The sequence below is a fragment of the Schistocerca gregaria genome, chromosome 4 (genome assembly GCF_023897955.1).
Source record: "Schistocerca gregaria isolate iqSchGreg1 chromosome 4, iqSchGreg1.2, whole genome shotgun sequence".
Lineage (NCBI taxonomy): Eukaryota > Metazoa > Arthropoda > Insecta > Orthoptera > Acrididae > Schistocerca > Schistocerca gregaria.
The window spans coordinates 486,048,704-486,120,792 of NC_064923.1; positions in this window are offsets into that span (position 1 = coordinate 486,048,704).

Sequence of the window (72,089 nt, forward strand, 5' to 3'; positions counted from 1 at the left end):
CGACAAGAACTGTCCATGAACGATGTACAGAACATGAAAGATACACCCGTCTGCGGCAACCGTCAAAATCGGCAGTAGCAGAGCACTGTATTTCATTGGGACATTCAATGCAATACAATGGAACAAAAATTTTAGCTCCGGTTTCCGGATTTTGGGATTCCGTAATCAAGGAATCAGTGGAAATACGTCTTGCCGATAATCTTATAAATCGTGACAACGGCTTTCAACTGGATAAAAATTGAAATCCTGTTATTAAAATTATACATTCACAGCGAAATAGACAGCGTCATTCGATACTCAATGACTAGATGATCTTTTACTTTCACCACCGAGGGCAGCACGTACAACTCGGCTATGTCGCGCATGTCAACACGTGCGCGAGAATCGGCATAAATACCGCGACTGCACCTGGGCTCTTCAGTAGTTGTGTACTCACCTGATGATGGCCGGACGTCTCTGGGCCGAAATATCATGGCAGAATGTCGACGGGATCCGGCTGCATAATTTCAGAATTCACATCAATCAACATCTTGTTTGTTACCGTCTGAATCATATTAATAAAGACATAAATTTTTTAAGAGCCGTCAAAGTTCATGTAGCATGACTTCAAGACAATTGTTAGGGAGTAAATACGTTGTCGTCAGTAACTCCGTCCCTCTGCTCTCTTCATGTTGATATATTTCACTATTATTCATTTTGCCCTACCGGTTAGCAGAGCGGTCTAACGTACGGCTTTCCGTAGCGGGAAGCAGCGCCTTGTCCCCGACACGAATCCGCCCGGCGGACTTGTGTCGAGATACGGTGAGTCGGCCTGTCTGTGGATGGTTTTTAGGCGGTTTTCCATCTGCCTCGGTGAATGCGGGTTGCTTCCCCTTATTCCACCTCCTCTACACTATGTTGGCGGTTGCTGCGCAAAGTTCTCCACGTACGCCTACACCACCATTACTCCATCACGCAAACATGGGGGTTACACTCGCCTGGTGTGAGTCGTTTCCTTTGGGGGGGGGGGGGGAGGGGGGGGGATCCACCGGGGGCCAAACCTCACAATAACCCTGGGTTCGGTGTGGGGTGGAATGCGGTAGTCGTCGTGGAGTTGTGGACCATTGCGGCTGCGGCGGGGATGGAGCCTCTCCATCATTTCTAGGTCCCCGGTTAACATACAACTTTATTCATTTTTATCTGTTCCTTGTAGTTATATGTTTTCTCATTTCGAATAATCTCCATTAGTGGCGGTACTTTGTCGATGTCAGATCGGGAGGCATCCCCAGCCTCCAGAATACAACTAACCAGAGTTTTTACCTCAACGACATTTCTATTGTAAGCGAGTGTTGCCTGCCATCAACCCTCAACAGCGCCCCATCCCACCCTCTTGGGACGTCCAGCCAGGTTCTGGCTCACTAGAATTCACCAGTTCTGCACGGAAATAATCCTCGACAGCGATTGTCACTTGCAAACAGGTGCTCAAAATGTAGTTGACCCCCTATTGACAATGACGTCTCTCACTAAATAATCAGCGCTATGTAGTACACTGAACTGTACGAACCAATATCTTGTTGTAAAATAGACCCAGCGCCTGGGATGGCGGTCTGTCCGAGTGTTTAGCGAGACACGGCGCACAGCGGGGCGGCGCATTGATATTCGGCGAGCGGAGCGGAGCAGTCCGTTGTGATTCTGCAGGCGCGGCTCCGCTGGGAACACACTCCTAACGGCGGCAACGTCGTTAGGCCACCTGTCAGAGCCGCGGGAGGCGAACGGGGCCACCAACTCCGCGCTGAGCACCAACTCAAACAAGGGGGTGAAGAAAGAACTGGCTGCAAGCAGACGTGCCTCTGGCATCTCACAGCTCGCCATCCTCACAAGTTTGCGTTTCCTCCTTCCTCGACTCCTTCTTGCTATTTGTTTTAAAGAATACTGTATGACAACAGTTCTTTCCGTTTGTTCAGAGCACCTTCCTGTTGAGATGTCTACTGAAAGCATCACCCAGTTCAGGCACGTGCTGTCTCTTAACCTATTTTCAATGGACTTAATACATACTTCAGAACTTTCTTCTGGAATTAAAATACGTTGCGCGTTCGTTTTGGTGTTGCGCAAGATTGGTAAAGAAACAAGCTGAAGAACATTTTCTATTGGTTAATTTTGGAATCAGTCTACACAAATCAGAGAATAAGAGCAGAGCTTACCCTCTTCGTATCTCTTACCTACTTTTATAAAAAGAGCAGTTATGTATTTTTCTATTAATAATTAATCAAGTAAACTTAATATCGACATTTCATTAAGTCACAGCAAGAATTAAATACACTACTAGCCATTAAAATTGCTACACCAAGAAGAAATGCAGATGATAAACGGGTATTCATTGGACAAATATAATATACTAGAACTGACACGTGATTACATTTTCACTCAGTTTGGGTGCATAGATCCTGAGAAATCAATACCCAGAACAATCACCTCTGGCCGTAATAACGGCCTTGATACGCCTGGGCATTGAGTCAAACTGAGCTAGGAAGGCGTGTACAGCTACAGCTGCCCATGCAGCTTCAACACGATACCACAGTTCGTCAAGAGTAGTGACTGGCGTATTGTGACGATCCAGTTGTTCGGCCATCATTAACCACACGTTTTCAATTGGTGAGAGATCTGGAGAATGTGCTGTCCAGGGCAGCAGTCGAACTTCTGTGTCCAGAAAGGATCGTACAGGACCTGCAATTTGCAGTCGTGCATTATCCAGCTGAAATGTAGGGTTTCGCAGGGATCGAGTGAAGGGTAGAGCCACGGGTCGTAACACATCTGAAATGTAACGTCCACTGTTCAAAGTGCCGACAGTGCGAACAAGAGGTGACCGAGACGTGTAACCAATGGCACCCCATACCGTCACGCCGGGTGATACGCTAGTATGGCGATTACGAATACACAATTCCAATGTGCGTTCACCGCGATGTCACCAAACACGGATGCGACCATCATGATGCTGTAAACAGAACCTGGATTCACCCGAAAAAACGACGTTTTGCCAATCGTGCACCCAGGTTCGTCGTTGAGTACACCATTGCAGTCGCTCCTGTGTGTGACGCAGAGTCAAGGGTAACGGCAGCCATGGTCTCCGACCTGATAGTCCATTCTGCTGCAAATGTCGTCTGCCGGCGGAGGTTCGAATCCTCCCTCGGGCATGGGTGTGTGTTTGTGTCCTTAGGATAATTTAGGTTAAGTAGTGTGTAAGCTTAGGGACGGATGACCTTAACAGGTAAGTCCTATAAGATTTCACACACATTTGAACATTTTTTTGCAAACGTCGTCGAACTGTTCGTGCAGATGTTTCTTGTCTTGCAAACGTCCTCATCTGTTGACTCAAAGATCGAGACGTGGCTGCACGATCCGTTACAGCCATGCGGATAAGATGCCTGTTATCTCGACTGCTAGTGATACGAGGCCGTTGGGATCCAACACGACGTTCCGTATTACCCTCCTGAACCCACCGATTCCATGTTCTACTAACGGTCATTGGATCTCAACCAAAGCGAGCAGCAATGTCGCGATACGATAAACCGCTATCGCGATAGGCCACAATCCGATCTTTATCAAAGTCGGAAACGTGATGGTACGCATTTCTTCTCCTTACACGAGGCATCGCAACAACGTTTCACCAGGCTACGCCGGTCAACTGCCGTTTCTCTATGAGAAATCGGTTGGAAATCTTCTGCATGTCAGCACAATGTAGGTGTCGCCTCCGGCGTCAACCTTGTGTGAATGCTCTGAAAACCTAATAATTTACATATCACAGCATCTTCTTTCTGTCGGTTAAATTTCTTGTCTGTAGCACGTCATCTTCGTGGTGTAGCAATTTTAATGGCCAGTAGTGTACATAGGTGTGCAATCCGTAAGAGGACCTCAACTTCAAGAGGGCCAAAACATGGAATATTTTATATAATAAAATCCTATGACCCTTCCTGATCATAAAAATATGTAATTTATGTGTAGTATCTCATCCTTTTCGTGTCTACATGCCTTTCTAAAGCAAATGTGGCGTGCAAATGCAAATCTGGCACACAACTTTCAGACAGAAAACATTACCTACAACGCCTCGTTATTTAATTTTGGATTCGCTGTTTCCATAGGAAGTTGTTTTTGTAATATCCTTGACGAACACGTCGACTGTACTCTAAACAGGGATTTATTGCAATTGATCTTTCTGTTGATACAAATAGATTACTTAAGTTTACACTTGCTAAAAATTATTTTTGTTGGCATCCTAACTTTCTGGACTTTTCTGATAGACGTTGTAACTTGTTTTTGTGATGGAGTAACAAACACATTAAAAACCATGAGTGGACTAGACAGGAAAACTAGGGACAACACGAAAAGTTGGCTGCTACGAATGGACAGGCAAGTTGTCGTGAAAATGAAAAAAAAAAAAAAAAAAAAACTGCTGAATGCAGGACAAATGAGGCCAGAGAAACAAACGAAAGGATGAAATCTAAACAAGATTAAAAGCACACCCGGAATGAACAAGATTATGGACCTGTAATGTTCTGACACATTATTATTGAGAAGCAAATTTACAGGCGAAACTTCAGTTTCAATTCCCCGTAATCAAAGTCAGTGCATACTTGGTTATCATTATCTCATCCAATATTAAAGCTACAAAAACAAAATTTTGAATCAATAATAATTGAGCGTTTACAAACACAGTGAACTACATTATTCAACAATGTATTAAATATTTTAAGCTGAGCGTATCCAATGTTTTTAAATTATTACGAGAAAAAATTGACTCTAACAACTATTTTTTTAAAATACACGAAGCAGCAAATTGGTAAATATTCTTGCTGCACTGTTTCAGAAAGTTAATAATTAAAAGAGTACAATTGGTTTTGACCAATTATTTTGGATTGTATGGAAGTACGGTGTTCCTAAAATAAAAATTACACGTAACCAGTAAATAAGGTAAAAATCAACTTTCACTCCAAATTATGTTCCACAGTTTCTAAGTTTTCTTACAATAGTTTGGTTGGTTTCATTCAAATATCTATTAACGTTTCAGAGTTATTGAGAGTTATTGTGTATGAAAATACTAGTAAAAACTACAAGCCATAACGGCAAGGTCCCCTTAAGAACGAAAGTAATTTCGGCACGATAAGCCACTGCCAAGCAACACAGCTCGAAGCAACTTGGATCATACATAAAAAGAACTGCTACAGTATAAAATAGAACGCAACAGAAGGAAATACTCAAGGATATGGTAAGTAATGTTCCTTTTATTCAAAACAACAATTACACTGGAGTTATTGCTACACATTATGGTCCCCGGCCATTAAAAAGGCGTGACCTGCTTCTTAATGGTGTGTATGATCACCACGGACGGATGTGGAAGGCGCTGGGATTGACGTCCTTTGATAACCGATATGTGCTCGTTGGGAGACACATCTGGTGATCGAGCAGGCCAAAGAACATGCAGACACTATTTAGAGTATCTTGGGTTACAATAGCGGTATGTAGGCGTGTGTATCATCCTGTTGGAAAACACCTCGACGAATGCAAGCACAACAGGTCGAATTGCCAGGCTGACAAACAGATTCGCAGTCAGGCTGAGTGTTATAACCACGGGAGTGCTTCTGCTCCCATACGAAGTCGCACCCTGAACCATAACTCCCGGTGTACGTCCTGTGTGTTTAGCACGCAGACAGGTCGGTTGCAGGCTCTTCACTGTGCCCGTACTAAACAACACATGGCCTTCACTGGCATCGATGCAGAACCAGCTTTCATCAAAAAACTTAACAGACTTCCACCCTGCCTTCAATGAGCTCTCGTTTGATACAAGTGAAGGTGCAAATGGCGATGGTTTGGGGTTAGTGGAATGAGCGTTACGGGACGTCTGGCTCGGAGCACGTGACCATCGCTGCCAGCAGTCCTGTACAGTGGCTACATTCCTGGCAAGTATTTCTGCACTATCGCAGAAGGAATATCCAGCTTCTCGTAGCTCTATTACACAACGTCGCTTAAACTCAGTGAGGTGTTGATAAGGGCGTCTTTGTTGCGATAAAGGCAATCGAACTAACTTCAAATCATCACATCCAATCTCAAAGGTAATTAATGATCACGACCCTTACAGTGTGTATTTAAAGCAAACCTGATTTCAATCTTCATACTGGCACTGACAGCGCGACTCATATATGACTGGCGCTAAATTTTAATAGATATCATCTTTCATATGTAGAAACACGTCCACTAACTTTCCTTTATGTCGCACAAATCTTTCTTGGTGTTCCGATTTTTTTTTCTGTCAGTGTAGTATTACAGTCACTGCACCTAGTAGAAATAACTGACTAACAGTATTATAGAAATATCAGTGATAAGTACAGTAGCCCTGGATAACTTATAAATCGATCGATCAAAAATAAATAAAATATATTGACCCTTTTACAATGTCTAATTACTCTAGTTTTTCGTGAAAAGACTGTTATCGGACGTCGTGTCTCCTAGGTCACTACTACACGCCTCAACTGCATTCATATAAGTTTCCTTGGTACTGAATTCCAACGAACGAGAAGCTAGGTGGTTCTCTGACGTTTTGGCCCTTCTTCAATCACTCAGCAACAGTTCGATAGTTTTTACCTTGCGGGGAACTCCGTCTTGCTGTTCCGATTTTGTACCGTCAGTACAATATTACAGTAAACTGAAGTCTTCAAATGGACATTAACATTAAGCAACTTTCCACGAGCTGTCGAAAGTCGTTAAAAAGCTACCTTTTCCGTTAGTAGAAATCTAGGAGGGCTCTTCGGAAAATAAAGGCCAATCAGTCGCGAAAAGGAAACCACAACGAAAATTCGATCAGTGTCTCTAGCATTCTTTTCGATGACGTCATGTCGCCCTTTCAATTCTGGGCACATAATGAGCACCTAAAGATGCCTGGAAAATTGTGTCTCTCGCTAAGTATGGGTGCCTGTTGAGGATATCACATGACTGTGTGTGACCTCACATATCGTATTTCTCAGGAAGTTCCTTCTTAATGACAATTTTCGGCAGCACACTGCAGGGGTTACGAAGACTGCCTTGTAAAGTTTTCTATGGGATGTCTTTGATTGTCCATCATACAGCCAGACGTGGCTCCCTCCCAGTTTCATCTCTGCTCCCATGAACTGCCGGCTGTGAAGACACATTTTGGCACAGACAACGAGCTGAAGACCAACGTAGAGAATTGACGGAAATCACAGGCGGCTGCCTTCTATTACGAGGGTGTTGGAAAGTTAGTACAACGCTACGAATAATTTCTAATTTGGAGCGGCGACTATGCTGAGAAGTAGCTGGAATGTGTCGCTCACTCTGAAACGTCCCCTTAGAAAAATTAGTGAATTAATGTGCTGATAAACCTCTTACGTTATTAGATTTTCCAACAGCTGAGCAAAACTGAACGTCACAGACATATCTCTCTTTACTTATCCAGATCATCAATAAACTGACACACAATATTTTTAGCACAACGCAATCTGACTTTCAATAATCCCTACAAAAGAATGGCCCTGACTAACAATAACCTATACCTTTCATGAAACACTTACTCACAAAAATCTTCGTTACTCGAACTACTGCAATACAGCGAGCGCCACTACTGCGAGCTAAATAAAGGATTCCAACTACTGAAGGCACTAACTACTGATAGGCATAGTTAGCAAATGAAAGATTTTGATAGAGAACAAACAATGTATTTACCTTAATAGTGTTCGAAAGTCATAATATACGTATACATATCAGTTCATGATATCCAGTATTACAAATTTACTCTTCCTGGCGGACACACATCCAGATCGACCGTTCTTAAAACTCTGCCATCTCTCCCCCCACATCCACCGCTGATGGCGGCTCACCTCCAAATGCGCAACGCTATGCGCTGTTCACATCGAACTGCCCAACACTACAATAGCGGATATTTCAACAATGCCAACCAGCCACAGACTGCACACAGACAGTCAGTTATTTTCATACAGAGCGCTACGTGGCGTTACCAACATAAAAACCTAAACAGCCTACTTACATAGCCCCCCATGCTCCCCAAAAATTTATTTTTAAAATTACTGTAACAAGGAAATCAAATACACACACTTATTGATACACTGTTGGTCAAAGGCCAAGATTTTTCACAGTCCATTATCACAGTCCCGATCGTTCATCACAGTAAAATTGCAGTGTTTTCCTCAAAGTATGAGCAGTAAAAGAAAATGCACACGTAAGTATTGGATTTCCATGAAGTCTTGAAGAAGTTGTGTAGTCCTTCCAACAGAAAGACAGGGCTGACTCTTGACATGCACACAGGTAATGGGCCACAACAGAGCAAACCCACAGCAGAGTCAGTCGAAGTTTTGAAGAAGATTGGTTGGTAGGTCATCACAGAGCAGAACCACTGTAGTCCTGGTAGAGATTATGGTATTGGTGGGCCACCAGAGGTGCTGACCAACTCCTGTCCTTGTAGAAATAATGGTATTGGTGGGCCATCAAAGATGCAGACCCACTGTAGTGCTCGTAGAGGCGGCCAACAGCCATCTGTTGCGACTATGCAGGTGCACAATCACTATCGAAGAGTCTTGCGGACAACATAGCTAGTCCACAAACCGCCACATGTGCACTCACAAAGTTTTTGGAATTGTCCTTAGAACCAGCAGTGCTGTTAACGACTCACTTGCTGAATCATCAACACATGTGCAAATGTTAACAGTCCCCTCCTTTTCTCGCATATTCAGCGTGTACTATGACCAACAAAAACGTGTGCATTGAAATGAAACTTAATTTGAAGAACTAGTGTCTATACAATTATAAATTTACAACATAAGAATACAATTACAAAGGCACAAAATACATCATTAAAGAACATAACAATACAGATGACATTTTAGTAGTATGGGCTTTACAAAAGAATAGAAATAAACAGATACATCAGTGTCACACGAATTATGACATAAGTAAATAAATGAGAGAATGCAAATAGAACATAATTAATAATGTCTAAACATCTTTACAAAGTAAATAATATAGTATTAGAAAAATTTTACAACATATCTCTTATCAGATAAACATATAAAGACAGGAAGAACACAAATACACAAGGTTACACAAACACATAGTTAAATAACACAAAAGGAAAGGACAGGGTTTGTTTTCAGTGAGATGTCTGGTACTACAGTCCAACCCAAAAATTCATTCCATACATCTTCCCTCTTCTTTTAACATTTGCTCCTGCCAAAAAACAAAATCCTATCTAAGCCTGTTGTCCTTAAACCCTACTGTTTTGTTCATATCCTCTTTTGAAATAAATATTTCTCATAGTACATTACTCATTTTTGTCCAAATCTTTTTCATATAACTTCTCAATGCATTTTTCCATATTCTTCATAGTTAGTTTCTTATATAGTCTAACCCCTCTTAAGCTAACTTAAATCTACTCAGCTCTGATGCATAAGGGACAAGGCAATGCAGCAGCACAAAACAATTAACACAAACAACAATGACAAAAATTCCAAATTGGCAAAGCAAGCAGCAATAAATATAAATTAGCAAAGCAAATGCAACATTGCAACTAATAAAAGGCCATGTGCAGCAAACAATAAAAGTAAATCAGTAGTAAAACTGGCTTAACAGAGTAATACAAAGTGAAAATCAGTAGCACTATGCCTGGAAAACAGCAGCAGCAAACGCAATAACTCATTTCTAAACATGACAAACCCACAATCAGAAAAAATAGTACACTAAAGACAACAATGCAGATAAAGGAAATGTCTGTTCACACCTTAATGTCTATGTCTTTAAAGTCGTGAACCAAAACTTATTCTACAAAAGAATTTACCAAGTACTTGAAAAGAAAATTGTGTATGCAGTTACTGTTAATAGTCCCTTCTTATTGGTCTTTCCTTTCCAAGTGCTCCTTTTTTTGAAGAATGAGGATGATAGAATTATTATTTAACAGATCTGTTGACAGAAAGTGTCCACACTAGCAAATGCATTTAATTTTATTTTATAGAACCAATGCTGAAACATAGCTGGAAACAACATATCAAATGAAATAAGCAACTATGTAAAGCAAAGCATAAAAACATCATTCAATAGCCATGTGGCATTTCATAAGTCATTAGAGATTCTCTCAACTCTCATAGAAAGACACTTGTCATAATCAGGCGAGCAGATGTAGGAATATTTCCCATCAATTCATAAGCATTTCAGTAAGTAGCATAACGTACATGCTCCACAGTATAATCATATGTTTCCAAGTAATAGCGTGTCATATTTGCGATGCTTTCTAGAAAGGAATGTCAATAGCGAGGTTAATGGCCTCTTTTTTTCTCCACCTAATGGATTTTTCTCCAGACAGCTGGCGCAGCTGGGTGCTCACAACACATTACGCCAACGTCACTTAGCTTTCTTACCGAAATATTTACAGCAGTTTTCGCTATAGTGACAGCCTCATATGTAAAAAAAATTCACAGATAGAAAAATTACAGTAGAAATGCGTAGAAACGAAATCTTACGAATAGCGGTGTTGTGATACATTCATGCATGGACACACAAGTCATAACTCTTAAAGTACGATCCTTGACTTCCAGCATCCTTTTTCACAAACCAGAGTCCCTAACTTCTGTTCATTATTCATATACATATAAACACATAGTCACATTCATCATATACGGTAGCATCATCTTATTGATCATAAACATACCTCAAGAGCATAATACACATCGTCATAGTAATAATAACATCATAAAATCTTAGCCAAATGTCAAAAACGTCGTAGCTTTCTGCAATAATTTCAAAAACCTAAAAAAAATTCTCTGCTCATTTCAATAGTGTCATCTACCTCAAACGTAGTTTAAAAATCATGATCCCATACCAAATACATCATTCAAAGCTCTCATAGTGCCAAAATGGTTCCGAATATATATGAGCAGTTCACAAAGTAGAGACAAAATACATTTTCATAAGTGTGAAGTTATACAACAGCGTACTTATGTAAACATCTGTCACTGATTTAGTAAGAAAAAAATGTTTGTCTCTCTCAGTTAAATGATCAGATAGCTGTGTAATTTATGTGTTAAAAAAATATGGTACCGATCTGTAAAGCTGTATAAGCAAATATCGTATTAGCTAGGGCTCCTTGTGCTTGCCAAACACATGGTACACAGAGTAAGCGTGTACGCCCCTGAAGATTTAAAGTAATTATACCCTCATGTGTTACAGATTACAGTAATGGAATGAAATGGATCACGGAAAACGTTTGTATCTTTGTAATTCAAAAATCTTGAAAAATAAATGTGTTAAGTACAAAATTAATCACTTAAATACGTGTAGTGTAGCGCTAAACTGTGCGTCTAGTTGTAAGATATTCTCTGTCATTACTTAAGGGTAAAAAAATGTACTAAGTGTCGTAATTATCGTCGTCCGTAAGCAAAATTCTGTAGAAGTCCATGTACTTACCTCGCAATAAACAAAATCGAAATGCTATGCGTATAGATATCGTAGTTATTACGTAGAGACCGTCCAGTGGCTTCCGTAACGGTGTGAAAGAAACAAATTTTGAAGCAAGTTCAACAGCGACTAGAACGTACGAAAATCCATTACATGTTCTGACAAGGGGTCCAAAGAGATCTACAGCAGCAGATTCTTTTAATTTAGAAGGAATGATAGGAAACAACGGAGCACGATGTGAGATGGTAGATGGTTTAGTTTTTTGCCGAAGTTTGCAGGTAGACAAGACTGTTCCAATTCTCTTTTCAATATCGTTAAAATAACAAATCATCCGAAGAATATGATAACAGTTTCGTGAACCAAAATGAGTGCAGTGGAGAGCCTGTGACCCATCGCACGTTGGCTGGGGCGAGGCAGCACACACAGTTAAGTAGTGTTATTGACTTGGTACGGATGTACCGTGTAATGTTAATAAATTTTATGGGGACCTGCCGTTGTGGGTGTTCATTTTAGAAATTTACTATGCCCATTTAGGCAAGTTGTTTTTTATTTTGTTCTGAAGAAGGCGTGGTTATCCACGTTGAAACCTGGGTAAACACCGGGAATTTTCGCAATCGAGGCGGATTATTCATAATTTATTTAGATAATTACGATTGCTGACGCGCTGCAATGCTGAAAGTTCTTAACAGTGCAGTGTTTGCACAGTATATTGTTTGTAACCAGATAATAATGCCCAATTTGTGTGTGTGTCTTTTCATGCCATTTACTTCTGATGTCTTTCCAAATCGGATCTTTATCTTGTTCATGAGCAAAGTCCTTTAAAGATGTGGTGATGAAATTTTCAAAGGCGACTTTCTGAATGCAAAGAATACTGAAATTTTTCTCCAGGGTGCCTTCTGTGCTACTTTTCTCAAGCCCAGCCGGTGAGCGTGACAGTGCGTCCGCAACAATGTTCTCCTTGCCGGGAATGTAGATTATTGTGAAGTGGAATCCTTGCAGAAACAATGCCCAACGTTTTAACCTGTCATAATTTAATTTTGAAGACATAAGAACTTGCAATGCACGATGACCACTGTATACTTTTACCTGCTTACCAGAAAGAAAGAAACGGAATTTGTTAAATGACCAAACGATAGTTAAAGCTTCTAATTCAGTAACGGAATATTTTTTTCAGATTTTGTTAGCACTCGGCTAGCAAAATCAATGCTTTTCTGAACAGTAGCGTCATTTTCTATGGCTTCTTGAAATAAATGGGCACCAAGACCGACTTTAGAAGAATCCGTGCTAAGGCAGAACTCTTGTAAAAGATCTGGATGAGCTAATATTGGCGCGCTGAATAGCGATTCTTTCAAGGAATTGAATTCCAACTATGCCTGTTCGTCCCAGTTCCAAATAGTATTTTTTCCCGTGAGAGAACAAAGTTTTGGTGTAACTAGAATTTGCATATTCAGAAAAGACGGTAAAAATTTACGAGACCTATAAAACTGCGGACTTGTTTTTTTGTGGATGGAACTGGAATGGCTCTGACTGCTTCTAACTTCTCAGGATCCGGCTGAATGCCTTCATAAGAAATAATATGTCCCAAAAACTCCTTCTTTGTCCTACCGAATTAAGACTTTTCCAAGTTAACTATAATTCCAGGTTCTGCAAATATATGTAACACGCTGTTGAGTATGCGAATATGTTGTTCCCACGAGGCTTCTGCTATCAGAATATCGTCCACAAATAAGGTGATGTGACGTTTTAAGAACTCAGGTAATGTTGAATTTAGCCCACGAATGAATGCTGCCGAAGAAATGTTCAAACCAAAAGGAAGTTTCCGAAATTGATTAAAAACACCGAAACAACGGAAAACTGTGTATTTTCTACATTTGGATGAAGTTCGATCTGATAAAAGCCGGATCTGAGATCAGTAGAAGATAACACTTTAACACCATTAAAATTTTGAATAAGTTCTTCCGACGATTGTGGCCTGTCTGTTTCAGGAATGATGATAGTATTGATTTGTCTCGAAACTAAGACAAGCATGATCGACCGATTTTTCTCCTCATCAACATGTAATGGATTGTTGTATGAGCTTACTGCATGCTCAATAATGCCCTCGTCAAGCATAGATCGTATTTCTGTTCTAACAAGGTCCCTATAATGTGCCGGAGTTATGTAAGGTCTAACGCTAAATTTAGTATGCTCACGAACACGAAATTGGTATTGAAATCCCTTGATTCTTCCTGTTTTGTGAGTAAAAACTATGCAATGTGCTTGTAAAATCTCAATAACGTCTTGCCTATCAGCGTCATTACAATTCTCAATTGTTTGAAATTTATTCTGAATTAACTCTTTAGTATCAAATAAGCCGTTGATATCATCCCTGCAGAGTGATTGTTGGTGTCAAGTTCCGTCGAAAATTCCGAACTATCGTCTAACAGGAAGTAAAGCCGATTAATTTCCTCGTCATGGTTTCAACGCTATTGAGTTAGTTTCTGTTTCTAAGCTTATTTCAGCATGGTGAAAGTTCCAGATTGCTTTGTATTCATTTAAAATCTCTACTCCCAATATAGTTCCAGTTGACAATAATGGAGCGAAAAGGAAGTTCATAGGGAAACTATGGCTTTGACAATAGAATTCTAAGTTGATTTGTTGACGTACATCTACACTTTTTCCAACGATTTAATCTTACATAACGGATGTGTGCCCCCCCCCCCCCCCCCACCCGCCATGAGCCACGGACCTTGCCATTGATGGGGAGGCTTGCGTGCCTCAGCGATACAGATAGCCGTACCGTAGGTGCAACCACAACGGAGGGGTATCTGTGAGAGGCCAGACAAACGTGTGGTTCCTGAAAAGGGGCAGCAGCCTTTTCAGTAGTTGCAAGGGCAAAAGTCTGGACTATTGACTGATCTGGTCTTGTAACACTAACCAAACCGGCCATGCTGTGCTGGTACTACGAACGGTTGAAAGCAAGAGGAAACTACAGCCGTAAATTTTCCCGAGGGCATGCAGCTTTACTGCATGGTTAATGATGATGGCGTCCTCTTGGTTAAATATTCTGGAGGTGAAATAGTTCCCCATTCGCATCTCCGGGCGGGGACTACTCAAGAGGACGTCGTTATCATGAGAAAGAAAACTGGCGTTCTATGGGTCGGTGCGTGGAATGTCAGATCCCTTAATCGGGCAGGTAGGATAGAAATTTTAAAAAGGGAAATGGATAGGTTAAAGTTAGATATAGTGGGAATTAGAGAAGTTCGGTGGCAGGAGGAACAAGACTTTTGGTCAGGTGAATACAGGGTTATAAATACAAAGTCAAATAGGGGTAATGCAGGAGTAGGTTTAATAATGAATAAAAAATAGGAATGCGGGTAAGCTACTACAAACAGCATAGTGAACGCATTACTGTGGCCAAGATAGACACGAAACCCATGCCTACTACAGTAGTACTAGTTTATATGCCAACTAGCTCTGCAGATGACGAAGAAATTGAAGAAATATATCATGAAATAAAAGTAATAATTCATATAGTGAAGGGAGACGAAAATTTAATAGTCATGGGTGACTGGAATTCGGTAGTAGGAAAAGGGAGAGAAGGAAACGTAGTAGGTGAATATGGATAGGGGTAAGAAATGAAAGAGGAAGCCGCCGGGTAGAATTTTGCAATGAGCACAACTTAATCTTTGCCAACACTTGGTTCAAGAATCATAAAAGAAAGTTGTATACATGGAAGAAGCCTGGAGATACTGGCAGATTTCAGATAGACTATATAATGGTAACACAGAGATTTAGGAATCAGGTTTTAAATTGTAAGACATTTCCAGGGGCAAATGTGGACTCTGACCACAATTAATTGGTTATGAACTGTAGATTGAAACTGAAGAAACTGCAAAAAGGTGGGAATTTAAGGAGATGGGACCTGGATAAACTGAAAGAACCATAGGTAATAGAGTGTTTCAAGGAGAGCGTAAGGGAACAAATGGCAGGAATTGGGGAAAGAAATACAGTAGAAGAAGAATGGGTAGCTTTGCGGGTGAAGTAGTGAAGGCAGCCGAGGATCAAGTAGGTAAAAAGACGAGGGCTAGTAGAAATCCTCGAGTAACAGAAGAAATATTGAATTTAATTGATGAAAGGAGAAAATATAAAAATGCAGTAAATGAAGCACGCAAAAAGGAATACAAACGTCTCAAAAATAAGATCAACAGGAAGTGCAAGATGGTTAAGCAGGGATGGCTAGAGGATAAATGTAAGGATGTAGAGGCTTATCTCACTAGGGTTAAGATAGATACTGCCTACAGGAAAATTAAGGAGACCTTTGGAGAAAAGAGAACCACTTGTATGAATATCAAGAGCTCAGATGGAAACCCAGTTCTAAGCAACGAAGGGAAAGCAGAATTGTGGAAGGAGTATATAGTGGGTCCATACAAGGGCGATGCACTTTAGGATAATATTATAGAAATGGAAGAGGATGTAGATGCAGATGAAATGGGAGATAAGATGCTGCTTGAAGAATTTGACATAGCAGTAAAAGGCCTGTGTCGAACAAGTCCCCCGGAAGTAGACAACATTCCATTAGAACTACTGACGGTCTTTGTAGAGTCAGTCCTGACAAAACTCTACCATCTGGTGAGCAAGTTGTATGAGACAGGCGAAATACCCTCAGACTTCAAGAAGAATATAATAATTCCAGTCCCAAACAAATCAGGTGTTCACAGATGTGAAAATTACCGAACTATAATTTTAATAAGTCATGGCTGCAAAATACTAACACTAATGGAAAAACTGATAGAAGCCGACCTCGGGGAAGATCAGTTTGGATTCCGTAGAAATATTTGAACTCGTGAGTCAATACTGACCCTACGGCTTATCTTAGAAGCTAGATTAAGGAAAGGCAAACCTACGTTACTACCATTTGTAGACTTAGAGAAAGCTTTTGACAATGTGGACTGGAATACTCTCTTTCAAATTCTGAAGGTGGCAGGGGTAAAATATAGGGAGCGAAAGGCTATTTTCAATTTGTATAATAACCAAATATCAGTTATAAGAGTTGAGGGGTATGAAAGGGAAGCAGTGGTTGGGAAGGGGGTGAGACATGGTGGTAGCCTTTCCCTGATGATATTCAATCTGCATATTGAGCAAGCAGTGAAGGAAACAAAAGATGACCTTGTAATTCTGTCAGAGACAGCAAAGGACTTGGAAGAGCATTTGAACAGAATAGACAGTGTCATGAAAGGTGGATATAAGATGAAAATCAACAAAAGCAAAACGACGATAATGGAATGTAGTCGAATTAAGTCGGGTGATGTTGAGGGTATTAGATTAGGAAATGAGACACATAAAGTAGTAAAGGAGTTTTGCTATTTGGCAACAAAAATAACTGATGATGGTCGAAGTAGAGAGGATATAAAATGTAGACTGGCAATGGCAAGGAAAGAGTTTCTGAAGAAGAGAAATTTGTTAACTTCGAGTGTAGATTTAAGTGTCAGGAAGTCGTTTCTGAAAGTATTTGTATGGAGTGCAGCTATGTATGAAAGTGAAGCATGGACGATAATTAGTTAGGACAGGAAGAGAATAGAAGCTTCCGAAATGTGTTGCTACAGAAGAATGCTGAAGATTAGATGGGTAGGTGACATAACTAATGAGGAAGTGTTGAATAGGATTGGGGAGAAGAGAAGCTTGTGGCACAACTTGACTAAAAGAAGGGATCGGTTGGTAGGGCATGTTATGACTCATCAAGGGATCACCAATTTAGTATTGGAGGGCAGCGTGAGGATAAAAATCGTAGAGTGAGACCAAGAGATGAATACACCAAGCAGATTCAGAAGGATGTATGTTGCAGTAGGTACTGGGAGATGAAGAAGCTTGCAAAGGATAGAGTAGCATGGGGAGCTTCATCAAACCAGTCTCAGGACTGAAGACCACAACAACAACTACAACGGAAGTGTGGGGCAATCGTTTACGTCATTTACTGTAATGTGCATTACAGGATGTGCAATTTTGTTATGTTTTACGTCATATTCTCGGAGTAAGATGTCGCTAATGTCTTCCATTTTTACGTAATTACTAGCCACGGCAGCTACGTCGTCAGCTTCATAAGTACGTTTTGTGGCTTCCAGCGGTGTGAGTCATTGCCTATTGTCTCTTTGTTGGCGTGCGTCGTTATTGGGATTTGGAGATCTAACTGCCACAAATTCACCTTGTCGAGAGGGCCCTGCCCTGCTTCAATCCCGCCAGTTCTGATGAAATTCAGGTCTATCCTTTTGTAGGTAGTTTATATAGTTCCTGGTTTTCGGTCATTTGGTGGAGAATTTCTTGCGTCTGAAGTTATTTTGTCTTCCTTGATAATAATTATTTTGGTTCCCATATTGTCTGTTTCTCTGAATGTCTCTGTGATAGTTATTACCGTGGAGAGGTGATCTTTCCCTGTAATTATTACTACTCTGCCAACGGTTCTCATACTGGTGGTGTCTGTTTTGGTCACGATTTGCGTTGTAAGAATAGCCTTGCCGTGTCGTGTTATTATTTCTGTCATCTCGGAATTGTGACGGATGAGACCTATAATTGTTGTGTTCCTGTTTTCGCGTCCCGCGATTGTCAGTCGTCAATTTTCAATTCTTGTAACAGTCCCTGAAAAGCTTCAATGTTGTCTTTGCAACGTCCTGCCAAAATAGTATGTCGTAAATTGAAATTCAGACGCCATGCGGTGTAATTACCTATATTGGTTGACTACAATTCAACTGCACCAGCGGAATTTTCTGCCTTGTGGCCGTTAGTGTTCAGGTTACCTGCCCTGGCCACTAAAGTAATTTCAGGCAGTGTCCTTTCCTCACCTGTTGTTGCTGTCCAACGCGGTGTGTACTTGTGGATAATCACGCCCGTAACATTTTGTGTTACAATTCTCATGTACCGATTGGTGGTAAGCAAGTCGTTTGTCGGTTGTTCCATGGCGGTCCCTTGGTTGGTTTCCGATAGATAAAGTGTAGTTGGGCTCACCACCTGTCTCACCAAAGTGAACGAGGGCAGACGGACCCCCTGGAGGCTTCTGAGTACTATTCATCTACATCTACATGATTACTCTGCAGTTCACATGTAAGTGTTTGGCAGAGGGTTCATCGAAACATAATCATACTATATCTCTACCATTCCACTCCCGAACAGCGCGCGGGAAAAACGAACACATAAAAATTTCTGTTGGAGCTCTGATTTCTCTTATTTTATTTTGATGATCATTCCTACTTCTGTATGTTGGGCTCAACAAAATATTTTCGCTCTCGGAAGAGAAAGTTGGTGACTGAAATTTCGTAAATAGATCTCCCGTGACGAAAAACGTCTTTGCTTTGACTTCCATCCCAACTCGCGTATCATATGTGCCACACTCTCTCCCCTATTACGTGATAATACAAAACGAGCTGCCCTTTTTTGCACCCTTTCGATGTCCTCCGTCATTCCCACCTGGTAAGGATTCCACACCGCGCAGCAATATTCTAACACAGGACGAAAGATTGTAGTGTAAGCTGTCTCTTTAGTGGACTTGTTGCATCTTCTAAGTGTCCTGCCAATGAAACGCAACCTTTGGCTCGCTTTCCCCACAATATTATCTATGTGGTCTTTCCAACTGCCAATGAAACGCAACCTTTGGCTCGATTTCCCCACAATATTATCTATGTGGTCTTTCCAACTGAATTTGTTCGTAATTTTAACACCCAGGTACTTAGTTGAATTGACAGCCTCGAGAATTGTACTATTTATCGAGTAATCGAATTTCAACGGATTTCTCTTGAAACTCATGTGGATCACCTCACACTTTTCGTTATTTAGCGTCAACTGCCACACCATACAGCAATCTTTTCCAAAACGCTTTCCAACTGATACTTGTCTTCGGATGACCTTACCAAACGGTAAGTTACAGCATCATCTGCGAACAACCTAAGAGAACTGCTCAGATTGTCATCAAGTTCATTTATATAGATAAGGAATAGCAGAGATCCTAGGACACTTCCCTGGGGAACAAATGATATCACTTCAGTTTTAGTCGATGATTTGCCGTCTATTACTACGAACTGCGACCTTCCTGACAAGAAATCACGAATCCAGTTGCACAACTGAGACGAACCCCATAGGCCCGCAGCTTGATTAGAAGTCGCTTTTGCGGAACGGTGTCAAAAGCTTTCCGAAAATCTAGAAACATGGAATCAACTTGAGATCCCCTGTCGATAGCAGCCATTACTTCGTACGAATAAAGAGCTAGCTGCGTTGCACAAGAACGATGTTTTCTGAAACCATGCTGATTACATATCAATAGATCGTTCCCTTCGCGGTGATTCATAATGTTTGAATACAGTATATGCTCCAAAACCCTACTGCAAACCGACGTCAATGATATACGTCTGTAGATAGATGGATTACTCCTACTACCCTTCTTAAACACTGATGCTACCTGCGCAATTTTCCAATCTGAAGGTACACATCCATCGGTGAGCGAGCGGTTGTATACGATTGCTAAGTAGGGAGCTATTGTATCAGCGTAATCTGAAAGGAACGTAATCGGTATGCAATCTGGACCTGAAGACTTGCCCGTATCAAGCGATTTGAGTTGCTTCGCAACCCCTAAGGTATCTACTTCTAAGAAACTAATGCTACCAGCTGTTCGTGTTTCATATTCTGGAATATTCCATTCGTCTTCCCTGGTGAAGGAATTTCGGAAAACTGCGTTCAATAATTCCGTTTTAGCGGCACAGTCGTCGGTAACAGTACAATCGGTAACAGCACTGCGCAGCGAAGGTATTGACAGCGTCTTGCCGCTTGTGTACTTTACATACGCCTAGAATTTCTTCGAATTTTCTGCCAAATTTCGAGACAATATTTCGTTGTGGAACCTATTAAAGGCATCTCGCATTGAAGTCCGTGCCAAATTTCGCGCGTCTGTAAATTTTAGCCAATCTTCGGGATTTCGCGTTCTTCTGAACTTTAATGCTTTTTCCGTTGCCTCTGCAACAGCGTTCGGATCTGTTTTGTGTACCATGGGGGATCAGTTCCATCTCTTACCAATTTATGATGTATGAATGTCTCAATTGCTGTTGCTACTATATCTTTAAATTTGAGCCTCATATCGTCTACATTTGCATAGTCAGTGCGGAAGGAATGGATATTGTCTCTTAGGAAGGCTTCTACTGACACTTTATCCGTTTTTTGAAATAAAATTATTTTGCGTTTGTTTCTGGTGGATTTGGAAGAAACGGTATTGAGCCTAGCTACAACGACCTTGTGATCTCTAATCCCTGTGTCAGTCATGATGCTCTCTATTAGATCTGGATTAATCAAAATATCCACGAGTGTACTGCCGGTCTACAGTGTCCAACGGGCACAATATTTCGGCGATCATACATGTCGCCATCATCAGGTGAACTGACGGACTGAGCTCCTGTGAACGTGCCGGTACGGAGATCCGTACGCTATGGCTGCTCAGGGGGAACTGGGTTCGGTCGCGACGGCCGTCGATTTAAATACCCTCCGCCCGCGGCGCACTCCCTCCGCCGTCCGCGCCCCGCGCCACGGTCGCGCAGTGGAACAGATTGCGACGGCGTCTGAGATGACGTCAGTGTGATGGCTCTGTCCGCCGTGGTCGTCACAACTATACGTTTGCTCGATTTATTTTTAATTAACCCAATCGCTGATTCCCAAGCCTTGCTAAGATTATAGCAACAGTCACGGTTTATGAGGTCGTCATTGGTGCGAATTTCGATGGCCTCTCTAACAACGCTGTCCCAGTATCTCGACGTCTGTACCAGAATCCTCGTGCGTTCATTCTCCATAGCGTGATTTTCCGACAAACAATGTTAAGCGACCACCGACTTGCTCGGATACATCAGTCGAGTGTGCCTCTGGTGTTCACGGCATCGATCCTCGACGGTACGCATCGTTTGACCAATATACGACTTGCCACATTGACACGGAATCTGGTGCACGCCAGCCTTCCTCAAACCGAGGTCATCTTTGGCACTCCCCACCAGTGCACGAGTTTTATTCGGAGGACAAAACACAGTTCCGACCCAGTGTTTCTTCAAAATGCGGGCCATTTTCCCCAAGAGTGCGCCTGTATATGGAATAAACGCAGTGCCTACCTCCTCCTCCGTGATAACGGCTTTTTCTTTTTATTCCTAGTCCTTAACAGACATCTGCGCTGATGAATCACTTTTTGTACCTGAGTCTCATTGTCACCAACACACTGCAAAGCTTTGTGGAAACTGTATGTAACCTTTTGACAAAGCTTTTTACGCATCGCCTCTTGAATACAGCTTTGTGTCGGGTACTCTTTTTCAGAACTAATGACGAGTTTTGTTTACGTTGTCATCACCTTTTTCAAGTTCTTTGAGCATAATTTCGCAGTGATGAGTTGACGCCGAAAAACAGTGCCTGTACAAATTCGAAGAATGAGACTTCTCCGCATCACGATCTCCACCCAAAGTCAGTGAGTACGCTGCCCATGCTACGTAGTGTAGGAAGTGATTTATTTTCCTAATACGACCATTTAGATCATTGTAACAACCTGATATGCTTGGGGCATTATTGTAAGTCGGTCCTCTCATATTTATCATATCTGTGCTATACTGATTCAAGATATATAAATTTGAGGTAGCTAGTCCTTCCCCTATGCGACTTTCTATTTGTTTAAATGCAAGAAAACTTTCCGCTACATCATGAACTGCTACATCGTAAAGGAAAATTAATTAACTTTGCCTTTGACTTTGACATAGATAAGACAGATACTGCTCTAGGCGCAACAGTCTGGAGCCGAGTGACCGCTCCGGTCGTAGATTCGAATCCTGCCTCGGGCATTGATGTGTGTGATGTCCTTAGGTTAGTTAGGTTTAATTAGTACTAAGTTGTAGGCGGCTGATGACCGCAGAAGTTAATTCGCATAGTGCTCAGAGCCGTTTGAACCATTTGACAGATACTTCGATTAAACTCTCTTTTAAGGCTTTGCTTACAGGGATAAATTTAAAAATTTCTTGTCTGTCTAATACAAAAATCCGCGAAAAAAATTGACTAAAGATAAAATATGTTTTCTTCGTGGGTGCTGTAGGAAGGAAAAAATGGCTATAATCACTATGGGACTTAACATCTGAGGTCATCAGTCCGCTACACTTAGAACTACTAACTAACCTAAGGACATCACACACATCCGTGCCGGAGGCAGGATTGGAACCTGCGACTGTAGCAGCAGCGCGGTTCCAGATTGAAGTGCCTAGAACAGCTCTGCCACAGCGGCCGCTGCTCTAGAGAGTTGGCCGTCGGAGGTTTCCGTTTCTCGGGTTCTCAGAGAATGCCAGGCAAAGTCGGAGAAAACTGCTACAACTTGCGATGAAAACTCCGTCGCTCGTGGCAGTTGAAGTACTCACAGTCGCCGCAAGATTTTCTGGAAACATTTTCGGAATGGGAAGGTTGAACAACAGAGGCAGTATGATATCTTCTTACTAACAAACTGGTCGCTTCAGGAACATCTTTAACACACAAGCCCGACGGCGAAATACTTCGGGTCGTACGGGCCGTGATAGTAGAAGATTCTCCCAGTATTGTTAATTTGCGAAGAAATCGCTCTGCACTGGATTGCTAAACACACTAGTCGTTTCGTGAATGGTAGGGGGATCCGACATCGAATAATAGTTGGTAGATGATATTTACCTTCTGTTTCACAAATTAATTTTTTATTCTTGATAATTGTGATTACAAGTTGTATCTCCTCTGCAATTCAACTTACGTCTATATGCAAACTTATCTGACCCTAAAAAATGTCCAATGGGCATTCCACATCTACAACTATTACAAAAAGATAGATACTCTTTTTTCACAGCAAAGAGCGTTGTCGTCTCAATTACGGTTGCGCATCGTAACTGATACTCGCAGCCGGAATATTACAATAATATTACATTAGGTAGGTACATTACGTCGACGTAGGGGTTTGACAAAGGGCATTTCAGTACTTTGACGAACACGCGTAAGAGAGATACGATTGTTATCCATTGTCTGACTCACCGTTTCATGTTAAATTTGAACTAGGAAACGGGTCGTATACGCGATGAAGTGGATTATTATGCTACTGAATTCGGAGCGGCGCATTATTCCAATAATAAAATTTAGTTGCAAATTGTGGTTTCCATCGAACCTCTCCTACAGCAACACATGGTTAACAGTAATTTCAAATAAACGAATAGTACATGAGCCACTTTCGTTCAATTTTATCAACACTTACATGTTTCTCAAAAAGTATAAATTGAGATAAATATCTTTTGCTGTCGTCGCATTGTCGACTTGTTGCTCCTAGATGGACGATGCTTTGATGCAGTAGTGGACCTAGATCCCGGTCTTACTTTGTCCTGCACGTACTAAAGTAGCTGTTTCTTGAGCCTGACCAGTCTGTGAAGGACATTCGCAACAAATCTGTTTACTAGACCCACTGTTTTCGTGTGGCTAGCAGACGTACCTGGAGACACTTAAGCATTGATTTTCCGTTGACTGGAGACTAAATCAGAGTTCAAGAAAGTTCTGTGTCTTCTTTAATTGTTCATCACTCTTCTTTTATTGCTATAGCTGCTTGTTACGTTCTTTCGAGCCACTTTGTTGTTGTTTTTTTTTCTTTTGAGGTAACTCCGACCTTTTGTTCCTGAAAGAAACGATAAATAATCATGTGATTAGAATGCAGATCTGAAATTTGCAAGTGAAAGTTGACAAATAATCACATACGTATCCACTAAATAAAATTAACTGAACCTAAATATTTACCTATCCTCTGTATTTTTCTCATTACGTAATTTATTATTTTTCCGCCTTGCTATCAGGCGAGCAGAGAGAACATGAGGAACGTCGTCAGATGAAGTAGTAACAATATATTATCTGCACAGGTATAACTCCAGCACTTCACACTTGTTAAATTCTGTAATATTAGATTAAATAAGTATGTAAAATAAAATCTCCTAGAACGATTTGCGTTAGGACGTTCAAATCGCACGGTTGGTTTCCGGGCATGATAGAATTAGCACGCGTGTCCATGGTTTGGTTTAGCGACGAAGCCCACTCTCACTTGGAAGAGTTCGTCAGTTAGCAAAATTGACGCATTAAGGGGACTGAGAGTCCGTATTTCACGATCGAGAAGTTTCCTCACCCTCAACAGGTGATCGTGTGGTGTGCAATGTCCAGTCACGGAATAATCGGTGCGATATTCCTTGATGGCAAGGTGACTACCGAACGGTACGTGAATGTTTTGGAAGATGATTTCCTCTCGGTTATCCAGAGTGACCCTGATTTCGACAACACGTGCTTCATGAAAGACAGATTTCGACCCCATCGAAGCAGGAGAATGTTTGATGTCCTGGGGAGCACTTTGGGAACGATATTGTAGCTGTGGGGTGCCCAGAGGCCACTGGCATGGGCCTCGATTGGCCGCCTTATTCTCCGGATCTGAACAATTGCGACTCGTTTTTCTGGGCTTGTCTTAAAGATGAGGTGTGTAGCAATAATCCCAAAACCACTGTTGAGGTGAAAACAGCCATTCAGGAGATCATCGACAGCATGGATGTTCCGACACTTCAGCGGGCCACGCAGAATTTCTCTATTCGTCTGCGCCAAATCATCGATAATGATGTCAGACATATCGAACATGTCATAACCTAAATAAGATATATCAGCAGTGACGTTTACATGTTGAAGAAAACGTGTGCAGGCCGGAGTTTGTAACTAACTTACATTTTTTTTATACATTTCAGTAATTTTCGCCATGCATCTGATATTGTAAACGGAACTTCACTTTATTACACCCGCCGTTTCGGTGATTTTCTCGAAGTACTTGCAGCCTTTAAAAAAATCTGGCACTCATGCCCTAGTTCGTAAGGTTTAAAACACAGACCACAGTAAAAAATTTTAAGTTTTATTCACGGCCGCAATACTTGCGAATCGCAATTACAGAACAAAATAAAAAATAAACTACTGGAAATGTTTCGAAAATTTTAATCATGATTCAACATACGTATCCAACGAAATAGGGACTCGTCCAATGATCTTTGTTTTCCGGACCAGTACTGCCAACGTTATCAAAATGACATTGCAATAGAATAAATTAAGACATGTACTAGCAAGAGTGCATTCACAGTGCACAGTTTTTGAAGAGCGTTGTGTAAAAAAAAAAAAAAAAAAAAAAAAAAAAAAAAAAAAAAAAAAAAAATCTTTGCTCTTGCCGTACCGTCTCCTGATTAGTTGGTATTAAAATCTCTGCGATAAAATATGATACCATTGTATAATAATTTTAAATACATTCCGAAGCGTACTAAAATATGACAATATAAAAAAAAGGAAAATTATTAGCGACGCTTGGGGCCCGTAGCCTATGCGAGGACCCTAGTCAGTTACCTGGAGTCCCTAATAGGCAATCCTGCCCTAATTCTAAGACATATGGCATCTTTCCACACGTTTAAGAGGTGAGAGGATATTACAAACACTGAGTAGCATCAGATGACACGTACGAAAAGTGGGGAAGCTCTTTGGAGGCTATTATTAACATTGGCATCGGCGAACAGAAGCATAGAGTTAGTTACTTACTTGTTCCATTGATTATTTTGTACGGTAGGCCGTAATGATGTCGAAGTATCATCTTACATTCACATCGCAAATTAATTTGTACATACGGTTACATTATGAAAATTTCAAAATTGTACAAGAAGAAAAAAGAAAAAAGATGTACAGATGTCAGTCAGTAACTAGCACTAACCACTTTTTAAGTATTACAGTGATAGAAATTCTTCTACGAAATAGAAGGAATTGTCAAGGAGAAACTTTGTAAATTTTTGCCATGTTTCACTTTGGGGTAGGTGATCAAAAATATTTGCTGCAGCATTATGAACCCCTTTTTGTGCTAAAGACAACCTTAATGTAGAGTAATGAATGTCAATTTTCTCTCTGGCATTGTAATTACGTACCTTATTGCTCCTTTAACTATAGTGGATTACTTGCAAAAACTTCATAAGGGAATAAACATACGGTGAAGCAGTAGCCAAGGCGCCCATGTCCTTAATCAAATGTTTATAAGATGATCATGGGTAAGCAACATATATTATTCTTGCAGCTCGTTTCTGTGCAATGAACACTTTCTTTTTTGAAGATGAGTTAGCCCAGAGCATCATTCTATATGATGTTTCTGAATGAAAGTGTGTAAAATATGTCAACTTACTGATTTGTTCCTCTCCAAGATTTGCAATGCTTCTAAGCTAAAATGTGTTTGAAGCAGGTTGTTTTAGCAGTTACAAAATGTGTTTTTGTTTTCAATTTAAATTATGGTCGATATGAATCCCAAAGAATTTTGAACTTTCCGCCCTATTTATTATGTGCTTGCTGATGAATTACCTCTAGATGTGCTGTGTTATTTTTAAACTAAGTGTGAGACCATTCGCAGAAAATCAGTTAGTGACACTTGTAAGAACTTTATTTACTATTTCTTCTATTCTGCTTGTATGTTTGGAGTGATTACAATACTAGTGCCAGGTGGAAAAGGAACTAATTCTGCTTGTTGTATACTAGATGGAAGATCATTTAGACAGTAGTAGAACTAAGAGTGAACCTTGGGGAACCGCGTCAGAATTATGTCCCTGTACTGTATTCCTTGAATTACTAAGCACAGCTTTCTGCAGTTTTGCGTTAAATATGGCATTATCCACTGGTTGGCAATATCATAACTCCCATAAAACGTTAATTTATCTAGGAAAATACTGTGATTCACGAAGTCAAATGCCTTCGAGAGGTCGCAGAGAATACCAACCGGCACTATTTTCTTATTTATGGGGAGGTTTACTATCTTTTGGTTCAAAAAAATCCTTTTTTTTTAAAATTGCGTTTTTGGATCCATAAAGGTGTTTGGAATACCCCCCTGAAACGGTTTTTCCGAATGCGGAAAGGAAATGTTTGTTTTTCGCCGTTGATAAAAAAAAATGCACCTGCCTGAAACAAACCTTTTTCATGCACCAGTTTTTACTTTCGGAGAACGAGTTATTGTACTGGTGCTTGGGAGGAAACACACAAAATTCAAATGAAAGCTTGAATGCGTGTGTTTGGAAGTTAGCCCAGAAGCATTTGCATCCTGGTGCGAAGACTGTGGAGACTGCGACTTTCCTGGCAGTGGGCAGCTTCAACGAAGGGTATTCAGCAATTATGAAGAGCGTGACAACGATGGACGTCACTCTGAAACTCGATTCGACGCAGTTTGCCAAGCATTCGGACTACCACCGGATTCAAGCGGCCGAAAACCGCTTGTCATCGGCCGTACTAACGGCTATGGAGCAACGCAGCAACGCAGGATGGCCCAGATCGAGCAGAACGCCCTCTATGGGGAAGAGGAAGGACTAGTTTACGGACCCGGAATAGCAAATTGAACGTACGTTGCATAATACTGCTTTTATATGTAGTCAAAACTTCAAACGCCTTTTCTTGGTTGTTTTTTTTTTCATTGCGAGGTATGGTAACTTCAAATCTACTGAACACATTCGCATGATTCTTTGTTTCCGACGAAGCTAACTAAATTGTCTAAGAGTAGGTATGGTAACTTCAAATCTACTGAACAGATTCGCATGATTCTTTGTTTCCGACGAAGCTAACTAAATTGTCTAAGAGTTGTACCACTTTTATTCCTATCCATCAACTATAAATATTTTTACTTGGCCGACGAAGTAGAAATATCGATGAAAAAACCCTATTTTGTTTTCTATGGTCCAAGAAACTTAAGCTAGGTACAACTCCTAAAGAGTCTTATATACTTCGCTAACGTCAACTCAATTTTGAATTCAGACAAGCCGGCTGGCCTGTGACATACCGCTCGTGGAGGTCTACATCGAAATTTAGTTTCGTTCCGACGGCACTTCTGCCTTTGGTTCCCGACCTTTCGACATTTCCGGTCGAAAAAATTCCTATTTATAAAGGTAATATCAATAAACATTTTGACCAAATTTGACACTGATATTTATAACACATCCGTAGAAACAAATTCTGAAAAATCATGCTTTTTTCGGGCCAAAGATAGTAAACCTCTCCTTAATGCTCTAAAAATCTGGCGAGTGAACGTGTAAATGGCATTCTCAGTAGAGCAAGCCTTCTGAAACCCAAACTAAGGATACTACTGTGTCTAAGGTGAGATACTACTCTGTAATACATCATTTTATCAAACATTTTGTAGATTGATCTCAACAGTGAAACAGGTTGATATATATTGATATCGCTTCTGTCATCTTTCTTAAAGAGCGGTTTAACAGCGGCATATTTCAGTCTCTTTGGAGAAACGCCTTGACTGTGTGATGAAATGGATGTTTCAAACAGGACTGGGCATATTAGATGAGAACAAATTTTTAGTACTGTATTGGAAACACCATCAAGACCAGATGAGCTTTTACTTTTGGAAGAGTATATAATTTCCTTAATTTCCGAAGGAGAAGTAAGTGATGAATTTATATTATTGAATTTTATGAAAGTTGCGTTTTCAGTATACTGCCGTGATTTTGCTCTTGAACTGTTTCTCCCTACGCATTTTGCCATATTTAACAAATGATTATTATATGCATTTGCTGCCTGCTACACATCATTTATATTCCTTTCATTTCGTCCCGTAGTGATGTTGTCTTATTCTGTGCCATCTTTTCCTGACTTTCGTTTCACTACATTCGATATCACCTTAAGTCGGTTGTTCGGTGTACTGATTTCTGACATTATGTGCCCGTTCTTCGATTTTTAATAACATTTCTTGGTATTTTTGAGTAGTTTTCGTGGTGTGCAACTACTGCAGGATCCCTACTCATTCTTGTCGAAAGATACATTTCCCTTTTCCTTTCACAAGATACTTTAATCCCTTTAGTGATCTATGTGTACCCGCTTTTGGTGTAGTTCTTATAATTCATTCTAGTACCAATCTGTAGTTGCGTATGAGTAGCGACTGCAAGAGCTAACATCAGTTGATGGTGGTACCCTTGATAGATGCGAGGTTGTACATGTCAAAGTCAGCGTTAAAATGCATGCTCGAAAAGCTTTTGTTGTATAAAAAGCTCTAAAACTGACACGTCTAGAAAAAGCCCACCTTCATCTTGTGTAATATTCTGCAAGAATCTTACAAAACAGATGATAGTAAATGTGCTCCAACAACGTTCGCTCTGACGGTAAAATAATCTAAAATGAACCGGCATATGACTTCCGTGAATGCAGACTGCAGCACAGCAACACCATCCCGTATGCACGGTCCGCATTACTCGAGGAAAGACGCAACCGGTGACAAACCACATGTACAGCAACTGAGCACTTGGTGTGCATAATCAGGAAATCAAAGGCACACTCATCAATGGTCGAAATAATGCGAATATCGTCACGCACTGAATTTCAGCAGTATGACTATAATTAACGTAGCTAGCAACGGAATTTGATATTGTAACAGATCTACAAAGAAAAGTTTACGTCTCCCACATGTTCATTTCATGTATTTTCATTTCTCTGACTACGTGTAGTAATCTCTAACCGTCCTAGTGAATGTAATTTCCTGCCCTTATGCGGTATGTGCCAAGTTGTGAGGTCTTCTTCATTTCTCAACAAAAGAGTGCCAAATTTTTCAATATACAAGACTATGTTCGACGTTTCGAAATTATTAAAACGGAAAACGTCCCTTTGATCCTTGTACCTCAACTTGAAATACTTACCAGTCGGGTGTAGTTCACGTTAGAACTCTTACTTTGAAAGTTGCAGACAACACCTTCATCATGTTTAGCAACCTTTTGTTTTCAATTATTCCTTAATATATATCGTAGCAAGTTAATGTTATCAATGCGGCTACTGTTTGAAACGGCTTCTTTAATTAAGTTCTATTTTTATATGAGAGCGTAGGAAGTATGTGAGTTAGATTTCCTACGTAATGAAAGTCAGACGCTGTTTATGGAGTCCCTTTTCGGGATACCTGGTGGCTTTCGCCGAGGTGGTTTAGGTGAACCGCAATGAACATAAATCACAAACAAAGGACGCATATCTGAATCACACTTCTCTCTAACACGTATGTCTCGTATACTAAGGGACTAATTAAAAGTAATGAGGAAGTATCCAGGAAATATTGCTTAAATTACACGTTTGAATTATGTAACAAAATATCACATACAAATTTTTGGCATATACAAGTAAAAATACCTGGAATATGTTCTGAACAAGAGGGTATAATATGAATTTGCTAAATACGAGCAACATCTAGAAACTAATTTCTAAATGTAATGATTGAACGCCAAGATTAGTATTGCGGTAGAGTACGTGATCTATATGCAGATTAATAATGGGTAACCGAAAGTTCCTCCGGGTTCTCCTACCCCAGTAATGGAAGTATTTTAATATGTATGTAGATGCCCGTTGCTTTCACCACCGACCGGACAGTAGAGGTCCGCTATTACTGTGGGTGGCTCGGTTTGGCAGCCTGGAGGTTTGAAGATCAGCTTGTAGTGTACTGATAATAATGCACCCATTAAACGTGGAACATTAGAACAACTGAAGAACTACAGAGAAATACGTCAGCAGTAGACTTGACACAGTAGTAACTGAGCTCTATTAATTTATTTAAGGAACAATTAATCAAAACTTCTGAATAAAGAAGTGTCGGCGATAAAAATGTGAATAAATGGCATTAAAAGTCCAGTACAATTTATTTTATTCAGTACTATTTACGAACAGATCTAGGAAAACAACGAGAACAAATGTTCTTGAGCAAATGAGTTACGAAAAACTTACTGGAGACCTCTCATTTGCAGATGCAAAATCAGGTAATTTTTGATATCGGAAGGTCTTGTGTACAAAAGATTGTTCAAAAATGCTTCAAATGGCTCTGAGCACTATGGGACTCAACTGCTGTGGTCATAGTCCCCTAGAACTTAGAACTACTTAAACCTAACTAACTTAAGGACATCACACACATCCATGCCCGAGGCAGGATTCGAACCTGCGACCGTAGCAGTCGCACAGTTCCGGACTGCGCGTCTAGAACCGCGAGACCACCGCTGCCGGCTACAAAAGATGGTGTGAATATATATTTTTTTTAATTTTTACTGTATAACGCTATGATAGAAACGTACGTGAAATATTCCAAAAACAAGTATCATTCTCTAATTTTGTTAGAAGAAGTAGAGGCAATCATTCAGAAAACAGTAACCGATATATTGAGCCATTTACGTGATGCCGACTGTTTATTAAAAATATGAATCATATAGTGAAACTAAATTTCAACAGCCTAGCTATAAGAAACAAGAGCTGTGTAACAAGCATCAGGAGTAGAGAACGCAAGTCAACCTATAAGCTGTAATCCAGTTATTGAAACTAACAGTTTACTATTTGTATGGGATTTGCAGTGTATGAATGTATAGTGTAAATCACAACTAGTAAATAAATTGTTTGTTTTCTCAGAGTTTCAGACCGGTTCCATAGAACGTGATATAACAACACTTGAAAAGCAAGGAATAAAATCGACTTGTATACATCTTAGTTATGGAATATGTGTAGTAAAGCTCCAGTTTTAATTATTTTCTGTCTACGTCCACATTCGCACAGTATTTCAGGAAAGAATGTGCAAAATGAATGATTTTAATAATAGTTCAGCATCGGGATCATTTTTAAAGATACAATTTTATTATTCGAGTATCATATTGAGATAGCCAGAAACTGAAATAGAGCAAAGTGAGGCTGAACATATTTCACCAAGTCTAATTTCTTCAGTCTTGAAATGACGAAAGAGTACGAACATGAATTCGACGAAGACGGTCCTAGGTTTCCTTTATCTGGAGACAGGCTCGTCCAACATTGGATGCAATAAGCTTCATGATTGATATGACATTATTTGTCCAGTAATGTTCTGGATTACACAAACATTGGCTTCCAAACAAATTATTTTATACACAGTATCACTACCGAGTTACGGGTCATTTCTGCATCGACAAATATCCATTTCTATAGATATCTGTACCTTGCACTTTCATAAACAATGTCCCGGCTCTGGTTTAATTACCCATCCACGTATTGATTACTCTATCTTTAGTTACGTGAACTTCAGTCCAAATATTGATTTGATGTAGCTCCCCTGTGGCTATCCTGTGCAAGCCTTTCATCTCTGAATAACCAATGCACCCTACATCCACTTCAACCTGCATGATGCATTAGACGCTTAATTTTTCTGTACAATTTTATCTCCCCTCTCAGTCCACCCCTGTCTCCTCCCCACAAACGCACATCCCTCCATTTTGACATTGACGCTTTCTTGATGACTAAAAATACTTCCTATGAACCTAGACCTTGCTTTATTCAAGTTGAGTCATAAATTCTTTTCTTTCTCATTTGATTCAGTACTTCTTCATTAGTTGCTCGAACTGTCCATCTAGTTTTTGGGATTATTTTGCAGCACCACATTCAAGAAGCTTCTATTCTCTTCTGGCCTGGAGTTCTTATCGTCTGCATTTCACCTCCGTACACGGCAACACCCGACACAAATATCTGCAAAAGAGAATTCTCAATGCTTAAATACATAAGGGGTGTGGCAGGGAATTATCCTTAATTTTGGTACAGCGAAGATGAAGGGGCAGTAGGAGAATGGGGATGGGCTCCAAGGTGACAGTGGAAATGGAAGTTTACATTTGTACTGCTGTTAGTTGCAAATGTGGCATGGTCGAACGAGTAACGTGCTTTTACTAACGAAACATATTTTTCCGAAAACCGGTCTATCGTTGCAGTACAGCGTGCTATGCTTACTCGATATCAAATCTGCCCTCGAAAGAGTGTTCCCGATTGTAAATCGATTCCGATGTGGGTAGAGAATTTTCGTTGATGTGACTGTGTTATGAAGAAGAGAGCTGGAGCACAGAGCACCGCTAGAATTCGAGAAAACATTGAGCATGTGAGAAGGTCAGTGTTGCAGTCTACACATTCTTTTTGCAAGCTTCCTTTGTCGCTTCCACTGTCTAACTGTACCGTGCGTGGGATTCGGCATGACGGCCTTCAATCTGAAAAATGACGACAGCTCAATAACTGTCACAACAAGACCCGCAAAATCCACATGCCTGTGAATGGATGATTGAAAACTTTCCTCAAGACGCGCACGTTATCTTCAGTGGTCAGGCAAACTCTCACATTTCTGGATATGTTAATAAACAGTATATATGTTATTAGAGTTGTGTGAATCCTGGGGAAATTGATGAGCGACATTTTCACCGTGAAATGATCACAGTTTTGTGTTCAGTCAGTGGTGAGGAAATCTGTGGAAATAACTAGACCTGTTTTTTTGTTTTTTTTTGTTTTAGGAGAACTACAATGCTGTTACCGTCAGTATTGGACGGTATATGAACATAATTAAAAAAATTTCTTACTACAACTGCTACGAACGCAAATGAGGCACGTTTGGCTTCAGCAGGCTGGTACCACGGCTCGCACTGTTCGGCATTGCGCACTTTCCTGATTTAAATCCACGTGACATCTTTCTTTGGGGTTATCTCGAAGCTGAAGTTTACGAACACCGTCAAAGGATCATGGGAGCATCGTGGGATGCTATACGCCTTGAAATAGGCTGTATTTCGCAACATATGCTCCGTAGAGTGATGCAGAACTTTAGAAGAAGTGTATCGACAACGAGGGACTTCACTTGCAGGACTTGATGTTCAAAAGTTAATAAAATTAAGCTTCCAACTGTATCTTATTGAGGTAATAAACAAATGTTTTCTAGTGGTTTTAGTTTTTCTTCTATTAACTTTTACAGTTAGGGATAATTCCCCGCCCCAACCTGTATCAGACGTTAAGAAATATGTATTTTTCAATAATACTTTTCTTGCTGAACTAATTCTTCCATCTTAAATCCTCTTGTGATTTTACATTCCTCATCTTCCGCCTGTTCACTCATTTAAGGAAGTTTGTAATTATATAACGTTTTCCGTCCAATTAAAAATCATGTCTGCTGTATACGACCTACTTTCAGACTTTCCAGAACCGCACATCGTGTGTGGAAACTGCTCTCAGGAAAAGTGCATTGAGTTCAAAATTAACTCTACAGAAATTTGCGTGCCATTTTCTCTAGGAAACTTAGTCTTTATTTGTCAACCGAAAATCTCTTGCTTGAACATCCCAACTCTACATCCCAAACGTCTCCTCTTTTAGTGACATATCCGTCGCTATCTGCCGATTCCCAGCCTACAGCGCTGTGACAGTATCAACGGTTTTGTCCACAACCACCGCAACACAGTCACGTTATGTAAACATTGTCCAAAAACATGCACGTTACAAATGCAGTTTCAGTTTCACTTTCATAACTGTAAATAACATTTGTCCGAAAAAGTTTTATTCAATGAAGATTATATTCCAGTAGAGTTCTGACATCTCGAAATGTGTGAGAAGTTAGATCAAAACGTTTCCTGCACCCCCAGAGAGCTTGCGGGTTTTTTTAGTTCACGTGAAAGTTAATTAGCTAGTTTTATACATGTAACACGTTTATGGACAATTTATGTGCAACAGTAACGTGAGCACCTGTCAAAAGCCCAAGTGACTACATTTCGTAGCGCGGACTGCAGCGAGACGTGCAGAAAGAGAGTCGACGAGGTTCTGGAAACTTCCGACAGGGACCAGCACCGTGGCCAGTAGCCCTGGGTATCCCGGCTGAGAATTCATGGCGCGTAGAGCCCTATCGGAATGGTCCCATCGATTCTCGACTGGGTTTAGGTCTGAAGCGTTCGTGGCCAGGGGACTACGGTTAACTCCACGTGGTGTTCTTCGACCCACGCACACACTGTGAACTGTGTGACACGTTGCTTTATCCAGCTGGTAGATGCCATCGCTCCGAGGAAAAAACGAACTGTGGGCAGGGGTGGACATAGTCTCCAAGTGTAGACACACGTTTATATCGATCCATTGTGCTGAGTATGCCAAAAAAGACATTCCTCAGACCATAAAACTCGGACGATATTGGCAAGGCGGTTGGTTGCATACGTTTCGTGTAGTACACGACAATGGCAAACTGTCTGATGGGGCATAAAAAGTGATTCATCTGAAAAGACTACTTTTTACCACTCCGTGAACGTCCAGTAGCAGTATTGGGGTGCCGACGATGAACAGTATCCAGGATGGGTGCATGAAACAGACACCTGCAGAAGGCCATGCGCAGCACCGTTCACTGAAGGATCGTTGAAGAGACACTGTTGGTAGCTCCTTGGTTCATCTGGGCGGCCAGTTACTCAGCTATTACTCATCTATTTGCCTGTGCACATCTCTAAAGCCGTCGTTGACTCCTGTCATCTATGGCTCGTTGTGCATCGCAGTTACCTCGGCGCCGGTTTAAAATATCACGATTTTGCCATGCACGGTATACTTTAAGCACGGTGACACACTAACAGCTTACAAGCACAGCCGCTTCGGAAATGCTTCCACCCTCGCTCCGAAAGCCAATGACCATGCCCGTTTGGACGCCAGGTAAATAGCTCTGTTTTCCTTTCCGCATTACTACGACTGCAGTGTTTCCTTATCTCTCTCTCTCTCTCTCTCCCCCCCCCCCCCCCCCGTCCCGTTCACCGACACGTAGGGGCTGTCGGATATTGAAGTCGAAAATAGCAGGTGGTCACATTAATCTGACTAGAACGTGTATGTAATAAGAACAATGAAGAATATTTCATTAATTTAATTCATCCCCCTCCCCTCCCCCCTTCTCGTAGTACTTGATGGAACACGACAGTAAGATAAGTGAGAAAACAATTTCTTGATGTTCTACACCTATCAGTTATTTATTCTGGCACCGGCTTTCCGGTTCTTCGGCTATAATCAGAAGTCACGCGATGAAAGCGAAAACTGGTCTTTGAATAAATGAATGATAGACGGAGAAGTACAAGACAGTGTTCCCCGCTGGGCTGCCGAAATAAAATATTGGTATGATGCGATTGGCTGGGAAACCTCATTGGGGTATGATGTTTAAAGCTTTCCCGGCGTGCTGATTGTTCCACAAAAACACGGGAGAACTTCCGGATATCAGTAACGTCCTGCCACGATATTTCGGCGCAGAGTCTTCTGGCCATCTTCAGGTGAGTACCACTGTAGCAGTACTACTACAGTGGTACTCACCTGAAGATGGCCAGAAGACTCTGCGCCGAAATATCGTGGCAGGACGTTACTGATATCCGGCAGTTCTCCCGTGTTCTCATTGGTGTAGTTCAGTTGCCTAGTGCGTCTTTCTATTTGACGTCACTTCGGCGACTTGCGAGTCGATGATGGTGAGATGACATCATCACGACACTGCAAACACCTGTTTCCCGTTGAAAGGAAATCACCAATCTGACCAGGGACTGAACTCAGACCTAAGGATGCTAACAACTTGACCACTAGTTATGATCTCTTCTGTTCTTAATAATGGCCCACTTTAAGGCGAAACGTACACTATCTACGAGTATCTGAACCGAATCTCAGGAGCGAGATTCATGCTGGCACTCTACTGGACAATGTTTAATACACACTGCGTCCTTATAGACGTTTCAAGAACATTTCAGATAATAATGGTGGTGAGGACAGGCGTGTTGTAGAGTCTCGTTGTTTTCAGTCAAATATCCGATCATTTTTAATTAAAAAAGTATCTGATACTCGTTTATTTCACAAACTGCCAATCTTTAGGTTGTTATACACACCGCCAGTTTGAAGTATCACTGTATTTTATTTGCATTGTACTGCTGAACTTTTATATCAGAATGATGGAAAACACTAAAAAACAATCGACTAACACGAAGACACCGAATGAAACAGAATGCTACCTTAATATTTTAAACAGTTTTAATGTCATCATTCTATACCTCGAAGCAGTTTGAAATTCAATCCTGGAAGTTGATTGTCAGCTAATGCACTGAAATTACAACGTCAAGAAGGAGTTGTGTGACATAAACGAAATGTGACAGGCGCGTGTCTACTTCTGAAAGATTGTGTCTATACATGTTTCGTAACAGTCGTATAAGAGTGGCTCTAGAAGCACCAGGATGAGGATTCAAATCATAATTGCTTTAAGTACAAGGTGTAACGATATTGACTGTTGGTTACCTTTCAGGTTGTGCGTGGTGAGTAGATGTCAGTCACCTATAAGGCGAAAAGACTCCATTATCAACATCACATTAAGTTTAAACGAGTTAGTTTAATAGAGCTATGATATGCTGGTGTACTTCTGTTATATTTCAGAAAGGCTTGGCTGGAATGTAGAAACTCTTCACGATAGCTGGCAGCGGTGGTCACGGTAATGTACGGTCACAAGAAGATTGGGCTCTGAACCGTCACGCTGAAACGTCCCCTTAGAAACATTATACATGACTGTGTTTAAACTGACACACAATATTTTTAGCGCAACGCAATCTGACTTTCAAAACTCGCTACAATAGAAAGGCCCTGACTAACATTAACCTATACCTTTCACAAATCACTTACCTCACCAAAAATCTTCCTTACTCGAACTACTGCAATACAGCGAGCGCCACTACTGCCAGCTAAATAAAAGATTCAAACTACTGAAGGCACTAGGTACTGATAAGCATAGTTAGCAAATGAAAGAATTTGATAGAGAACAAACAATGTATTTACCTTAATAGTGTTCAAAAGTCATAATATATATAGCAGTTCATGACATCCAGTCCTACAAATTTCAAAACTCCACCATTTCTCTCCCCACATCCACCACTGTTGGCGGCTCACCTCCAACTGCGCAACGCTACGCGCTGTTAACATCCATCTGCCCAACACTACAATGGCAGACAACAATGGAAACTAGCCACAGACTGCATACAGCACAGCCAGTGATTTTTATACAGAGCGCTACGTGGCGTTACCAATATAAAAACCTAAACAGCGTACTTACATAGCCCCCATGCTACCCACAAAAAAATTACGATACCAAAGAAATCAAATGCACACGCTTATTGATACAATGTTGTTCAAAAGTTAAAATTTTCTCACAGTCCATAAAGACAGTCCTGATCATGCATCATAGTAAAATTGCAGTTTTTTTTATATCTCAAAGTCTGAGCAGTAAAAGAAGATGCACACGGAAGTAGTGGATTTCCATGCAGTCTTGAAGAAGTAGTATTGTCCTTCCAACGGAAAGACAGTGCTGACTCTTGACATGCAAACAGGTAATGGGCCACAACAGAGCAAACCCACAGCAGAGTCAGTAAAAGTTTTGAAGATTACTGGTAGGTAGGTCATCACAGAGCAGACCCACTGTAGTCCTGGTAGAGATTATGGTGTTGGTGAGTCATCAAAGGTATAGACCCACTGTAGTCCTTGTAGAAATAATGGTATTGGTGCGTCATCAAGGATGCAAATCTACTGTAGTCCTTGTAGAGATGCCCAGCAGCCATCTGCTGCGACTGTGCTGGTGCACAATCATCATCGAATAGTCTTGCGGATAATATAGCAAGTCCATAAACCACCACTTATGCACTCACAACGTTTTGGAATTGTCCTTAGAACCAGCAATGCTGTTAATTAGTCCCTTGCTAAATTATTAACACACGTGCAAACACTAACAGTCCTCTTTTTGTTTCACATATTGTGCATATACTATGACCAACAGAAACGTGTGCAGTGAAATGATACTTAATTTGGAGAACTGGTGTCTATACAATTATAAATTTACAACATAAGAATACTATTACAAAGGTACAAAATACATCATTGAAGAACATAACAGTACAGATAACATTTGTAGTAACACAGGCTTTACAAAAGAATAGAAATAAACATAAACATCAGTGTTACAGGAATTATGACATAAGTAAATATAATCTGTACAAGGACTACAGTGGGTCTACACCTTTGATGACTCACCATTATTTCAACAAGGACTTACAGTGGGTCTGCACCTCTGGTGGGCCACCAATACCATAATCTCTACTAGGACTACAGCGAGTCTGCTTTGTGATGACCTACCTACCAATATTCTTCAAAACTTCAACTGACTCTGCTGTGGGTTTGCTCTGTTGTGGTCCATTACCTGTCTGCATGTCAAGAGTCAGCACTGTATTTCCGTTGGAAGGACAACACTACTTCTTCAAGACTGCATGGAAATCATCTACTTCCCATGTGCATCTTCTTTTACTGCTTAGACTTTGTGATATAAAAAAAACTGCAATTTTACTGTGATGAATGATCAGGACTGTCTTTATGGACAGTGAGAAATATTAGCTTTTGAACAACATTGTACCAATAAGTGTGTGCATTTGATTTCTTTGTTATTGTAATTATGAAATTTTTTCAAATCTGTATTGGCCACTGGCCAAAACAATTTGTAAAAATTTTTGTGGGGAGCATGGGGGCTATGTAAGTACGCTATTTAGGTTTTTATATTGGTACCGCCACGTAGCGCTCAGTATGAAAATCACTGGCTGTGCTGTGTGCAGTCTGTGGCTAGTTTCCATTGTTGTCTGCAATTGTAGTGTTGGGCAGCTGGATGTTAACAGCGTGTAGCGTTACACAGTTGGAGTTGAGCCGCCAGCAGTGGTGGATGTGGGGAGAGAAATGGTGGAGTTTTGAAATTTGTAGGACTAGGTGTCATGAACTGCTATATATATTATGAGTTTTGAACACTAGTGAGGTAAATACATTGTTTGTTCTCTATCAATATCTTTCATTTGCTAACTATGCCTATCAGTACTCAGTGCCTTCTGTACTCTGAATCTCTTATGTAGCTGGCAGTAGTGGTGCTCGCTGTATTGCAGTAGTTCGAGCAACGAAGATTTTTGGTGAGGTAAGTGATTTGTGAAAGGTATAGGTTAATGTTAGTCAGGGACTTTCTTTTGTAAGAATTTTTGAAAGTTAGATTGCGTTGTGCTAAATATTTTGTGTTTCAGTTTAAACAAAGTCATGTATAATATTTCTGAGGGGACGTTTCAGCGTAATAGTAACGAGGGGGAAAACTATCGTGTTCGTCTTGTGTCTGTGGCTCATCGATAGCATCTGCAGCAGCAGTTTGAGCAGCGGTTGACACCAAAGTGACAACGAACCGTAACAAGTCTGTTACTTCAAGAAGAGCCCCGAACCAGACGCTCTATAGCGTGCATTTCACTGGCCCAAACCAGCGCAATTTGCGAGTTCAGTGGTGTTAATCAAGCTCACTGGAGGACAGGTGAAGATTTATTGTGTATCCTAATGATGAAGGCCGTTTCTGCCTCGATGCCAATGATGGTCTTGCGTTGGTTAGAAGGAGACCAGTTGAGGGCCTGCAACCAACATGCCAGACACACAGGCCCTACACCAAGAGTTATGGTCTAGGGTGCGATTTCGTATGACAGAAGGAGCTCTATTACGGTTATTCCAAGTAAGCTGACTGCGAATTTGTACTTCAGTCGGTTGGATGGACCTGGTGTGCTGCCATTCACGGGTAGTATTCCAGGGTTTGTTTTACAACAGTATAAAGATCGACACATACCGCTGTTGTAATCCAACATGCTCTGCAGTGTGTCAACATGTTGAATGACTGATTAATTGAGACTTATGGCACCAGACAGCGAGGTCATCTGTTCCGCAATTCCGAAGTTATGCACAGAAAAAAGAGCATCCAATGAAAGTGCATGGGTCTAGTCAGGGGACTCAAGTTGTAAGATAATGAAGTTAAAACACACACAGCAAAAAGCATAAAAGATGAGACAAAATCCAAAGAATGGAAGAAAAGGGTTGACTCTCCACGTGGGAAAGGTCATGGGTCCAAGACCGAGAAAATATGAATAGAGGTCCCGGCCACAACCACCCTGCCCCTACCCTAGGAGTAAAGCAAAACGTTATACCCGTATCACAGAAGAAACTGGGGACCAATTCAGCCATCTGTGAATTGTCTGCTGAAATTAAAGTTAAGGAATTGGAAGGCTATACTAGCACGGCAGCCCAAAAGAAGGATACAGTCCATCAATATGTGGGCTACCATCAGTCTGGCTCCACAACCACAATGTGTGGGTGGTTCGTTATGCAGGAGGAAACATGGGTGAGCCTAGTATGACCAATGCGTAGCCAGCATAAAACAGTGGACTCCTTCCGAGAGGAGAAGAAGCAAGAGCGCCCAACTGCAGTAGACTCCTTGATTGTGTGGAGTTTATTACTGAGCGCAGTAGTGCACCGGGTTACATTCCACTTTTGGGCAAAAAGAGAATAAACATAATCCACATATCTGTAGCTGGAATCATGAAAGGGAATGGGGGGGTAAGTATTTGCTTTTCTAGCCATGAAGTGAGTCAGTTCATTTCTTGGGGTGCCCACATCACTTGAGACCCAGAAAAAGACAACTGACCAGGCGCAACGGCCAAGAACAGAGTGAAGATCACGGATAGCAGAGACCAAATGGTGACGACAGTGGAATCAGTCCATGGTCTGCATGTGCTCACTGAGTCACAACAAATTAGAACACTGTGGAGGGAGGCATGAGAAACAAAATGGAGGGCTCTACGAAAGGCTAGAAGCTCTGATCTGAGCACACTGTATAATCCTACCAGTAAATGATGTTCTAAGCCAGTAGGAGACGTGAAAGCTTATCTCACCTTATCGACCATCTTAGAATCATCAACACAGCAGATGGTTGCATTTTATAACTCTGCAAGGATGACACATACAAGACACCACAATATGATATGAGTGACAGAGACTTTGAAACCCTAAAATAGGTCGGTCCTATGGTGTAGTCTAGGCACGATCCCAGGAGAGGTGTGGGAAAAAATACATGGGCTGCATTCCAGTGAGTGGATGTGGAGATCGTGACAGAGGGAAGTGAGACACATGCCTAGTGACAATCCCACCTGTACCTGATTGTCAGGAGGGAGACATCCCTCATTTTCAATGAGGACAGGGTGCATGGGATTCTCAGGGAACTGGCGAATGGTAATTATGTAAGAAATGAGGAGTTTGGGGGATCCTCACTTCTGTGAGGAGACGGTCAACAGAATTAGTGTGAAAGGCACCAATAGCCAGGCACACCCAACAATGGTAAACATGGTAAAGTAGATGCAGAGTGGAAGGAGCCGCTGAGTCATAAACTTGATTAACACAATCTAGTCTGGGCCAGTTAGAACATGGCAAAGATGGAAAAGAGAAGTATGGTCAGCACCTCAAGATGTGTGGGCCTGGAGGCAGAGAGCGTTAAGCTTCTGCATGCATGTAGCCATGTCAGCCTTTTATCCAAATATAGGCCCAAGTAACGGGTCTGTGCTACAACATTGAGAAGCTGGTGACCCAAATGAAGTTCTGAATCGGGGTGCGCGGTGGGTCAACGAAAAAAAGGCGTAACCCGAGTTTTGGAGAGAGAAGACTGGAAGCCATGGGAGATTGCTCACACAGAGACCCATAAAATGGCGCCTTGAAGCCAGCGCTCAGAAGATCCTACTAAGCGGCATCAGATGAAAATATGTTCGATGTGCAATGCTGGGGTAAACGCCAGTCTAACAGAGGCTACAATCCAATTGATGTCTGTGAGGAAGAGTGTGACGGCACAGAACGTGGGATAGAGGTCTCTTGAGTATGAGAGGCGCTGAGTGAAGTGCCAACTCGAACCCAGGAGAGCTGATGAAATGAAAACTCGTCGGTAAAACTTGGAATGGAGCCATGGAAGATCCCGTCATGGAGGGTACTGAAATGTGATGGCGTCAAGCCAGTTGTATGCCTTATGTACCCATAACAAGGCGCTGGCAGTCACTAAAAGCCTGTCGGATTGTTGTTTCCAATATGAGTAAATGTTCAGGTGGAGATCGTCCTGAAGCCACGCTGATATGAGGACAAAAGACCCCAAGCTAACCATCTTCTTGAGCAATTTATAAAGAACATTCGTCAGGCTAATTAGGCAGCAGCTGTCCAGAGACGTTGGGTTCAGCTTGGCCTTCAGAATGGGGATAACTATAAGGTCTCACCATTGTGAAGGCAAAACACCTGTGAGCCAAATGACGAGATTTTGCTTCTGGGAATCGTAAAACTGTTCGATCATTTGGTTGTGGATGGACTCTGGGCATGTCGCCGTGTCTCGTCAAGAGGTAAGAGCCTGCAAGAAATCTCAAGTGAGGGTTCATTATAGGACTCAGCATGGTGCAGGTGAAAACGAGGTTGATCTGTTGAACTCGGCATTTCTGCTGCAGAAAGGCAGCCAGATAGGAAGAGGAGCTGATGCCATCACAAATTGTGTTGTGAGACGATCTGCAAGGACCAAAGGATCAGTGCACAGAGCATCTTGGAGGTTAAGACCCTGGATAGCTAACTCTCGCTGGCCCTCCTAGAAGGCTACAGAGGTTGGGCCAACCCTTTGGTGAGGAGGCATATGTCCCCAGGGAGGAAACATAGCACTCCACCAATTCTTTTTACTCAGCTTAATAAGGTAACGAGCCTTAGCATGGAGGCCCTTAAAAGCGAGGAAGTTGGTCTGTGAAAGGTGTCGTTTAAATCACTGCAGCGTCTTTTGGCGATCTTGGACAGTTTTTGCTACATCCTAGGTCCATCACTGTAACGGTCGACGACGAGGGGTGCCAGTGGACTGAGGGTCAGCACTGTCAACAGCATCAAGAAAAGTGGCGGAGAAGCCTTGGACGACTGCATCAATGAAATTCGGGAGGGAAGTGTCGAAGTGGACATTAGATATATATAAAGACCACTTGGCACTACAGAAGGCCCAATGTGGTGTCCTGTCTGCCTGGTGGCAGCAGGGGAACGGTAAAATCACCGATAAGCGGTCACTGTCACAAAGGTCATCATGGGATGACTAATGTAGGTAAGCTACAAGAGCAGGGAGGAGATCGTGATATCGATAGCAGTAAAGGTGCCATGAGCAGCACCAACGTGGGTAGGGGAACCATCATTCGCAAGACACAAAACGTAGTGTGTAATAAGTGGGCCAATTAGGAGACCTCTAACCATTGAAATGGCACTCCCCCACAAGGAGGAGAAATGGGAGCCGGAGTGGCTGTATTAATGGAGACCGTTCAACATAAGGAAGTGGCCTACTTGTCGTCACTGACAAGGATGGGGCTACATCCATAAATAACATCTCAGATTTAGTTTGTCAGGGGAGAGATGACGCCGGCCGTTGTGGCCGTGTGGTTCTAGGCGCTTCAGTCTGGAACGGCGTGACCGCTACAGTCGCAGGTTCGAATCCTGCATCGGGCATGGATGTGTGTGATGTCCTTAAATTAGTTGGGTTTAATTAGTAGTAAGTTCTAGGTGACTGATGACCTCAGAAGTTAAGTGGCATAGTGCTCAGAGCTATTTGAACCATTTGGAGAGATGACATGTCTGAGGGCGCTAGGGGCTTGTCTTGGGACTTATGTTTCTTCTTGTTTTCTTTCAGAGATGGAGAAGGGGAGGGCACAGAGGGAGCACAGTCATCTGCAAGATCCATAACTGAAAGAGAGCGAGCGACCTCGGTACGCACAGATGGTGCGCCTCATGCCTGAGCTGTGGTTGGAGGCTTCCAGCCTGACAGACTCTAGGGAGAGGGTGCCCGGAGGGGGAGATCCTTGTCATTGAAGTACGGTTCTTCGTTCGGCAGGAAAGAACTAGCAATGAAATTTTAACATAGTCTATTACAACTAAAATGCATTCTTGCATGCAGTAATTTCCAACCGGAAGAACAACAAGAAGCCCAACAATTCTTGTGGTGGAAAAAAACAGATAAGACTACAAGACAATGAAAAGAAAATAATCATCAAAATACGGCTCTAGGCAATTACAAAGATACATCTTTCTACTGCATGCTATGGCGAGCTGTCCTAGCTGTAGGTGCTCTCTGCCGGTCTGATTCTGCTGGCGTGCTTATAACGCCATAGTCCCGTTAGTTCCAATTGGTGGATCTCTTCAAAATGGTTCAAATGGCCCTGAGCACTATGGGACTTAACATCTGACGTCATCAGTCCCCTAGAACTTAGAACTACTTAAACCTAACTAACCTAAGGACATCACACACATCCATGACCGAGGCAGGATTCGAACCTGCGACCGTAGCGGTCACGTGGTTCCAGACTGTAACGCCTAGAAGCGCTCGGCCACTCCGGCCGGCTGGTGGATCTCTGTCACATGGCTTTTCACGAAGAAGTTCCATGTTTATGCGGAAAGTCTGTTGTTGACATCCACTGGCGATGTTTCGATCTGTGCTCTCGAAGAGTGGTCGGCAGCCCAACTTGTTTGTCTGTTGCTCGGGCCCTCTAACTGTTAAGGGGCCGCCATGTCATTTCCCCCCATGTAAAAATAATGCACAGCACTGCAAATATCCATACGAGTTGAGGCGTCCTGGTCGACGTCCATAGGTTCATCTCCAGCAGGGGCAGGAGTTAGCGATGCAGAAGGGGCAACTGGCGGCGGAGGCAGCGGCAGAGGCGGAGGCGAAAGCGGAGGTTCCATCAGAGGGCGGCCGGCGACAAGCACTGGCTTCTACCCCAGGGTGTCCTGATCCATCAGAAGACCAGATCTCCTGTCCAAAGCAAAAAGAGTCCTCCTTATTGCAGGTGCGACGGTGAGAAGTCTGGGGAACCAGAACAGATGAGTGATAACAGAATGGTCGACTGTGGACTATCTCCACTGGACTTTTACCTGTGTGGAGGGCGGTGCAATGTGTATCCAAAAAAAGAAGCACGGCCTCTCCAGCGGATGATGGCTCAGTAGCTTATGGAGCTGGGTCTTGAATGCATGCACAAAACATTCCGCCCAGTCATTTGATGCAGTGTGAAACGGGATCGCATGGACGATGCAAATTCCTTTGGCAGTACAGAATTGCTTAAACTCGGTCGACGTTAACTGTAGACCGTTATCCGTAACGGTCGTTTTGAAGAGTCCCTCAACAGCAAAGAGGCGCCGGAGAATTTTCGTAGTTTCAGCAGAAGTTGTGTTTATCATGCAGGATATGTAAGGGCATACCGACCCGAAGTCGGTCAGGAACCATGAACTGGCCCTGAGAAATCCAAATGGTGACATTTCCATATACCATCTGCAACCGGCCATGAAAAATACTAGCACGGGGGTGCTGCCTGACGTGTTTGGCAGGTGGTGCAGGCCGACATAAGTAAGGCAATGCATTTATGCAAAACGAGCAAATAAAGGTGTCGGCAGCCCAGTTGTTTGGTGAGTACGATTCCCCAATGGCTAGTGTGGACGGGGTCGACGATAAGGAACGTAATGCATGCAGTATCACCACCAGGCAACGTTCGAGTCGCTATGAGAAAGGGTGACGCCACTGTGGAAAAAGAGATTGTGCCGATGATCCTAGTATTTGCTGGACCCCGAATTGCGGACGCTACGAGGGCTGGCCAGCCAATCCACAACGATTTGGCGGTGAAGAGCTTGCATTGCCTGATCCTGAGCAATAGCCCATCGCAGTGTATCGGCATCCAATGGGAGCGTGTCCAGAGCTGCGTCCACGTACAGTTCCACAGGGAAACAAACCACGAGGGGGCGTTGAACTTACGGCCCACCCCGGCAGGCAGTTGAGACAGAAAATCGGCGTTTGCGTGCCATTCAGAGGTGCGACAGACAAGCCGAACGTCGCCAGAAAGATCGCCGAACGCTGGAGGTGGCACGATGTCCAGATGGGCACTGCACCTGGGTGAAACAAAGAAACCAAAGGTTTGTGGTTGGTCTGCAGAGTAAAATGACAACTATGCAGAACAGAAACCAGCGCCAAATCTTCCTCTTCAACTTGACTATGTTTCGTTTGAGCATTAGTAAAGTTGTTGCATGCGAAAGCTACCGGCCTCTCAATGTTATCAACCACTTGTGAGAGGACCGCACCCAGGCCATAATCCGATGCGTCGGCGGTGACGATGAGGGGCAGGGAAGGATTGTAAGAAGCCAGACAAGGAGAGCTGGAGAGAGCTGACTTCGGACGTGTGAAAGGCTGCTCACTCGCCGTGTCGTGAATCCAACGCACACCCTTCCACAATATCCTCATCAGGGGCGCCAAAATCTCGGTGGCGTGGGGCGTAAAACACCGATAATAGTTGATATGACAGAAGACAGATTGCAGTTGCTTCACGTTGGTGGGAGGAGGCAAGTTTTGATTCACCTCGTCATACCTCGTGTAGGCTGCAGACATCAATGGTGAACCCGAGGTAAAGGACCCTCACGTGCAAAAAAGTCACACTTTTCTTTCCAGCTACGCAGGTTAGCTTCGAAAAAAACCTGAAACATCCTATCTAGCTTGTTAGCAAGATCCACCACAGACGAGCCACCGATGGCGTGGCCGTCCATATCATTGGCTGCACCGGACACCTGACTGATGAGGTGTTCCAAATAACGTTAGAAAATGGAGGAGGCGCTGGCAATACCAAACGTAAGGCAGTTGCACCGGAAAAGGCCACAGGGGGTATTGATGACTAGGATCTGCCGCGATTCCTCGTTCAATGGCAGCTGCAAATAACCATCGCGCATATGAATTTTGGCGAAAACAGTTGAGTCTGCAAGACGTGAAAGTATGTCATCCACCGATGGAACAGGATATGCATCAATGATGGAATGAGAACTTACCGTGACCTTAAAATCGCCACATCTACATCCATACTCCGCAAGCCACCTGACGGTGTGTGGTGGAGGGTACCCTGAGTACCTCTAACGGTTCTCCCTTTTTTCCAGTCTCGTATTGTTCGTGGAAAGAAGGATTGTCGATATGCTTCTGTGTGGTCTCTAATCTCCCTGATTTTATCCTCTTGGTCTCTTAGCGAGATATACATAGGAGGGAGCAATATACTGCTTGAGTGTTCGGTGAAGATATGTTCTCGAAACTTCAAACAAAAGCCCGTAACGAGCTACTGAGCGTCTCTCCTGCAGAGTCTTCCACTGGAGTTTATCTATCATCTCCATAACGCTTTCGCGATTACTGAATGATCCTGTAACGAAGCGCGCTGCTCTCCGTTGGATCTTCTCTCTCTCTTCTATCAACCCTATCTGGTACGGATCCCACACTGGTGAGCAGTATTCAAGCAGTGGGCGAACAAGCGTACTGTAACCCAATTCCTTTGTTTTCGGATTGCATTTCCGTATGATTCTTCAAATGAATCTCAGTCTGGCATCTGCTTTACCGACGATCAACTTTATATGATAATTCCAATTTAAATCACTCCTAATGCGTACTCCCAGATAATTTATGGAATTAACTGCTTCCAGTTGCTGACCTGCTATTTTGTAGCTAAATGATAAGGAATCTATCTTTCTATGTATTCGCAGCACATTACACTTGTCTACATTGAGAATCAATTGCCACTCCCTGCACCATGCGTCAATTCGCTGCAGATCCTCCTGCATTTCAGTACAATTTTCCATTGTTACAACACCTCGATACACCACACCAGCATCTGCAAAAATCCTCAGTGAACGTCCGATGTCATCCACAAGGTCATTTATGCATATTGTGAATAGCAACGATCCTATGACACTCCCCTGCGGCACACCTGACATCACTCTTACTTCGGAAGACTTCTCTCCATTGAGAATGACATGCTGCGTTCTGTTATCTAGGAACTCCTCAATCCAATCACACAATTCATCTGATAGTCCGTATGCCCTTACTTTGTTCATTAAACGACTGTGGGGAACTGTGTCAAACGCCTTGCGGAAGTCAAGAAATATGGCATCTACCTGTGAACCCGTGTCAATGGCCCTCTGAGTTTCGTGAACGAATAGCGCGAGCTGGGTTTCACCCGACCGTCTTTTTCGAAACCCATGCTGATTCCTACAGAGTAGATTTCTACTCTCCAGAAAAGTCATTATACTCGAACATAATACATGTTCCAAAATTCTACAACTGATCGACAACTGATCCCTTCTTGAAAACGGGGATGACCTGTGCCCTTTTCCAATCCTTTGGAACGCGACGCTCTTCTAGAGACCTACGGTACACCGCTGCAAGAAGGGGGGCAAGTTCCCCCGCGTACTCTGTGTAAAATCGAACTGGTATCCCATCAGGTCCAGCAGCCTTTCCTCTTTTGAGCGATATTAATTGTTTCTCTATCCCTCTGTCGTCTATTTCGATATCTACCATTTTGTCATCTGTGCAACAATCTAGAGAAGGAACTACAGTGCAGTCTTCCTCTGTGAAACAGCTTTGGAAAAAGACATTTAGTATTTCGGCCTTTAGCCTGTCATCCTCTGTTTCAGTACCATTTTGGTCAGAGAGTGTCTGGACATTTTGTTTTGATCCACCTACCGCTTTGACATAAGACCAAAATTTCTTTGGACTTTCTGCCAAGTCAGTACATAGAACTTTACTTTCGAATTCATTGAACGCCTCTCGCATTGCCCTCCTCACACTACATTAACAGATGCGGTAAGCACCATTTGGCTTCTTGACTAACAGGATAGGCGTCGCCCAGTGACTGTGCTCGACGGGAGAGGGGTTGCTTTCGTCTTTTAAGCTGCGGCGTTCCACTTGATGCCTGTCTCGGAAGGGAAGGGGACCAGGCGGTCTTTAATAATATGACAGCAGAGGGAAGATGCAGAACATGCATGGTGAAGCCCTGCGCCCTAGGTGTGGAGGATGAGAATAACGTTTCGCATTTGCTGACCAAAGGGGTGATGAGGGTATCTCAGGAAGGGACTGAAACCTTCTGTACATTGTCCTGCACTGACAAACCCAGGCGATCAAAACTGTCCACACCCAGAAGGTTAGTAGTGCCGGGAAGCCAAACACTAATAACTGAGTCATGAAGGAGTGACCGTTGTAAGATATTCGTTTGAAAAAACGCACTTGGCTGATAAAGGGTGATTACTGAAACTACTCAAGGTGCGAGTGTACGGGGACAAAGATGGCGAGCCCAAGTTTTGGTATGTGGCACCATCCACAATAGAAAAGAATGATGCCATGCCAATTTTGAAGACCACTGGAGTATGTGCGACCTCCAAGGTAAGGAGAAAACGTGCTCCCGACTGGGGAGTGATAGAGCATACTTGTCCATCAATGGAATGCGAGGCTTCTAGGCCTTAAGGTGACGATTCCTGATTGACAAACAGTGGGGGGAGGGGGGGGGGGGGCACTTCGACTGTTGGTGAGTCCAAAAACCGTCTGTACACGGTGGAAAACGGGGAAAAGGCTTTCTGTCATGGGATGTACCAGCGGACCGACGAGACTCGCGATCATTAGACGACTGGCAAGCCGAGAAAACAGCCGGATCAAGACGCGGTAACTGTTCAGATACACGAATGATCGGCAGACAGGTGTCGAGGGATTGGTCCTGTAACTTCAAAATATCAGCTCTAAAACCCTCGCCTGCTGTTTGAAACACCCAAATATTGCTAATGACCGAAGAGGTATAAGACTACTTGTGGGAAACATTGGCGCAACTGATTTACAATGATGTTCGTCGGAGTGCTACACGTAGTCACATTAGTTCCATTCTCTGTGACATGGCTTTTCTCGAAGTAGTCCGTGTCTGTGCGGAAAATCTGTTGTTTGCATCCACTGGTGATGTTTCGAACTGAGGCCTAGCAGGGAGGTCGGAAGCCCATCTTGCTTGCCTGTTGTGCGGGGCCTCTAATGGGTGAGGGGTCACTACGACAACTGCAAGGTGCCTAAGAAGAGGGACACTTCTTCGGCGAGGGAGAGAGTGGCTTCCAGATGGGAGGTCTGGGAACTGCAGGGGGGGCGGTAGAGGACTTAATAGAGATGATGACAGTGACACTAAATGGGGTCTCTCACACTCACCAACAGCGTAAGACAGTTGATCCAAGGACTTTTACTCTCAGATCTTCTTTTCTCTCTTTTAAACTGGGCAATCTAGAGAGTGAGAGAAGAAGCAGTCATGACAATTGACACACACATGCAGTGGAACAAAGTGCAGTGGGTGTTTACAGCTGCCACGCAGATGGTCCAATGTAGAGTGGGTAGACATATTCCCAAAATGGAAGCCCTGAAAGCACCTCATGGGTGGTGGGACATGAAGAATCACGTCACATCTGTAGGACATAACCTTGGTCTCTGGGTAGATATCCTGTGGAAAGCCAGAACGAAGGTTGTTGTATCACTACAGTTGTCTTTGTGACCCTTCTCATCATGTCAAACAAAGTGAATGCCGTGTCACTCCATATTAGTACGGAATTCCTTACCAAATTGCAGGATGAGGTTCCTATGAAAAATCAATCCCTTCACTGTATTCACACACTGGTGAGGAGTAATAGACACTGGGACATTGCCAACATCACAAGCATGAAGAGCTGGAGACTGGGTTGCAGAAGAGGCTTTGAGCAACAAGGAGCCACACCACATCTACCAAGAGACTCTACCTCAACAAACATGTCTTCCATATTGTCCACAAAAAACAATGGCTTGTGGGGGTGAATGTGTCTCTATCTGTCCTAGTACAGAGGAGGTAATGGGGAAAGTTTCATCCCAAGACAGCGAACCTAGACTTCCTCCCAGGAAAGGGAATGCTACTAGGTCATATGAAGCAGCATTCAAAGATCCTTGACCCTCAAAGAGACGGCCATTTTAGAACGGCCTGATTTTTGCAGCATGATACGCTTCACGCACCAAGCATCCGTCCTGATACCACCCTCTCTGATCAGGGGCTCTCTGCATGGGCGCCACCCAACCACAGAAAGGTCCAGCTGCCACGGCGGCCATTGCTTTGAGTTCTGATGATGCAAGAGGACAAGGAACCACTGCTTGGCATATGGGGAGGGAACAGCTCAGGTTTCGGTGATGTGATCCCTGTGTCGTCAGGGTGCTCAGTCAGATCGGTTCATAATGGCTCCACGGACTGTTTACACATGCTGGTGAGCTAACAGGGAGGAAGGGGCTACAGTGGGTAAATGAGAGGGGAAGGAAAGGAGGAATCCACATAGTAGACGGTAGGAAGGTAGGTCTTCCACAAGTGGTTCCACTAGAAACAGGAAACTTAGAATTGGGAGTCAAACCTCAAGTGGGGGCCTAAACGCCATAAAGAATGAAACAACGGGAAAAAGGAACAAAATTACAAGCAACACAGTGAACCAGTTGGACAGTCAGGTCACTATAAATCCGAACACCAAGAGGGGCTAAGGAGGGGGAACTGGGAAGGAGCGAGGATAGGGAGGGAGGGCAGGGTGAAGGAAATGCAGCCAGTGATAGAAGAATGGGCTGCAATAGCTCGGAGCCCTGTGTGAGCCACGCACGAACTCACAAATGAACCGTGAGCCCTCTGGGGGGTGTTAACATGTTGCCTTGGTCTCCTCGATCACCAGATCTGTCCCCAGTCAAGCAGATATGGGACGTTATCGGACGACAGCTTCAGCGTCATTCACTAACAGCATTAGCCTTCCGCGTATTGACCTACCAAGTGCAAGAGGCTTGGAACTCCCTGCTACAATCTGACGTCCGGCACATGTACAAAGCAGTGCATGCAAGTTTCTGTTCTTGCATTCCACACTCTGGCGGTTACACCTGTTCTTAATGTGCCAGCACTTCTCATTTACAATGGTTCATCTTACGCTTACATTAACCTGTGATCTTTTATTGTTAATAATTCAAATACGTTAATGTAGAGAAATGTATTACTGATATTTCATTACTCTAGATTAAATACTTTCAAGTGTTGCGATTCTTTTCCTTCGGTGTAGTTAGGAAATAGCTGCCGTGACCTCCTATCTCATACCCACACAGATGATAGTCGTAGAACTCTATCTCTAACTAAGACTCCTCTCCCAAGAGGAAACGTGGAGTCTACTCTGAAGACAGGGATTCTTGCACTTCTTAATAATCCATGGGTTTCCTTACAACATACTTTGTAAGTGCTGACCGCTTGAGTATTCAAAGTAAGTTTCAGACACAGCATTCTCTCCATACGCGAGAGAGTAACGATGAAGAGTTTTCCTTTATTTCCAGTAAGGGACTTGCGAAATATTGCTATACGGTTAAGCCACCTTGGCTGTACTCTTCACTCGTGCTTAAATGGAACTCAATTTTTATTCCAGAGCTCAAGCAGAGGCAGTTAATTTTGGATCTTTATTTATATTTTACGATATGAAGAGCGAGGATAAGAAGTAAAACGTTAATCCGGAAAGGATTCGAATAGTGCACCAAATATGCGCGCAACACGTCGATAAAACGGAGCGCGCACAGTTAGAGCCCGTAAAAGTAAACGAACCTTTTTTATCGCTCGAAAAGTGAGGTTCCGCTCCCCCGCTGCCGCTGAGCCGAGTTAACACGGCCGTCCCCGGGACGCAAACGTGACGGTGGCGGTGGCGGTGGCGGTGGCGGTGATGTGGGCGGGGCGCGCGGACTGCCACCCGCTACCTGCGGCGTTACGCCGAGCCGCCAGCCGGCTGGATTGTCGAGTTTTTGCGCCTGCGCAGCGCCATCGCCCGTGCCGGCGTGCGCGTTCCGGAGGGTAGCAGCGGTGCCCGCACCGGTGCGGCGACGAGGCAATTGCGGGCTTTAATGCCCGCAGAGAAAATTCAGTATTCGGGAATGGAGTGCGAGGCTGTTAGACCGGCTCGACTGCCTTAATTCCCCTCGTGGGCGGCTAAACGAGCCCATCTGCTCGCGAGTGTAGCGCCGTCAGCAACCTGCAGCTGGCGCTTAGCCCGTCTCCTTCCGGCGCCGTCACCACCTCCAGACAAGCCGTGACGCCACCACACTGCTTTCATGCGGATACTGGTGAGCCGCACGGAACATCTGCCTTGTCGACGGAAGCCGTGCTGCACCATTTACTCTCACGAACACAAAGACTTCCGCTCTCGTGTCCTCCCCGTCTATGCGATTAAGGGTGAGGAGACGTTGTAGCACGTAATATAAATGAAATTTGCTTCCTGTATCGCACGCACCAAATACTGACACGAATTATTTACAGAAGAACGGAAAAGTTGTCACAAGTCTAGCTCGGGGAGGACCAGCTTAGGAGCTCTCAAGGCAATAATGGCCCTGTTTTTGGATGAAGGTTGCAAAGGCAAACTTCCGTTTAAGGCATATTTAAATTTGGAGAACCTTTTCATAATCGCTACGCACTGAAGTCCTTTTTACACTCTGTCCCTTCGTCAAATAGATTGACTTAGTACGTGCGCAGTTCTAAAAGTTTGTTGGTTGCATATACTATTGTGTAAGCGAAGAATCGGCAATTGTCGCTCGGGGGAAGAGGTTAACGGAGGGCAGTACGTTTTAATCTTTTTGCATTCATTACTTAACTTGGTATTTCACAAAAGGTCTAATCTTCATAATACGCACGACACTCAGCATTGATTGTACGTTTCTTCGGAGGTTCATGATTTCACTGAAGTTGGACATTTGTATAGAGGGTGATCATAATTACACTTTCAAAACGCTGTAGAAATAAAACCACTGGTCAGAATAACGTCAAACTGCAACGAAATATTGTCAGAGAAGTGGAAACCCATGGCAGAAGAAGGAAAATAGGGCGAAAATTGATCAATAGATGGCGCTATATGTATCAGCATACGTAAAAGAAGTCACCTGTGATGCACACGACCCATTGAAGTTGGTATAAACACGCCGGGTACACGGCTTCTCCTTCTTTCGCGTCTACGTTCGTCGTGACTGCCTCAATGCAGGATCGCGCTCTGCTTGCAAAGCTGTATTACAAGAATGACGACAGTGCAAACGTCGCTCTGCAGAAGTTCGGGACGCTGAAGGGTTTGAGAAAAGGCGTTGGTCGGACGACTGCCGTTGGTCTGCACAAAATGATTCGGAAATACGAAAAGACCGGTTCTTTTGGTGAGCAACCTGGTAGAAGGAGGTAACGAACTGATTCGACGTCAGTGGAAGCAGTGTCCACAGCAATGCTGTAGGAGAGGAGTGGTGGTGTGCAAACGTGTAATTCACGAAGAATTGTCCAAACATTGGACATGCGAGTGAGCACTGGTCATAAAATCCTACGAAACATCCTTTTTTAGCAAATCCATTCAAAATTACCCATTTGCAAGAGTTGCTTCCTGTTGACCTACGGCCGGCAAGGGTGACCGAGCGGTTCTAGGCGCTTCAGTCTGGATCTGCGCGACCGCTACTGTCGCAGGTTCGAACCTTGCCTCTGGCATGGATGTGTGTGATGTCCTTAGGTTTGTTGGGTTTAAGTAGTTTTTTACTTACCAGCACGAGAGACCTTCACATTAGAATTTATTGTTCGCATGTAAGAGGACAATGATTGGCCTTGGAAGAATTTGTAGACAGACGAAACCCTCTTCCGTCTGACAGGATTTTCGAATATATGGGGAACAAAAAATTCACAAGCAGTTCAACCAGCATCACTTCATCCTGGAAAGATCACAGCGTTCTGCGGGTTTACTGTTTCTTCAAAATAACAGGTGCTTCCGGTCCTGTTACATGTACCGTCACTGGTAAGCACTAAGAGTACCTTTTGCTCAATCACGTCATTTCAGCTATGCAAGAGCGTGTTGCCAAAAACGGTGAACAGAGTATTGGACATGTTTTGCGCCAGTCACACGGCAATTAATAATCCGATTTGTATTTGATACATGCTTTTTATGCGGTTTTTGGCCCCACCAGAATTAAAAACCGATTTATCCCATCCGATGTGATATGACCTTCCCGTGGATAATGGGCTTACGTAACTAACGATTCCACACCTGTACACCCATGCCCACTGAGTAGTGCTGTTTGTTTTAAAAAAATGGTTCAAATGGCTCTGAGAACAATGGAACTTAACTGCTGAGGTCATCAGTCCCCTAGAACTTAGAACTACTTAAACCTAACTAACCTAAGGACATCACACACATTCATGCCCGAGGCAGGATTCGAACCTGCGACCGTAGCGGTCGCGCGGTTCCAGACTGTAGCGCCTAGTACCGCTCGGCCACTACGGCCGGCCGTTTGTTTAAAAGTACGCCTTAGGCATTGGTGTATGATTAATTTGACGTTTGTAGTCGAGCATTATCAAATTATGGTGCTTACAGCCCCATCTGTTGCTACGTTTTGTAGCTATTTATTTTTCTTGTGCCATACATTTTCCTCCTTCTCCGACAATATTCTTTTGTAATTTTACGTCATTGTGACTAGTGGTGTTATTTCTACATTGGTTTGAAAGTTTAACTTTAATTGTAATCACCCTGTATTTACTGTAGAGCAGAGAACATGAAAATAACGCACATCAACAGGTAAAGTGCTGCGTACCGTACTGTACGTGCAAATCAAGTTGATGCTCTTGATATTCGGCACGGTGACTGATGGGACCGACGGTAGATTGGTAACGCCCCGGGTCTCACGAGAAAAGGCCGTGGCGAGTACGTCACATCACGTGATACAACTTGTCTTACGAGTGTCAACGACCAGCTCCGACAGAGAGCGAATAAATAATTCAGACGAGTTTAATAATTCCTGACAGAGTGCTTAAATGCATGCCAGATCTGGGGATAGCACATGACCAAGTTAAGAGCGCTAGAGGGTACATTTCCAATTAATATTCATCTCCCGTGGGCCGTGCACGAAGCCGAGCGTTCGCGAAGTGTGGCGGACAAGCCGACTAGTGTGACGACACAAATTCATTCCAGGGCTCTTATGGCTCGCTAGCCCCGAAAATGCCCTTAACGTCGGCCCCATCTACCACCGCGCTGAGTGTCAATTATGTTTGCGAGGATAGTATCTACACTTCGCATGTGTGTTGGCGTGGTTGGCCTTGTGAAGGTCTTCGGTCATGCACGGGAAGGGAATCTCGGTTCCAGGCTGATTTTTCTGACTATGTTGGTGGGCCACACAGACTCCCACAGCGGGCCGCATGTGGTCCACGTTCTGCTGTTTGCTCACCCTTGGTCTAGACGTTGGACACACACACACACACACACACACACACACACACACACACACACTATCTTGTTGTACTCTTAACTTCCTAATACTTTAAACAGTTGTGGCTGACACGCCACCCATTAGGGCTCCTATCCTCACACGGTAAACACTGGAAGCGAATTCCCCCAGCCAAACGTGTCTGATGCACTCATATACACTCGACTAGTCGTTGCAAAACCAACAAAACTATGTACATTGTATATACGCATACTGGAGCGAGAAACGTAAGGACTAAGGGAACGTTCGCGTGTTGTATAATTGCCGAGTAACTCAAATCGATGAAACTTGGACCATACGTAGAAACAACAGGTATAGTATAGTACAGAGGATAACTAAAAGCAAAACGCAATGAGACGAAAATATATGTCACTTCTGTTTAATGACAACAGTTACAATGAAGTCACATCGATTTATGATGGTTCCCTAGTTGGACATTACGAAAGGAGGGACGTGGTACTTAACACGATCACCATGCACAGCACTACATGCTCTGAAACGCTGCTAACCGCAGTGTCGGTAAGACACTTGTGGTAGAGTGCCAGGTTTGCACTGTATACAGAGGCTGGCAGTATTTGCTCCTCCTGTGTGCGTGACGTATCTGGTGACGCAGGCTGCATGTCAGAGAGTGGCAAGGAGGAAGGATGAATCAGTTAGGGAGCGGTGAGCGGAAGTGCTCGATGTTGATGCCCTAGCGTAGGCATCGCGGACTGCAGCTGGTGGGATGGGTGATGCTGAAGCTGTGGGTTGCCTGTTTGTGTTGTGCCGGCCACTAGTTACAAGAAAGAAGAGCGTGAATGTAGACGACGTGGAACTAGCCGAGCACTTCCTACGCTCCGTGTTAAAGGTACTGGTTTGCGTGACATTGTGGGAGGAATACAAGCGAGTTCACTGGAGTGCGCTTGGGCTGTGTGATGTTGTGTCAGCGTTGCTTGCTAATAAGTTTTGGAAGTTGACTATTGTTATCAGAGCGTTCAATAATGCGTATAGAGCTGTACGTTGTTTGTAGTATCGTAACTAGAAGGAGAACTCAACTTCTTTAATAATAACGTTTGTCATTTTTGCCTATTAATAATAGTCAGTTAAGTTTGAAGCTGTACACAAAAGAGCTACCCCAGGTGGAGAGGAACGTAAAGCGACTAAGATTGTAGATAACAAAGGAACCTACAGTGTAAAAAATTATTGCCGTTTACCTGTCTTATATTTCTTTTTATTGCAATTAAACATTAACATATATACATTCACACCAATACAGCTACAAGAAAAAAAGAAAACTGACAGTAGAATGAATAATTCGGTTGTCGCGATGTACAAAAACAGTGCAACATATAGCATCGAGATTCTTTCTGTCTAAACTTCGCGTCAAGTAAGAAGGCCGCCGAATTTACAGTCGTTCTGTGCATTCCCCTCCACTACCCACTGGTAGCCAACGATATTCATTCACTTTCCGAGCGGCTAGCAGCGAGCTACAGCTATAGTCCACGTCACCTAGCACGGCGCTTCCGCATAGAGGCGGAGCGGAAAGGAAGCTTGGGGAGATGCGAACTGTGCATGGGCAAGAGTAGAGAGAGAGCAAACAAAGTCCACGTTGCCAAACTGCATTGCTGTGGGCAACAGTCAGGCTTGTTCGCCTACAATACATTGTATTATACATTCAAATCTGTGAGGGAAATTATAAGTATTAAAAGCAGTATCGATCAGTTATCATGAGACGAATATTAATTCACATCTTGACAATGTTTTGTCCACTACTCCACACATTTACCCTGCGTGAGGTCGGGAGGCGAGAACAGCTCACACAGCTTTGTGTAGACGTGGTACAATTTTTCTCAAAACGACAATTGTCTAACGAAAAGGTAATTGACACTGCTTGCAGTAACTACCATTTATTGCGATTTGAACTGCATTAAAAGTAAAAATTAAGCACAAACCGAAATCATTATATTTGATGGACAACTGATCCTACTCAACAGAATTTTTTGAAATGTTTAAGGTGTGTGTGTGTGTGTGTGTGTGTGTGTGTGTGTGTGTGTGTGTGTGTGTGTGTGTATGTGTTTGTTTGACCACAGTAAAGTGTAATCACTGAATGTAAAAAGGAGATAATTGTAGAAAAGATTAATCTAAAAGACCATGGTAAAAATTGTCAGTAATTTGTCATATTTTTCCTTGTTAACAGGCATTATGAGTATAAACTAACATGCTCGATATTACAATGAGAGACCACATTTATAATCCATTGAACAAGCAACAATTAACCATCATCTGCAAATAACTCCATGGTATCCGACCGATAACATTGAAAACCACCGATATCTCCACAAGAAACAGTTACCGCCATTTTAGGGTCTTATCCAGTTCGTGCCTTGAAAATGACAGAGGTTTGTTTACAACATGGTGGGAGAAGTTTAACTTCTCTTTGGGCAATATGTTGACCAAACACATTTTTTTAAACCGTGGGTCCTTAAAACTAAAAAATAAAATTACTTTGTTCCAAGGTGTACAACGTAATACCATCGTCACTTCTATTTGAGTGTGTTTCCAAACAATCTGATTCTTAATTTACGGTGTTAGTTCGAGGCTTATATCCATCACCACTCTCCTGTCAAAATCTTCTTACAGAAACTTGTGAGCATGCCACACTAACTGTGCTGACGTAACAGGTGAAATGTTGTCTGTTACGTCATTGCGTATTCCCCCGTGCACAAGCTATACACCGTATGTTATCTTGAATGTTTTGTTTTTATCTCCCACATAGCCTTAAAACACTTTGTCCAGATTAAATCCATGGGGCTACAATGACAGTGACAATTGGGTAAATGCAGAACTGTGTGACTGTGTGATCCCATTTACGTACAAGGAAGTTAAGCTTGTACGTTCTGTCACATGACTTGTATAAATTAGTGCGCTGTAGGAGATCAGCACGAGTCTGGTTTATATGGTGCTTCATATTTTTATTTGTAAAACCTCGGCTTTTGTGGTGTTTGTACTAGATGTTTTCTCTGTAAAAGTTGAATTAAAAAAGGCAATGACCGACTCAGAAGCAAAGTGTGACCGGAATTGTTAATCACGTCACGAATCTGACAGTGTTCATTGCTGAATGGTAATTACTACCGTTTTTCTTACACGCAAATATAAGTTTATTCTCAGAAATAGATCCAGAAGAAGAGTCAGCAAACAGAATACTTATCCAAGAACCTAACCCGATGATAACTTTAAAACCGCCAGCACCATCACTCATTTTCCAGCAGATCTTATTGGAATGATTCTAACTGACACATGTTTCGTCAAGCTAGTACACTGTTTAACTGCCTCCTTTTGTTTCTTGAATTTTTATATGGTATATAGTTCGTGCTGCACCTATGTCACTTCTGTGAACTAAAGATTCTCTTCTTAACAAATCTGGAACTAACGTGTTTTAAAATTCTTTACCTTGATGAAGTGCGTGCCATTTAAGCCTTCATCCCTATAACATGTTTTTGTTATGCCGAGCATTCATCATGCAATGGAACACTTTAAAACATCGTTGTTAAAACCATCCATTTGTGTTGCAGGTTGCTTGCGATTTCCATGCTTTCCAGGCGACATCCTACCATCTGTTTGTGCGGTTCCTACAGCCCTGACACTTTCGTTTACAATTCTCTTTACAGTTCTCTTCCTGATAACACATGGTTCTGGAGTCCGTTCTTGTGTTTTCCCACGTCAACAGTTCCAGAACGGACTCATTGGCTGCAACTGAACTCTAAAACAACCAAATAAATAACGTACTGAAGGAAACGATGAGCGAAGATAGGAATACAACATTTGTGCTTGTACGTGCAGTTGTCATTTTGGAAACAGAGCTAGTGTTAACGTAAGATTCTAATGCGTCTATAAATAAAAAGACTAGATGGAGAAAATAATTAGTCTGCACAAAAAAAGCAATTCTGCTGATTCTTTAGTAATAAGCTTCCGAGAAACGAAAACTGTGAGTGGTAAAGCTAACAAATTTTCAGTCTAACATATGTTTTTGAGCCTTTAGCAAAACACAATTTTGTTTTTTGTCCCAGACATGTTCCCCTGCAGTTGCTGCATCATCAGTGGGAATTTTTTTGTTATAGCTGTTAAACATAAGGAACGTTCTTTGCCGTTTAAATACATATAAATATTAGTTTCTAAATTATAATTACTGATTTTTGAAGAGCACATACAATTATATACTCAAACCTCCTTACCATATGGTGTGGCTTTCCTGCTGTATTACGTATTTATTGTGTATGTTTTACTTTACAGTTAGTCATCTGTAGGCAAAATAATAGCTCAAAAATTACGATTTTTAAACTGTTATGGCTATGCCTGAAATTAATAATTTATGTGAAAGGCTTTGTGTGTGTGTGTGTGTGTGTGTGTGTGTGTGTGTGTGTGTGTGTTTGTGTTTGTGTGTGTGTGTGTGTGTGTGTGTGTGTGTGTGTGTTTGTGTGTGCTGCTGCTGCTACAACTCACCCAGAACATGGAACATGGTATTGCTAAAGCAAACACAGACAAAAGAGCTTTAACCTCAAGATGAATATCAATCTAAGTTTAAAAGCGTTTATTCAGTACACGAGGTTCTCATCGTAGCTCGTAGCTTCAGTATGTAATACACTGCGAAAGATGTAGCGCAGTGTTTAATGCACAGTTATTCGTCTTTCGGAAAGCCACACAAATTCGTACGTTAAGGACTCCACCCATTTTGTGGAACTTTTAAAAGAAAAGAGTATCTCGACCGTAGACCCGATGTTTCGGCGCTAGAAAGCAGGAAAACAACGCCACGTCACAGCTGCCGCCTGGTTTTACATTCGCTGATTTCCACCAATCACGAGCAGTAACCCAATCATCAATCAAAATGTCGGGTTTCCACCAATTAAACAAATAATAAAAATAGCAATAAAGATTTATAACATCACTCCCCTTTATCGTAAACAGCCTACCAGAATTAGACATCAGCCATGTCCATACAAGAAGCATTTTCTCTCATTCAGTAGTAAACAGCCAGTCGGAGTGGCCGAGCGGCTCTAGACGCTACAGTCTGGAACCGCGCGACCACCACTATTGCAGGTTCGAATGCTGCCTCGGGCATGGATGTGTGTGATGTCCTTAGGTTAGTTTTCTTTAAGTAGTTCTAAGTTCTAGGGGACAGATGACCTCAGAAGTTAAGTCCCATAGCGCTCAGAGCCATTTTAACCATTTTTCAGTAGCAAAGAAAAACACCTTGAAGAGCGTCGCTTACAGTAGGGACCGAAATGGAGGTAGTTTTCTGTATATTGACAATGCGGTCACAAAAGCAGAAAAATTATATTGGAAGGTGGGTGTCCTGTCTCAACGACTATCTCCGGTGGCTGCTGTGTGGCGCCGGATGGCCAGGGTGCCTGGCTCTGGCCCCAGTCAGCGTTTTCGTGGAGGCACCGTCCCAGGACGATGGCGACAGTGTGTTATCTCCTCAAGCGAAAAAAAGGACGAAACTGATGAGGTCACCGGTTCCTACGCCTACACACAATTTAAAGTAACTTACACTATGGACAACACATACACCCATGCCCAAGGGACGACTTGAACCTCCGACGGGGAGAACTGCAAGGACCTTGACAAGGCGCCTGAGACCGCGCGGTTACCCCGCACGGCGCACCGCAAGCGATAACTTCCAGACAGGTAACTGCATGTTGACGCTGTCCGACGGCAGCTACGGCGGCGGAGTCACTGTCACCCACGAGACGGCCACTTGTAATACGATGGTGGTTATTATGATGACAGTGACGACTCCGAACTGGTGGCGGCGCTAAGTGAGACAGGCTCTGCGTCACTCCAACGCCTCATGTCGGCGACGATAACGAGTTGTCTACCGGTCCCTAAATGTGGCTTTCTGCCACTGATGTCTGCGGTTCTTCTTCCCCAGTAGGTTGGTGGAATATTGTGGCGTTGCTTAAGTCTGCACTCCGTCAACCCGCTTACTTCAGGGTATAGTACCACTGAACTGTGCAACAGAATGTAACGCACGTACGACTTCTGGCTCTCGGTATTCCTTTATATTTTAAACAGCTTAATCACTCTAATCATTCGACCTTCTACGTAACGATACTGACGAAGGAGATGAGAAGCACCTCCATTACCATGAGCTTTGTATACAGATGCATCATATGCATGTATTATGCATACGTGTACTCAACTGTGTCAATGAGCCTTGAACCAGGTAGGAGAGAGAGGATATACGTCAAATGACATCAGCCAATCCGATGTTTGCCCCCACCACCATGACTACCCTGTTGCATACCAAGCTAGCAGCTATGTTTTCAAATGGCTGTAATAGGGAAACGGTAGTTTCCTGAGATGGGTTTCAATTCAAATTACTGTCTAGTGAGTCCACTCTACAAGTTGTAGAAGCTTGTAAACACAGTTTTGGAGTGCATGTGAAGGCACGAAACTTATTCCATGAAAGGAATTACAGTAATTAATCTAAATTTATTGTGTAACTGAAGATCTTTGTTGCTTGACCTGTGATTATTTTCAACAGTCGTTGTCTGCGCTCTGTCTGTGCTGCATCTCGCAGAACCGAACATTGATGAACTTACATCACACCTACAAGAAAACATCAATTTTACTGTTTGTGCAATATACACAGTCAGTCACAAAAAAGAGAAAATGTGACAATGGGGAAGATATTGAAAATTATTAATATACATGAGAGAAAACGCTAAACGATCTGTTGTGAAACAATATGTTTTTCGTCAAATTATAAAGGATAGTGTAATTCCAGTTATAGAGCATGTAGGGATACACGTACCCAAATACTGAATGTGTACAATGCGTCACGAAATCTTACGAAATATACAAGCTGCATGAGCTCCTATACTAATTATAACTACAGAAGGCACTGCGTGACCCCATTGAGAGAGAGTCTAATAACCTATTGGGCGATATATACGGTAAGATTCAAGTGTGGAACCCACAAAAGCTAGTATGTTCTTGGCCCTAAGACATCCAAAATTTGGCTTGTATCTGACTGATAACTAAATGAAGTAATAGCTATAATTAAACAAGATAGTGGATGCGTCAACAATTAGCGGCTTGGCACAACAGTACCATATGTTTGACATAAAGCTGCTTACGACATGTCTTTAGCGAGGTAAGTTGTGTAGTCTAAAACTCTATCTCTTGCTATACGTCTTTCGATATTCCCTCCTGCTGTAGGTCCTTCGACACCTGTACAAGAGTAATGAAGGAATTCGTCACCAACTCCACAGCTCAGAGCGCGGTCCATGCGATGTGGCTGTGACCAATATTGTGTATCAGCTCACAAAAGATTCTCCTTGTCAAAGGAAGGGATATCAACGATCTTTGACAACCATTTTATTTAAGCTATAACCGTGCTCTAACGTCTTTTAAGGAACCCTCACACGTTCAGTACTATTGTCAATATACGGCAAGGCGCCAATATATTGATCGTCTGAGAGTAAGTATTGACGTATTGTCAATGACGGAATTATGATGGTCCCAAAAATTATCTCCAGTTTGACAATATTTGCTGTTCAGTTGTTTATTGTGTTTCGTGAAGAACCTCAGAGCTCTGGCTTGTATAACAGAACTACTGTTTACATTTGCGCTTGCTCTCAATCTTGACTCTTGACTCCACTTGGAAAGTTAGGTAAAAAAATGAACATATAATGATGCAATTCTCTTAATGTTACTGGAGCAGTCCTTGTCTGTGAAATCAAAGGTCACCAGATTACATGCACAGGAGCCAAAGGCTTGATGGATACAGCAGATGTTAGACATTTATTGCTTGCAGTGTCCAGAAGCGAAAATATGAAATGTGAAACAGAAAGGTAATGCACGGCAAACAAATTTCTGCAGGGAGCTGAAAAAAGTGGATGAGTTGGGGGTTGGCTTGTTTGGGGAAGGAGACCAGACAGCGAGGTCATCGGCCTCATCGGATTACGGAAGGACGGGGAAGGACGTCGGCCGTACCCTTTGAAAGGAACCATCGCGGCATTTGCCTGGAACGGTTTAGGGAAATCACGGAAAACCTAAATCAGGATGCCCGGACGCCAAAGTGGATGATAGTATGCCCTCAGGTGCCGGAACGTCAGACCGAAGTGGACATGTCGCGAGCTTAGCTTTCTAACTGCCACAGAAAGATATGTAGCACCCTCATCACTGAGATTTATTTTTTGATTTTATCATCACAAGTAATTTGTCGTATGTTTTCGGGCTCAATAGAAAATAGTTCAAGAAATATTTCTGGCAACTGGATAATATGTGAAAAGTGATTTCTTTTTCTTTTCTTAACCACTCACGAACCAATTTCTCCGTTCACTATTTTCGATTGTTTTCGCCAGCCAATGGTTCACATGGCTCTGAGCACTATGGGACTCAACATCTATGGTCACCAGTCCCCTAGAACTTAGAACCACTTAAAACTAACAAACCTAAGGACAGCACACAACACCCAGTCATCACGAGGCCGAGAAAATCCGCCGGGAATCGAACCCGGGCGCGGGAAGCGACAACGCTACCACACGACCACGACCTGCTGACTGCCAGCCAATGATAACATAAAATATGACACACGCTCTCTCCTGGTTCGACATGATGCTTCACGAAAACGTATCGCAAACTGAAAATAATGACGTTATTGGTGGTGTGAGGGTCACTAAAATATATTGAAGGTTTGATATTGTATTGTTGAGAGTATTACTGTCAGCAAATACTGAATGTTCGAAGGCCCCTTAAGAGGTACCATAAAAGAACCCCAGCACACTGTCAAAGATTGTACAGGAAGTCTTTTGTAAAAGATATTTAACAGAGACTTTTTTCAACTGTAATACGAGCCTAACGCATGCGTGACCGGTACCAGTGAACTTTCCTGCTCCAGATGTATCGACAGCGTCAGGGTACATTTGCTTAAAAAATATCTTATTTGCTGAAGGCTGACGTAGTAGGAGAAAGTGAAGGGACACGTACAGCACAAAAGCTTACAGGCCCACCTCGTCTGTTGACTGACAGAGACTGCGCACACTTGAAGAGGGTCTTAATGTGTAATAGGCAGACATTTATCCAGACCATCACACCGGAATTCCAAACTGCATCAGGATCCACTGAAATTACTATGACAATTGGGCGGGAGTTGAGAAAACTAGGATTTCATGGTCGAGAAGCTGCTCATATCTCACACATCATGCCGGTAAATGCCAAACGATGTCTCTTTGGTGTAAGGGGCGTAAACATTGGGCAATTGAACAGTGGAAAAACGTTGTGTGGATGGACGAATCAAGGTACACAATGTGGCGATCCGATGACAGGGTGTGGGTATTGCGAGTAACCGGTGAACATCATCTGCCAACGTGTATAGTGCCAACAGCAAAATTTGGAGGCGGTGGTGTTATGTTGTGGTTGTGTTTGTCATGGAGGGGGCTTGCACTGCTTATTGTTTCGCGTGGCACTATCACAGCAAAGGCCTACATTTATGTATTAAACACCTTCTTGCTTCCCACTGTTCAAGAGCATTTTTGAACACCATCGAGCATCCATGGCGAGAGTGGTTACACGACAATAACATCTCTGTAATGGACTGGCCTGCACACAGTCCTGACCTAAATCCTATTAAAGACTTTTGAGATGTTCTTGAATGCCGACTTGGTGCCAGGCCTCACCGACCGACATCGATACCTCTCCTTAGGGCAGCACTCCATGAAGTATGGTCTGACATTCCCCAGGAAACTTTACAGCATCTGATTTAACGTGTGCCTGTGAGAGTGGAAGCTGTCATCAAGGGTAAGGGTAGTCCAACGCCATATTAAATTCTAGCATTACCAATGGAGGGCGCCACGAGCCTGTAAGTCATTTTCAGTAGGGTGTCCAGATACTTTTGATAACCGGCCGCTGTGACCGAGCGGTTCTATGTCCTTCAGTCCGAAACCGCGCTGCTGCTACTGTCGCAGGTTATAATCATGTCTCGGGCATGAATGTGTGATGTCTTTACGTTAGTTAGGTTTACGTAGTGCAAGTCTACCCCTGATGACCTCAGATGTCAAGTCCCATAGTGCTTAGAGCCATTTGAATCATTTCTTATACTTCAGATCACATAGTGGATGTTAATGTATAGCGCAAAGGCGTCAGTCAGATATGAAATTTAACCGTTATTATAGTCAAAACATGCACAATATGGCGGCTGTCGGTATTACCTCACTAATGTACAGTTAGTGGACGAGTATCGCGTATGCAGTGCTTGGGATAAGGGAAGCAAGGGAGAGAGAAGGCACTAGTAATATGCGCAATGGCAGGGTGTGCGGCAGTGAATGAACATTACTATTTTAGTTTGTGTGTGTGTGTGTGTGTGTACGTGTGTGTGTGTGTGTGTGTGTGTGTTTGTGTGTACTGGATGGTGACCTAGAGACTGTGGAGAGGCTACGTCCCACCGTAGCCCCACAAAGGGCCACAGCAGATTACCCACCCCAACGACGCCCTGCACCGAACCCAGGGTTATTAGGCGGTTCGGCCCCCCAGTGGAACCCTCCCCCCTCTCCTACCCTTAGGAACGTCTCATACCAAACCAGTGTAACACTAAATGTTTGCGTTGGAGAGTAATTATGGTGTACGCGTATGTGGAGAAAGTGTTTGCTCAGCAATCGCCGACATGGTGTAACTGAGGCGGAGTAAGGCGAACCAGCACGCATTCACCCGGGCAAATAGAAAACCGCCTTAAAAACCATCCACAGGCTGGCCGGCACACCGGACCTCCAAATTAATCCTCTCTGGATTTATTATTCTATACTTCCTTAAAACGTAAAATTAAAATTTTGATGTCCAAACCAGATCATATTTAGCTGTGACCATATTTAAAATTAACAAAACGTCAGCAAATAGTAAGTTAGAAGAGGACATTGTAGTAAAAACAAATTACCGTGAACAGAGAGAGAGAGAGAGAGAGAGAGAGAGAGAGAGAGAGAGAGCTAACACAAAATAATGGCAAAAAGTACCACGGGGGGGGGGGGGGGCGGGAAAGGAGAGAAGAGGGGGAGAGGTAAGGGGATTGAGAGAGATGGTGAAGGGAGGAAGATGATAAAATGAATATGACTCACAAATATGACATAACACAAAAACTATGAACATCAGAACATCTAGTAATACATTTACATCATAAGACATAAGAGGCACGAGGCACAAGTACTACTAGCATTAAGATTTCAACCTACGGTTGCTTCTCCAGCCACGTATTTCCATTTTCAAGACAGAGAAAACTAAGGATGTCAGTGCATTTGCAAATGTCATTTCTTCCGTCGTAGACTACCTTTTTCTGTTTCAAGGTACAAGACGGTGTACGACTGGGGAAGTACACCTTCACTTCACACAAGTTGTGTAACTATTTAAAAATTATATACAGAATTTCACTCACAATTTTTGTCATTACGTCTTAACCTGAATAATTGGCAATATCCACACAAACAGATTTAAGACGTGACAAAGCACTAAAATATGTAGAACTCGCGATATTTATAAATTCTGCACGAAACACAGCTTCATGTCTCACAACAACAAGAAAAACAGTAGATAATGCCAAAAACTGTTTATGATGGTCCCTAGTACACATTCATTCATGTGATTCTCTAATGAGTTACACAAGGTTGCAACTCTGACCACCAAACATAATGTGTTCTTAAGTACACGGTTCGTAACATACGAGCACAGCAATGTGCCCTGCTAGTAGTGGATAAACATTAGCATGACAAGTTTGTCATCGTCTGTACAGTCAGCTAGGCTAACTTTAACCGTTACTGTCACAGTTTCCTCCACAAAAGAAAGAAACATCCATAAACTTCGTGAACAGAAACATTTCCTGTGAGTCTCTTTCATGTTCGACTGTGAGGCCAGGATTTTGTGACGCAAAAAGTTTTACATTATGGTGATTTACGTAACCAAATAGATGAAACGTCAGTTCGTCGGGAAAGATGAATCTTTCAGTAACGCCATATATTGGAGAACTGAGATACAAAATTCGTACATTCTCATATGTTCGCTGGAACGCAATTGCTGCAGTAAAGCCAGCTTGTACGGCTTCATATGCAGGCTTCCTTTACGAATACGCCACACCGTTGTTTGAGCAATGTAAGTTCCTGGTTTGCCCGTGTTGTGGACTTCCGAGACTTCCGTGTAAACGCTTCGCGGATACACTCGACATTTTCATCGGTCGTGTGCGGCCGACCAATGTTCTCCCCTTTGCACATGCAACCAACCCCATAAAATTTGTTTTTCCAGTGACAAATCTGCTGGTGCAGAGGCGATTTCTTTCTCAATCGAAGGCGGAATACATGCTGCAAATAAATAATGGACTGGCTTCGCGCAAATTTCGGCACACAAAATGATTTCAAAATGGTTCAACTGGCTCTGAGTACTATGAGACTTAACTTCTGAGGTCATAGGTCCCCTAGAACTTAGAACTACTTGAACCTAACTAACCTGCCCGAGGCAGGATTCGAACTTGCGAACGAAGCGGTCGCGCGGTTCTAGACTGTAGGGCCTAGAACCGCTCAGCCACTCCGGCCGGCCAAAATGATGGCTCTTGCGTTGCAACAAACAACAGTGCAGCTGTGTCTCAAACCTTTGAACCTTCCTCTGCCCAGCGACACGTGCAACGTGTTTCTACCTTTCATACACTCCTGGAAATGGAAAAAAGGACACATTGACACCGGTGTGTCAGACCCACCATACTTGCTCCGGACACTGCGAAAGGGCTGTACAAGCAATGATCACACGCACGGCACAGCGGACACACCAGGAACCGCGGTGTTGGCCGTCGAATGGCGCTAGCTGTGCAGCATTTGTGCACCGCGGCCGTCAGTATCAGCCAGTTTGCCATGGAATACGGAGCTCCATCGCAGTCTTTAACACTAGTAGCATGCCGCGACAGCGTGGACGTGAACAGTATGTGCAGTTGACGGACTTTGAGCGAGGGCTTATAGTGGGCATGCGGGAGGCCGGGTGGACGTACCGCCGAATTGCTCAACACGTGGGGCGTGAGGTCTCCACAGTACATCGATGTTGTCGCCAGTGGTCGGCGGAAGGTGCATGTGCCCGTCGACCTGGGACCGGACCGCAGCGACGCACGGATGCACGCCAAGACCGTAGGATCCTACGCAGTGCCATAGGGGACCGGACCGCCACTTCCCAGCAAATTAGGGACACTGTTGCTCCTGGGGTATCGGCGAGGACCATTCGCAACCGTCTCCATGAAGCTGGGCTATGGTCCCGCACACCATTAGGCCGTCTTCCGCTTACGCCCCAACATCGTGCAGCCCGCCTCCAGTGGTGTCGCGACAGGCGTGAATGGAGGGGCGAATGGAGACGTGTCGTCTTCAGCGATGAGAGTCGCTTCTGCCTTGGTGCCAATGATGGTCGTATGCGTGTTTGGTGCCGTGCAGGTGAGCGCCACAATCAGGACTGCATACGACCGAGGCACACAGGGCCAACACCCGGCATCATGGTGTGGGGAGCGATCTCCTACACTGGCCGTACACCTCTGGTGATCGTCGAGGGGACACTGAATAGTGCACGGTACATCCAAACCGTCATCGAACCCATCGTTCTACCATTCCTAGACCGGCAAGGGAACTTGCTATTCCAACAGGACAATGCACGTCCGCATGTATCCCGTGCCACCCAACGTGCTCTAGAAGGTGTAAGTCAGCTACCCTGGCCAGCAAGACCTCCGGATCTGTCCCCGATTGAGCATGTTTGGGACTGGATGAAGCGTCGTCTCACGCGGTCTGCACGTCCAGCACGAACGCTGGTCCAACTGAGGCGCCAGGTGGAAATGGCATGGCAAGCCGTTCCACAGGACTACATCCAGCATCTCTACGATCGTCTCCATGGGAGAATAGCAGCCTGCATTGCTGCGAAAGGTGGATATACACTGTACTAGTGCCGACATTGTGCATGCTCTGTTGCCTGTGTCTATGTGCCTGTGGTTCTGTCAGTGTGATCATGTGATGTATCTGACCCCAGGACTGTGTCAATAAAGTTTCCCCTTCCTGGGACAATGAATTCACGGTGTTCTTATTTCAATTTCCAGGAGTGTAGGTTTCCTGCAATAAACAACGGAAATCCCTTCTTTCTTTTTCAATCATGCTGTACATGTTGTGTAGGAGAATGGGCGCGGGAGAATTAGGAAGCAATAACCCCTCTTAATTCAAGGACGGAGGGCGGAGGCGCCCTGCGCGGCCACCCACACAGTTACCGCTGGCGGAGGCGTAGCGGCTGTAATGGCTTCTGTACGGCGATTTGTGCGGTTGGTGAGGAGAGTGGTAGGGGGGGGGGGGGGGGTGGAGGCAGCGGAATTCATCACTTTGCGTTCTCATTGCTGCAGCGCTAAAGGATGAGGGAGGCGCGCCCGGCGCTGGAATTGCGGGGGGAAAATTGGTGCTCTCAACGGCGATTCGCTGCTCCGAGACAGATTTACTGCAAATGCAAGCAGCAGAAGCCTGAGTGTACCCATATCCGAATGAATGAGATCATCAAAGACGGTAGAATATTTAAAGAAACATCGACTTAGACAGAACATGCCTGAAATGTAATACACGTAAGAAGCTGCCGAAACGAGTGAAAATTTCGCCGAAGTAAGTTAAGGAGTGTCATGAACGCTAAACCGGTGTGTTGTAACCTTGGCTGTATCGGAACGAAACCGACGGTCTCCACTTGCCGAAATACACTGAAGAGCACAAAAACTGGCACAGCAGCCTAATATCGTGTAGACCCCCCCCCCCCCCTCTCCGAGCGCGCAGAAGCTTCCGCAACACAACGTGGCGTCGTCTCGCCTAATGTCTGATGTAGTGCTGGAGGGTACTGACACCTGCAGGGCTGTCCATAAACGCGTAAGAGTACAAGGGGGTGGAGA